This window comes from Meriones unguiculatus, chromosome 5 (assembly GCF_030254825.1).
Source record: "Meriones unguiculatus strain TT.TT164.6M chromosome 5, Bangor_MerUng_6.1, whole genome shotgun sequence".
NCBI classification, from domain to species: domain Eukaryota; kingdom Metazoa; phylum Chordata; class Mammalia; order Rodentia; family Muridae; genus Meriones; species Meriones unguiculatus.
Genome location: NC_083353.1, coordinates 117,981,578 through 118,053,666, shown reverse-complemented (window position 1 = coordinate 118,053,666; position 72,089 = coordinate 117,981,578). Strand labels below are relative to the sequence as shown.

General features: G+C 41.0%; 2 protein-coding genes and 2 pseudogenes across 2 annotated transcripts in view; 1 reads left to right on the top strand and 3 right to left on the bottom strand.

Annotated features, from left to right (window-relative positions):
- LOC110539594 (C-type lectin domain family 2 member D11-like) overlaps positions 1-21,366 on the bottom strand; it is a 25,545-nt gene extending 4,179 nt beyond the window's left edge. Inside the window, exons 1-2 of the mRNA XM_021626446.2 lie at positions 21,227-21,366; positions 20,449-20,477 (exon numbers count right to left, since the gene is read on the bottom strand). Of these exons, the coding sequence (XP_021482121.2) occupies positions 20,449-20,477; positions 21,227-21,293 (96 nt within the window). The 5' untranslated portion in view covers positions 21,294-21,366. The remainder of the gene's footprint in view (positions 1-20,448; positions 20,478-21,226) is intronic.
- LOC110539593 (serine/threonine-protein kinase pim-3-like) lies at positions 246-6,531 on the top strand (annotated as a pseudogene).
- Positions 21,367-23,630: 2,264 nt separating the features above from the next.
- On the bottom strand, positions 23,631-45,805 carry LOC132654163 (eukaryotic translation initiation factor 3 subunit J-like; annotated as a pseudogene).
- An 11,987-nt stretch (positions 45,806-57,792) lies between these two features.
- LOC132654309 (C-type lectin domain family 2 member D11-like) lies at positions 57,793-66,170 on the bottom strand. The gene is made up of 5 exons (XM_060384274.1): positions 65,995-66,170; positions 62,099-62,224; positions 60,985-61,163; positions 60,302-60,408; positions 57,793-59,341 (listed from the first exon to the last, which is right to left on the bottom strand). Exons 1-5 carry the CDS (start codon positions 66,080-66,082, stop codon positions 59,182-59,184), a joined length of 660 nt encoding a protein of 219 aa, XP_060240257.1. The 5' UTR covers positions 66,083-66,170; the 3' UTR covers positions 57,793-59,181.
- Between the last annotated feature and the right edge of the window lie 5,919 nt (positions 66,171-72,089).

Below are 72,089 nucleotides of genomic sequence, written 5' to 3'. Positions count from 1 at the left end.
TAAATAACAACATACAAGTAATAGAACACACTGACATAACTAATGGGTGAAATATGCAATCATTTAAACAAGTTTACCAAAATCATGTAAAAAAGTAATATTGGTCTAAAATATCAAAAACTCTTAATAAGTTATAAATTCAAGAAACTCTTACCAACATGTTTATGGATACTGGGCATTTCAAAAAAATCAGCAAGGTAATTTCACACTTTTAAAATTATTTTTATTCAATACACAGGGGTGATTTTTCTGATGTATGTCTGTGTACTGTGTATTTCCCTGATGCCTGAGGACAGCAGAAGAGGGCCTTGAATACCCTGGAACTGGAGTTACTGACAGTTGTGAGGGGCCATGAGGGTACTAGGAACTGAGCCCAGGTTCTCAGCAAGAGCAGACAGTGCTTTACACATGTGCCATCTCTCCAGCATAAAATAATTTTCAAATTGCATGAAAAAACAAAAGAACAGCTGAGCAGTTTAGAAAAAAATAAATAAATAAAATGTGAGCCGCTTTGCCAGCTGCCTTCTATGTGCTTCAGCGAGGCCACTGGGCAACTGAGCCGCGAGGCCGCCCCGTTGGGCCGCGGGATCCGCTGTTCTGTCTGCGGTCAGGAAGACCGCCCTCCCGTGTCCGTGCCGAACGTGTCAGAGGCGGCACTGCACGCGAGGCCACCCGTGATGCTGCTGTCCAAGTTCAGCTCCCTGGCGCACCTCTGCGGGCCTGGCGGCGTGGACCACCTCCCGGTGAAGATCCTGCAGCCAGCCAAGGCGGACAAGGAGAGCTTTGAGAAGGTGTGCCAGGTGGGCGCCGTGCTGGGCAGCGGCGGCTTCGGCACTGTCTATGCGGGCAGCATAGACCCCCGACGGACTCCCGGTGGCCGTGAGGCACGTGGCGAAGGAGCGGGTGACTGAGTGGGGCAGTCTCAGAGTGGCTGTGTCCCTGAGGTGGTGCCGCTGCTTAAGGGGGCGCGGCGCGCGGCGCGCGCAGCATCATCCTCCTGCTGGACTGGTTCCAGCTGCCCGACCGCTTCCCGCTGGTGTTGGGGCGGCCCGAGCCGGCACAGGACCTCTTCGACTGCATCACGGAACGGGGCGCCCTGGACGAGCCGCTGGCGCGCCGCTTCTTCGCGCAGGTACTTGCCACAATTGTAGGGTCGTGCACCGCGACATCAAGGAGCCTAGAATCTGCTGAATGGCCTGCGCTCCGGTGAGCCGAAGCTCATCGACTTCGGCTCGGGCGCATTGCTCAGGGACACTGTCTACACTGGCTTTGATGGTACCTGAGTGTACAGCCCCCCAGAGTGGATCCGCTATCGTCGCTATCACGGGCGCTCTGCCACTGTGTGGTCTCTGAGTGTACTGCTGTACGACATGGTGTCGGGGGACATTCCCTTCGACCAGGATGATCTTGCGCAGCAGGCTGTTCTTCCAGTGGAGGGTCTCCCAAGTGCCAGCAGCTTTTTGAGTGGTGTCTTTCCCTGCGGCCCTCAGAGAGGCCTACTGCACCAAACTGCTGCCCATCCATGGATGCTGGGGACCGAGGGGAGCATGCCAGAGAACTGTGACCTTCGGCTCTGTGCCCTGGACACTGATGACAGAGCCAGCACCACTTGCAGCTGTGAGAGCTTATGAGGAGGAGGATCCTGGACTCCACACTGGGGACCTGGGCTCAGCCTAGCCGGCCCTCTCCCAGAAACAACATTTTCTGCTTGGGATGACTCCTGCAAAAGCAATGACCTCTGACACCTGGCGACCTTTGCCCCTGGCACCAGGCCTGTTTCTTTTGCTGTGAGTGCCTTTTTGAACGCTGCTCCACAGGGCCTGCGTTTTCTTGAGCTCTTCTGTCCAAAGATAGATGCGGGCTATGCAAGGTCCTGTCTGCCCTGGATGGATACTTGAACCAGAAACCCCTACCCTGCTGCTCCATCTTGGAGGCAGCCTTCCTGACCAACTGTGTCTGAAATGGAGCGCCCTGAGCCACCTCCCTCCCCCCAGTCTCATGGTGTTCGTCTGGGCATGTCTGCACAAGCAATGCAAAAGCTGGGCCACTGCTGGCCTGTCTGCCTCCCTGGTGCACAACTTAAAACAGTGCCAGGGTCTCTTATTTATGGTGTGACCACCCTGGAGGGCGCCCCTGCCCTGCTGGGGCTATTTGTTGTTTAATTTACTTGCTGAGGTTACTTCCTCCAAGCAGCCACCTCCTCCAGGGTCCTGGGGTGTACAGGAAAGCCAATCGTGACTGTTTAGTCCAGACCCCATCCTAAGTCCTGCACCTGGAGTAGGTCCCCAACCCACGTGTCTGTGGGAGGAAGAACTTGTACAGTGGCTAATTTAGGGGGACTGGGGGACCCTGCCACCCTGGGCACTCTGCGCTGGGGAGTTGGGTTTTAAATTATTGACCTGTACAGTCTGCTTGCTGGCTCTGAAAGCGGGGGGTAGGCAACAGAGTGTCAAGCCCTTAGTTTTTTTAGAAGCTGTGTTTCTGTGACTCTGGTGTGAGTAGGCATCAGGGGTGGGTGCTGTTTAAGTTCAAAAGTGTGAGAGTCTGGAGATAATATTTTGTATACAGGTATTTCAATTAAATGTTTTGGTATATATATATATATAAAAAAAAAGACCAAATTTGCAGAAACAACACCACCACAAATCACAGTGTCAGAAACAAAGAAGTAGTATGGTTTTGGCAAAAGTGTAGAGACATAAACCAAAATATTAAAGTTAATAATGATAACAACCATCATAATAATAACCAAAATAATAGCAAGAAAACAAACAAACAAACAAACAAAAATAATCATAAAACAACTTGAGAAACAAGTCGACATTTGGGCGTGACTTACCATCTTCCCAGGAGGATGCCCTGGCCTCCCTGTGCACAGGGCATGCTGGCCCACTCTTGCTTCTTCCTGCCTGCACCTTCCACCTATCTTTGCAACACAGAATGCTGAAACAGTCTCTATATTCATATTCTAAAAGCTCACATTACCTCTGTGAGAGGTGACCCAAGCATGAACCATGAGACTATAAAACTATCTGAGGAAAAGAGAGAGGAAAAAAAAATCTCTGTGAACTTGTCTTGACTAAACATGTCTGAAGTATAATACCAAAATCCTTATCCACATTAGAAAAAAAAAGAAACATTTAGACTTTGGACTAATTAAAAGACCTCCTTCCTGAGTTCTGCAAAGAGGGTTTAGAAACAATCTCTGCAAGACATAGATCAAAGTGAAGTTGCGTAGAGAACATCTCGAGAGCTCGAGAACTCAGCGACTAAAAGAAGAAAAGAAGAAGAATGGGTCAAACACTTAAGTATCCACCCGTTATCAAAGATCGTGCATTGAGTATGTGCATTATTACCAGGTTTGGGGAAAGACACTTGAAAACACATCATGAGTTTGTTAAAATGAAAATATACTCCCTGTTTGCCCTGGCCCTGCTACCTTCATATTCTCACAAGAGAAATGAAAACCTGTGTTTGCCTCACATGAGCATTGACAGCAACTTTGGAGATTCTTATAAAAAACTAAAAATGTTTTTTAAATTCACATTTTGCCATAGGCCAAATATCCTCCAACACTGAGGATGTCAACAATATTCTTGAGCACCGGAGCAGGGGCATTAAAAAGACAAAGTGGACCATATGCTTGCCCTCGTTTATCTCTGGCTCTGTGTCCACAGCAAGCTCTAGAGTCAGGAACCATAAAACCAGCTGTCCTGCTGCTTATCCTACAAGGCTGATCACACAGTTGTAGGTTTACTTTTTTGTGTGAGTGTGTGTTTGCATGTGTGTTTTTGATAGCTCTAACTGTCACCAACTTGTTTTTGCTTGAGCTAATTTAATCCACATGTTTTCCATTGGCTTCTTTTTTTAAACTTCTGCAGATTAAAAGCAGATGTGGTATTTTGAGCTGCTTTTGTGTTTCTGAATCCACAACTGTTCTTAGACCAATGATGCTTAGAACATGGTCTCTTTCAATCAAAGGGCAATCGTTTGTATTTGACACACAACTGAAGCCTGTGGGTGACTGTCAGACTGCAGGAATCCAGGTGAACAGCTTCTGAAAAGGCAAATGTCAGGCCAAGGGTGACAATTCTTTGGGAACAGAGGAAGGGAATGTCTGGGAAAAGTCTGCAAAGGGCCTGAGGCAAATTTAGGTGGAGTTATAGGTCCATATTTCATTGTGATAGAGCAATAATTATTATGTTTTCAAAACTCAGAAAAACTTACACCAAATGAATTGAACTTAAACAAAACTGAATCTAAACTCTACTCTTGAAAAAACTTCCACTGAATTTAACCACTATATTTACTCACTTTTCCACATCTCCAAGACAAAAGGGAGCCTGTGCTTAAACTAAAAAGATAGACAATGTTCAGGGTTAGAGGATTTTAAGCATCATATAATGTCCTTTGTATTTTGGCTACATACAAAATTCTCAACATTTATTTTTTCATTGTTTGTTGAGGTGATCTTTCTTCACATTGTATCAAAGTGTTTCTCTGTTTTCTTGTTTTGTTTTGTTTTGTCCAACACAGGTAGGCTTCTTTGTATAAGACCTTGGCTATCCTGGAACTCACTTCTTGGACCAGGCTGGCTTTGAACAAAGATCTGCCTACCTCGGCCTCCCAAGTGCTGGGATTACAGGCTGTGCCATCACACCTGGCATGTCTCTGTATTTTCTTTCTTTTTTTTTAAATATAATTTTATTTATATATTTTTTATTAAAATGTATTCACTTTGTATCCCCTCTGCAGCGCCATCCTTTGTCTCCTTCCAGTCTCCCCCACCCTCCCTCTTCTCCCCCTATGCCCTTTCCCTAGTTCCCTGATAAGAGTGGACCTCCTCACCTTCTATCTGACCCTAGTTTATCAGGTCTTATCAAGGCTGGCTGCATCCTCCTCCTCTGTGGCCTGGCAAGGCTGCACCCCCCAGGAGGAGGTGATCAGACAGACTGCCACTGAGTTCATGTCACAGACAGCCCCTGTACCCTTTACCAGGAAACCTACTTGGAAACTGAGCAGGCAATGGTTTTCCTTTGAACTGGGGGTCTAGGTCTTCTCTATACATGGCCCTTAGTATAATATAACATAGGATAAACATACTAAAATCTATAGCCCTAAAGAAGCTAAACAACAAGGAGGACCCTAAGGAGGATGCTTAATCCTCATTCAGAAGGGCAAACAGGATAGACATAAGAAGCAGGAGAGGACAAGGAACAGGACAGGAGCCTTCCACAGAGGGCCTCTGAAAGACTCTACCCACCAGGGTATGGAAGGAAATACTGAGACTCGTGACCAAACTTTGGGCAGAGTGCTGGAATCCTTATGGAAGAAGAGGGAGAAGGAAGCACCTGGAGGGAACAGGAACTCCACAAGGAGAACAACAGAGCCAAAATACTTGGGCCCAGTGGGCCCTGCAGAGACTGATACTACAACCAAGGACCAGGTCTTTTTATGCCCAGTTCATGAGACCCCCAAAGAATCGACTCTGCTGCAAAACACATGAGGGTATATTAGATACAAGCTCAAGCCTGGGTTGCAAAACTTCCTGTGGAAGCAGGAGAGTCAGGGCAGGCACGTCGGGGCTGTCTATGGGAACAGGGTTTTTAAAGGGAAAAACTGCACATAGGGAGTTACATGCCTTGGCATTACATGATTGGGTAATGGAAATCAACCTTCGAAATGATTGGTTTACTTTAAGCACCAAATCCATAAACTGTTCTTGCCTGGCCATCTGGGCCAGTTTCCAAGCAACTGTATTTCTAGAAGGCAGAAAAAGAATGTGGTAAATGCTGTTCTACCCTGCAGGTGGCTGGACATGTCTCCATCTGGCTGGCCTTCGTTCAGGCTTGTGCTTCAAACCCTAAACCAATACCCAAAAAATTAATTTTTATTTCTTTGGTCTCTCAGTCTCTGTATTTTCAATTGTTAATTCTGTGCTGTCAAAGAGCTAAGTGCTGGCAGGATTTCAGTATTGTAATTTCTATGGCCCATTACTGGGTTTTCTACTTGTAAATGCTTGTCCTTCCACATCTGCCTAAAGATGAAGATCTGGCAGCCTCCAATACCTTAAGCAACCAAAAGGATGGACTTGGCATTGTCTTCCTGATGATTGGTTATAATAACAGCCAATAGCTGGGGCAGGAAATATAGGGGCAGAAGTTCTGTGCGGGCAGATTCAGGAGGGACTGAGGCAGTGGCTAGAGAATCAAGAGACATGAAGAGGAACAGGACTGTCAACAGGAGCATGGAGGTAAAGAGCTACCTACGTGGCAGGGAGACAGGCCAGGAAGTTAGGTTCTAAGTTAGAAGCTAGCTAAGAGATTCTCTCAGCAAAAGACCTAAAGCTTTAAACTATATAAAAGTCTTGTGTTTTATTTATACTGCAAGCAAGTCTGTGGAAAGCGTTGCTGTGGTGGTTGTTGTTTTATATTACACAGAAATGTCTTTAGAAGATCAATTATTGTGATTTTTTTAATTTAATTAAGTTGATATGCAAAGTTCCTTTGATCTCCCCAATAAAGCCCTACTTGTTTCACTGCACCACTGAAAGTCTTTTCATCTATAAGTCCCTCCTCATGCTTTCTTCTCTTCTATTTTTTAACATTTAAAAACAATGAATTTACTATAAGAAATTACAAGCCTGTAAAAAAAATAGAGAAAATAATATGCTAAATTCTCATGTACCTAGTTCCAACACTTGTCTGCATGTGAAAAAAATCTATTTTCATCCATTTTCTGTTCCTCTTGTCACCCCATTCCCAAGATTACTTAAAAAAAAATCAGATTTGTAAACACTTTCAAAACTGAAATGACTTAACCTATGATTTCCAGGTTTAGTGTTGTACTTAAAACCTCTTCCAAATTCTACAGAACTAATATATACTCTTGCCTTTTAGGTTACCACTCTGACTCATGAGCAGTGTCAGGCTTTCAATAACTAACTAATTTCACTAAATGTGTCACCCATGCTGTCACAGAAAACATCATCCCATGCTCTCTTGTTGGGCATAGTGTTCCAGTATATGTGGAAGTATATGCCACAATCTCCCCCATTCATCCGCTGATAGATGCTCATGGGTTCCATGGGCTTGCTACTGTCAGCAGTGTTACAATACACACTCAGGTATAAATATCTCTTACCAGGGGCTTGGGAGAGTAGAGAGGAAGTAGGCAATATTTACCATAAAGAGGTGACAGCTCTGGTGTCAAAGGCACAGTAGGAGGGAGTTCACAGTAAAGTATAGTGTTCCTGAGAATAGCTGAGGGGGTTTCTAATGCATTCACCATAATGAAACAAGAAAAGTGTGTGTGAGTGTAAAATGTCAATTAAAAAAGGAAAGAAAGAATAAGCAACTATACTAGAGAGTTTAGGATTGAGCTAAAGAACAGTACCTGATGTGTCTTCTGGAGGAGACTTCAAGCATCAAATGCCCCAGGTTCAAACAGGATTCCACACCACACATTTCTTATACAGTATTACGAGTAAGATTTACCAATAATCTTCTGTTTTTACACATGTAAAATTTCTGATACTGTTTTTTTTTTCATTTTGATACATACATGGCAATTCTGTCATCCATCTTTCTCATGCTGTATACACATATCTCTTTCTAAATTCAAACGCCTCTTATAACACAGTTTGAGCAAAACTTTCATGTCTTTATTAGAAAGCAATGTTGAAAATGATCTCCTAAAAAACAAACAAACAAACAGGGGTATGGCAAGATGGCGGTGATGGGAGAGCACTGTGTCTGAGGAGCAGGACAGCACTCTCCATGCAGCGACCAGGAGACTGAACTCTGGGCCCTAAAACTATAGCGATCCTGTTTCCCAGGTGAGGGGAAGCTCCCACGGCGTGGGTGTGGGAATTGGTCAGGTTCACTTTCGGGCCGCCCAGCCAGAACCCGAAAGAGATCCCGGGTCACATGGGCACTGGGTCTCTTGGCCAGAGGCACACACCTGCTTGTCCCGATCAATTTCCCAGGCTGATCCGTGGGCACAAGGGTGCCTGAGACTGGGAGTCTCAGTCGCAAGAAAACCCGACGGGGAAGGAAAGTTGCAAGTCTGATCACGGGTCACCCAGTCTTTCCCTGGAAGGAGTCTCGCTGACCACAGGTATCCGCCGCCATCACAACTGAGCTCCCGCCGTGCAGAGAGCGGCTGCACGCCCAGCTCACCTGTACAGACAAGCTGCGAACCCCAGTGGGACAGAGTCTGGGAATCCCTGTCCGGAGAGGGCCCCACAGGGAAGGAAGAAACCGGGCTGCTGGGGTCAACTAGGCTTTGAATGGGGAAAGTCTTGCAGACAGCAGACCGCAGACAGGTGAGTATGCCCAGCCATCACGGATCCGGGCCCAAGCCCAAGGGAGCACAGAGTTATTGGGAACCCAGCCCCCTCAGACTCGCAGGTGGGCACGCGTGCCATCAGGCCAGAGACCTGCTTAGTACCAACTAGTCCTTACAGACAGAACTGTGTGCCCCAGAACACCAGTGTCTTGGAGTCACTGTCTGCAGAAACCCTCACAAGGAACAAGGAACGAAGCAAAGGGGACAGATGTAGGCAACCCAGTACATACCCGGAAAAGGTCCCACACACTGGCCCAACCCAGGGACCTGCTGTGCCCCAGATAGCCTGCTGTTACCAGGAGAGCAGTACTCACCCGCCACAGATTAACCCTTGGGTTCTGGGGCACAGAGCCCCAACCTTAGACCTACAAAAGACTGGAAAACTGAACAAACCACGGGACACACAGGTTACAGCAGCTAATCACTAAATTTATAGCAAGAAACCCAGAAGCAGGACAGTTATCCCAGGACTTCTCCCAGTGAGAAGAGAGTCCTCTTGACTAATAAGAACCACAGTTACCACCCAGGTCTCTATGCCTGAGGTGAGCTGTAGCAACTCCTGAAAAACACTGGCCATCCAGTGACTATATCCAAAAAGCTGAGAAGGCTTCCTTCAGGAGAAACCATCTTCCTGCCAAAGGGATTCTCTCCACCACAGGATTCCAGGAACCACCAGAAACTAACTTCAAACACCTAACATAGCCCAATGGGTAGAGGACAGCATAAAAATTCAACCAACAAAAGGCAGAGCAATATGGCATATCCAAAACCCAGTTATCCAGGGGCAAATAGCCCTAGACACCCCAGCATAAATGAAATTCGAGAAGATGACCTAACATCTATGATCATGAAGAAGATAACAGAGGAAACAAATAAAATACGAAAATAAATAGAGGAAGCTACAGCCAAACAGTTTGTGGCCTTTAGAGAGGAAATGCTTAAATCACTGAATGAAATAAAAGAAACAGAGGATTGTTCAAACAAACAGCTGAAGGAATTGATAGAAAAACAAGAAAATACATCCAGACAGATGAAGGAAATCAACAAAACAGCTCAAGATCTGAAGATAGAATTGGAAAAATTAAAAAAACACAAATGGAAGAAATTGTAGAAAGAAAGAACTTAAGTAAGAAAGCAGGAACCACAGAGGTTAGCATAACCAATAGGCTACAAGAAATGGAAGAAAGAATCTCACATGTGGAAGATACAATGGAAGAAATAGATGTATCTGTCAAAGAAAATGTTAAATCTAAAAAATTCCTGACAAAGACTGTCCAAAAAATTCAAGACAACATAAAAAGACAAAACCTAAGAATAATAGGAATAGAGGAAAAAGAAGATTCCCTGCACCAAGGCCCAGAAAATATTTTCAACAAAATCATTGAAGAAAATTTCCCCAACTTAAAGGAGAAACCAGTAAGAATACAAGCGGCCTACAGAACACCCAATAAATTAGACCAGAAAAGAAAATCCACCTGCCACATAATAATCAAAACGGTAAGTATACAGAACAAAGAAAAAATACTAAAAGCTGCAAGGAAAAGACCAAGTAACGTATAATGGCAAACCTATTAGAATCACACCTGACTTTTCAACAGAGACTATGAAAGCCAGAAGGGCCTGGATGGATATCATGCTGACCGTAAGAGAACACAAATGTCAGCCCAGGCTACTATACCCAGCAAAACTCTCAGTCCTCATAGACGGAGAAAACAAGATATTCAATGACAAAAACAACTTTCAACAATACCTACAAACAAATCCAGCATTACAGAAGACACTAGAAGAAAAATACAACCCAAGAAAACTACCTACTTTCAAGAAAACACAGGAAATAAATAACCTCATTACAGTAAAACAAAAAGCAACAAAGCACACAACCATATGACCACAGCCAATATCAAATTCAAAGAATCTAACAGCCACTGGTCATTAATCTCTCTCAACATCAATGAACTTAATTCTCCAATAAAAAGACACAGACTAACAGAATGGATGCGTAAACAAAACCCAACAATCTGTTGCATACAAGAAACACACCTAAGTCACAAAGATAGACATTACCTGAGGGTAAAGGGATGGAAGACTGCTTTCCAAGCAAATGGATGCAAGAAGCAAGCAGGAGTAGCCATTCTAATATCTGATAAAATAGACTTTCAACCAAAATTAATCAAAAGAGATGGGGAAGGACACCTCATACTCATCAAGGGAAAATTCCACCAAGAAGACATTACAATCCTGAACATCTATGCCCCAAATACAAGGGCACCCACATTTGTGAAAGAAACATTGATAAAACTTAAACCACACATAGATCCCCACACACTAATAGTGGGAGACTTCAACACCCCACTCTCAACAAAGGACAGGTCAACTAAACAGAAATTAAACAAAGAAACAATATCTCTAACAGAGGTCATGAAACAAATGGACCTAACAGACATTTACAGAACCTTACACCCAAACACAAAAGAATTTACCTTCTTCTCAGCACTTCATGGAACCTTCTTCAAAATAGACCATATAGTTGATCACAAAACAAACCTCAACAGATACAAGAAGATTGAAATAATCCCTTGTATCATATCTGATCACCATGGAATAAAGCTGGACCTCAACAACAACACAAATACCAAAAAGCCTACACACACATGGAAACTGAACAATTTGCTACTAAATAACAGCCGGGTCAGGGAAGAAATAAAGAAAGAAATTAAAGTCTTCCTAGAACTCAATGAAAACGAAGACACAACATACCTAAACCTGTGGGACACAATGAAAGCAGTGCTAAGAGGAACCTTCATAGCACTAAGTGTTGTCAAGAAGAAATTTGAGACACCTCATTCAAGCAACTTAATGGCTCACCTAAAAACCCTAGAAAAAGAAGAAACAGACACACCAAAAAGGAGTAGACGGCTGGAAATAATCAAACTCAGGGCTGAAATCAATCAATTAGAAACAAATAAAACAATTCAAAGAATCAATGCAACCAAAAGCTGGTTCTTTGAGAAGATCAACAGGATAGACAAACCCTTAGGCAAGCTAACTAAAAGGCAGAGAGACACCATCCAAATAAACAAAATCAGAAATGAAAAGGGGGACATAACTACAGACACTGAGGAAATCCAAACAATCATTAGGACTTACTTCAAAAGTCTATACACAACAAAATTTGAAAATCTAAATGAAATGGACAATTTTCTTGATCAATTCCACTTACCAAAGCTGAATCAGGACTAGGTAAATCATTTAAATAGTCCTATATCCCCCAAGGAAATGGAAGCACTCATTGAAAGTCTCCCATCCAAAAAAAGCCCAGGACCAGATGGTTTCAGCGCAGAATTCTACCAGATCTTCAAAGAAGAGCTATCTCCAGTTCTCTTCAAACTATTCCACAAAATAGAAACAGAAGGAACATTACCAAACTCATTCTATGAAGCCACAGTCACCTTGGTATCTAAACCTCACAAAGACCCAACAAAAAAAGAGAATTTCAGGCCAATCTCCCTTATGAACATTGACGAAAAACTACTCAACAAAATACTCGCAAACCGAATACAAGAACACATCAAAGATATCATCCACCATGACCAAGTACGCTTCATCCCAGGTGTGAAGGGGTGGTTCAATATACGGAAATCCATCAATGTGATCCACCATATTAACAAACTGAAAGAAAAAAACCACATGATAATCTCCCTAGATGCTAAAAAAGCATTTGAAAAATCCAACATCCATTCATGTTTAAAGTATTGGAGAGATAAACGATACAAGGCACATATCTAAACATAATAAAGGCGATATACAGCATGCCTATAGCCAACATCAAACTGAACGGAGAGAAACTTAAATCATTCCCACTGAAATCAGGGACAAGACAAGGCTGCCCACTCTCTCCATATCTCTTCAACATAGTTCTGGAAGTCCTTGCTAGAGCAATAAGACAGTTGAAGGAGATCAAGGGGATACAAATTGAAAAGGAAGAAGTCAAATTATCACTATTTGCAGATGATATGATAGTATACGTGAGTGACCCCAAAAACTCTACCAGGGAACTCCTACAGCTGATAAACACCTTCAGCAAAGTGGCTGGATACAAAATTAACTCAAAAAAATCAGTAGCCCTCCTGTATACAAAAGGCAAAAGGGCTGAGAAAGAAATTAGGGAAACAACACCCTTCACAATAGTCACAAATGACATAAGGTACCTCGGAGTAACCCTAACCAAGGAAGTCAAAGACTTGTATGAAAAAAATTTCCAGTCTCTGAAGAAAGAATAAGAAGAAGATATCAGAAGATGGAAAAATCTCCCATGCTCATGGCTTGGCAGGATTAATATAGTAAAAATGGCCATCTTACCAAAAGCAATCTACAGATTCAATGCAATTCCCATCAAATGACCAACACAATTCTTTACAGACCTGGAAAGAAAAATTCTCAACTTCAAATGGAATAACAAGAAACCCAGAATTGCTAAAACAATTCTCTACAATGAAAGATCTTCTGGAGGTATCTCCATCCCTGATCTTAAATTATACTATAGAGCAACAGTTTTAAAAACTGCACGGTACTAGCATAGAAACAGAATGGTGGATCAATGGACCTGAACAGAGGACCCAGAAATAAACCCACACACTTATGGACACCTGATCTTTGACAAAGACCTCAAAACCATACAATGGAAAAAAGATAGCATCTTCAACAAATGGTGCTGGTCCAACTGGATGTGTACATGTAGAAAAATGAAAATAGATCCATACTTATCACCCTGAACAAAACTAAAGTCCAAGTGGATCAAAGACCTCTACATAAAACCAGACACATTAAATTGGCTAGAAAAAAAAAGTGGGGAATACCCTAGGACTCATTGGTACAGGAGAAAACTTCCTGAACAGAACACCAACAGCACAGGCTCTAAGAGCAACAATCAATACATGGGACCTCATGAAACTGAAAAGCTTCTGCAAAGCAAAGGAGACCATCACCAAAACAAAGCGACTGCCTACAGATTGGGAAAGAATCTTCACCAACCTTTATCTGACAGAGGACTTATATCCAGTATATATAAAGAACTAAAGAAGCTGAAAAGCAGCAAACCAAGTAATCCACTTAAAAAATGAGGAACAACGCTAAACAGAGAACTCTCTGTAGAGGAATATAGAATGGCAGAGAAACACTTAAAGAAATGCTCAATGTCATTACCATTAGGGAAATGCAAATCAAAACAACCCTGAGATTTCACCTTACACCCATGAGAATGGCCAAGATCAAAACCTCAAGTGACAACACATGCTGGAGAGGTTCGCAGCAGCTTTATTTGTAATACCCAGAAGCTGGAAACAGCCCAGATGCCCCTCAACTGAAGAATGGATGCAGAAATTGTGGTACATCTATACAATGGAGTATTACTCAGCAATGAAAAATAAGGAAATCATGAAATTTGCAGGTAAATGGTGAAACCTGGAAAGGATCATCCTGAGTGAGCTATCCCAGAAGCAAAAAGACACACACAGTATATACTCACTCATATAGACATACAACATTGGATAAACCCACTAAAATTTGTACATCTAAAGAAATTAAGCAAGAGAGAGGACCCTAACTAAAACGCTCAATCCCCATCCTGAAAGGCAAAGAGGATGGACATCAGAAGAAAAAGAAAACAGGAAACAACCTAGGAACCTGCCACAGAGGGCCTCTGAAAGCCTCTGCCCTGCAGACTATCAAAGCAGATGCTGAGCCTGATGGCCAACTTTTGGGCAGAGTGAATGGAATTTTATGTAAGAAGTGGGAAATATTAAGAGCTGGAGAAGACAGGAACTCCACAAGAAGAGCAACAGATCCAGAAAATTTGAACACAGGGAACTTCCCAGAGACTCATACTCCAACCAAGGACTATTCATGGAGATAACCTAGAACCCCTGCACAGATGTAGCCCATGGCAGTTCAGTGTCCAAGTGGGTTACATAGTAATGGGGAGAGGGACTGCCTTTGTCATAATCTGAGTGGCCTGCTCTTTGATCACCTCCCCCTGAGGGGGAGCAGCCTTACCAGGCCACAGAAGATGACAATGCAGTCACTTTTGATGTGAACTGATAGACTAAGATCAGAAAGGAGAGGAGAACCTCCCCTATCAGTGGACTTGGGGAGGTGCATGCATGCAGAAAGAGGAGGAAGGGTAGGAGCGGGAGGGGAGGAGGGAGGGGCTTATGGGGGGATACAAAATGAATAAAGTGTAATTAAGAAAAGTTAAATAAAAAATTAAAAACAAACAAAGGAAACATTGTTGGCCTAGATTTTAGCTTTATTTAAAAAAAAAAAATCAGTGCCAAAACCAGTTGTGGTTTCAAAAGAGTAAATTTGCCAAAAAACCCTCCAGTTACACAAGAGGTGCACTTTAGACAACAGGAAATGTTCCCACTGGGTAAGCATTTGAGTATTGGATTTCAAAAGTCAACCCTGCACAGGGAGTACGAGCTCCAGGCCAGCTTGAGAGAAAGTATGAGACTTTGTCAAACAATCAGTCAGTCAATTGATCGATCCATCATCATCATCATCATCATCATCAGCATTAATAATAATAATAACAATAATAGTAATTTCAGTTAGAAGAATTCTTGGTTTAAGTTATGAACATTAAAATTTGCCATGAATTTGGTGTTTTGGTTGATATCAGTTTTGTTTTCTCAAAATTCAATATTCTCTCCCTAAATGAAAAAAATATAAGGTGGAGGAAGAAGGAAAAAAGAAGATAAAAGGATGAAATATAATGAAGCATAGACATTTACAAAACAAAAGAAACAATTTTCTTTCCTTTCCGAAGACTAAAGTTCAGAACCTCATTATATTCTTTTTCTATTTTTTACTGTGAGCTCAAATTGCAAAGGATTTGGTCCTGGGTGGGTTCAGCCCCCACCCTATGCCACCCCCTTCCAGTTCTTTTTTTAATTAAAGCAGATCTCTAAAGTGTGACAGCCTTTTTGGAGTTAATGGCAAATTTGGCGTTAATGGCATCTGAGCAGTGGAATTTGGCCTCTTGGCTTTGGCTATTTTCCAAACTCCAGTCCCTCGTAAACTGACCTTGGTGGTCCTACGGCGGACTGCTCTGACCCTGAGAAACTCTGTGCAACTATAGTAACCAGACAGCAGGCTCTGTGTAACCTTGAGTGAGCTCTCCTATGTTTTGACCAAGTAAAGCTCCTACATGACAAACTGCTTGTACTTTTTTGCCTACGTAAGTGTTAACCTGACGTCCATTAAATCGACACCTGGATTAGCATGTAGACTTGGTGCCCTTCTCTGTGTCGCCCTCTCTCTCTCTCCCCCCCCCTCTCTCCAAGCCCTCTCTCAGGTGGCATTCAGGTGTCACTGCTGGCCGGTGATATCAAAGCACAAGCCCCAGCATCCCAGGCAACAACTGTCATATGTGCACAATGCAAAGCTGTTGTTTGAATTTCCTTCACTCATAGGGGACATATTGTTAGGATTTTGGAACCAAACCTGCTTCTGGGTTGCCTAGCAATTTATGATGTCATTATGCGTCACTGGCCACGTGGCCACACCTGGAAGGGACAACCCAACATGTGGTCCCTCTCTTGGTCCTTTCTCTCTTGGCCCTCTCTCCTTTTTCTATCGGGGTGCCCCTCTCTCTCTCTCTCCTTCTCTCTCTCTCTTTCTCCCCATCATGTCCTGTTCTCCTCCCTCTCCCTTCTCTCTCTCTCCCCATCCCCACCTAATAAAGCTCTTTCATATAGAAGATCTGTTGTATGCCTTATCGACTTTACTCAATTTGTCCCATAACTTTACATTGGTGCCGTGAAACTATGGGTCCCATGGCTTCGCCAGACCCTTTTCAATTCCTCTAGGACAAAATGAATTTGTGCAACAGCTCTCTCTCTGCTCTATCTATGCCTGAAAATGTTCACTCTTCTTCAGCTGTCTTATCGCACATGGCACATCTGCTGGCAGTGGCAGCAGCAACGAAGTTAGCCTGGGAAGTTAGCCTCCCGGCTGAGGCTGCTACCTGTTGCTACAACTCACTCTGCTACTGGCGGCAGCAGCTGCTGGGGCTTGGGAAAATCTGGCAAGCTGCTTTAGGTAAGAAATGGCTACCCCACCCCCACCCCCGCACAGCTGCCCGAGCTCCCTTGAACTAGATTTTGAATCTCCTGTGAGACTTCTGACTCCATGTTGGTCTGGGGCGTAAATGGGCAGAGCCACAGCTTCACTATCCGATTCCACATGGCTACCGTGGCCATTTTAACTCCAGGCAATTGGACTCTGCCTAGCCATGTAATCACCCCTCCCTCCTGCAAAACTCCAAGCCACGCCACCACTCCTGTCTTTCAAAATTCTGACTACTCTAAGGTGTTATTTCCAAGCTTTAAAAAGATCTTTTCTTCCTGATTTCTGTACATTCTGCTCTTAAAAAATTATATATATATATATATATATATATATATATATATATGATTTAAATTCTTACATAATGATTTATATAATTTTTCTCATTGGGTTTACAAGGCTTCCTTAATGATAATTAACTGTTTATTTTATCTTTTAGACGAGGTCACAACAACAAGCTTCATTTTAAATTGGTATGGATTTTTTAAAATATTCAGTTATGTTTTAGTATCTAAAATTCAACCCTGCTTCAAAATAAATTTTATATAAAAATAAAATTTCAAGGTTATAAATATCTATTCAAATTAAGTTTGTTTAAAATATATATCTAACTGCCTATGCCTTTTCAGTTTCTAAATTAATAAATGCTGTTGCTGTTTCTTCTGCCATGTGCTACCTATGATCCAGATTCTCCACTAGGCCTTCTGGCTAATGGGTTTCCTATAATAAATTCAAATGTAATTTTTTAAAATTGCTTTATACTGTTCTACTAAATTGTTGGTTTTAAAACTCCTAACCTGGGGGTTACTACATACAGGTTTCTACCAATATTCTAAATTAAGCTCTATTAATTTTATAGGTATTTATGTTAAAACTTGGTCATTGTACTGTATCTCTATCAAAAGGTTAAAATATGCTTGGTCTTATTTTCTAAAAATGGTATTATTAATCTATAGTATAACCTTAGACTTTTATAATCTATAAACTTTTTATATACTAAATCCTACAGAAAACTGTTGTGCTCTCACTTTAATTTACTATATTTATGACTTTTAAGACTCCAACTTAGCAAGGACAAAACCTAAAGTCCTAATATTTAATGGTTAACAAATGCAAGTTAATAGTCATCTCAGAGATGTTCAAATATATATTTATAGTGCTACAGATGGAAACATGGTCTCACTGCAATTTGTAATAAACAGCTGGGAATGGTCCTTGAGTAACCATACAGGAATTGGTAAAAATAATAGCCTTCCTGACTGGCTCATCCAGAGCAATAACTATGCTCCAGACCTTGGCTGCTGCTCTGAGGCTGCTGGCATTCCCACACAAAAGACAGAGGTCTGCAGTGTCCCATCCCTCGGGGGTATGGCCAAAAGACAGTTCCACCAGGTGACTGTTTCAAATGCAGCCAAAGGGGACACTGGTCCTACGGCTGCCTCAACAAGCCATAGCTGCCTGTCAGCAGACTGGCCTCTGGAAGTCAAAACGTTCCCAAACAGGCTTGTCCTCTGTGCCCAGCCATGGAGGTTCAACCAGCAGAAGAGCCATAGACACTTCCAACCTTTCAGCTCATTGGCCTAGCAGAGGACAAATATATGGCTCCTTGATTCAGGGACCTCCATCACTCTCACCTAACCCAGAGTAACATTACAGGCCTGTTTTGGCCTCACAATGGGGTCCCATGGACATTTTGCCAACTTCTGTGTTGGGACATTTCAGATGCCTTCCCAGTTCTCTTCATATGCAGGAGACGAGGCCTTATGCCTAAATCGTAGAACTGCTATTGTCAGGTCTAGACATAATATGCTTTGTTGCCAGACTAAAAAAACAGGCCTAAATGTAACCTTTACCATCGCTTTATTTAGCTAAAGGACAATGAATCTTCGTAACAGTCTCACCTAGGTCTCATGGTAAATAAGTAGCCACAAAGGACCCCCTCAAAAAAATATATATTATTTGAGAGTCTAAAAAGGCATCTTAAGGTTGGCAAATGCAAGTTATAAATGTTTAAATGTCTAAAAAAATGTTTTAAGGTGGGTAAATACAATTTATAAAGGTTGCAAGGTCTAAGGTAATTTAAGATATCCTGAATAGATAAAACTACTTAATAGTTCCTCCTGTTCCTATGCTACTGTTGTATTGACTGTCCAGAGTTTTGGCCTTATCAATAGAGCTCTGATTTACTAATCTAACTCTAATACAAAAACATTCCACTATATTAAGTACTATTATGGTTCTAAGCTGAAGATTTAAATCTCCATAATGTGTGCTTATACTAAAAGTATTATACTAAAACTCAAGTGAGTTTCCCTTCTACTTCACGAAAGGCTTGTGCCTTTTCAGAGTTTACCTTTAAGAATGCTTGTGCCATTAACACAAATGTGTATCTCTACTGCCTTTTCTACAATGTACATTTCAGTGCAGATTACAATTGTGATGCTAACATGTCTAAAGTTTTATCCCCTTTGTAAAACTTAAATGTAATTCTTGTAAGCTGCAGGAAATCACCCAAATCCACCTCTCAGGTCAATTGGGTTCCAGATAAGTACTACACTTACTGCCTATCTCAGAGGGTGGGACTTCTCCCCTTTCCCTGGTTTTGGGACTTCCCTTTCCTGGCTACCAGATCGCTATGTGCTTGCTGCATGCAACATGGGCTGGATTGGTGCGTTCTCCTCATTGACCAGCCACTGGATTGGTGAGTTCAACTTATTTATCAGCTTAAAATGCTTCTCTTGATAGGGGAAACTTGACTGTTGAACGTCCAGCAACTCCCCACTATCTTTTGAGACAGAAGGACCCCACCCCCCAACCCATAGTCTTCACTGGCTACTGTTGGCCCTCTCTGCTGGACTTCCATTTAGGGCTTCTTTTCCCTTGGGAGAGCATCCCACACTCACACATCCCTTCTCCCCTCTATCACACAGGAAAATCCTAGCACTAGGTGAACTGTGCTTGCTTGGGCAACTGTGCCCCTGATCTCTGGCCAAAAGATGATGAGCTATTGGACCAGGTAGGACCATCTCTACTGAGTCATACCTTACCTTTGAGATGCCTTTGGAAGGTCACTGGCTTCTCTGCCTCCCAATGAGAAATGCCCAGATTCCCATTCCTCCAGATTCTCCTCTGGGATATCTTCTGGAGAATTTCAGGTTTCTACACCTAGTGCCTGCTATTGCTAGGGCCTATAAGTTTTCACACTTCTGTAACCAAACCTCGCCTCAATGACAGATCCAAAACAAAGCCTTTTTCATTACGGCCAATGATTGGGTAAATGAAGGTCCCCCCAGTGAAATGAAGGTTACCATGTTCAAGTCTCTTTGATCCAAACCACCCACATCTGTTCACTCTCCCAAACGTTTTAAATCCATTCCTAAAGGATTTTCTCTATAACCTACTTAATCTTTTGCCTATATATATATATGTTTCAGTATTCTGCCAGACACAGATGTTTCCTATAGCCACAATAGCACCAAAGCAGCCACCACAAGTGTTCCAGTCTGACCTCACAGACTTCCAACAAGCTGGACCAGCACCTTCCCTCCCAGCCATGGATGTTCTTACAGACCCTGGACAGCATCAAAGCAGCCTGTTCTTCCTGGAGTTGGCCAGCATTTCAGCCTTTTGACCTCCCTACAGCGGCCCCAGTGTCAGCAAGAAGTAGCCAGAAGAGAATCTATGCTCGTTATTCACTTACTATTAACAAAAGGCTGGAATGATGTGCTTCAGGACCAGGACAAGCAGTTCCAGATTCTCCCGGCATTCCTCTGTCCCTACCTGCTGCCTTGCATGGCTGGCAACTCTCTACTGACAACCCTCTACCCTAAATTTTCCAGGGCAGAGGCTTCTCCTCCTCCTCTTGACCATGTAATCTGGCTATTTTGTTGCTCTTATTTCTTTCTCTCTTAACCCCTTACATGGCAACCAAGAGCCACTTCCAATCAACCTAAATTTATATATACTTTAACTTACCTTACATGAGAAGCAGCCCAATTTCATCACTATTTAATTATAAAAAAAAAAATGGAAGAATGTTAGGATTTTAGAACCAAACCTGCTTCTGGGTTGCCTAGCGATTTATGATGTCATCACGTGTCACCAGCCAGGTGGCCGCACCTGGTTACCTTGTCCCTTAAAGGGACAACCCGACATGTGGTCCCTTTCTTTGTCCTTTCTCTCTTGGCCTTCTCCCCTTTCTCTATTGGGGCGCCCCCTCTCTCTTTCCCCTTCTCTCTCTCTCTCACTATCTTTCCCCCATCATGTCCTGTTCTTTGCACTCTCCCTTCTCTCTCTCTCCCCATCTAATAAACCACTTTCATATAGAAGATCTGTTGTATGCCTAATCATCTTTATTTATTTTGTTCCATAACATTACACATCTAGAACAAGCATCTTCTACAGCAACCTGATATAATCCACCAGAGTATAATTTACCAGATCCGTGAGAAAAAAGTGAACTAGCAAGCCAAGTGCAAAAACAAAAACAAAAACAAAACAAAAGCTGTGTCTGTGGCTCTGGCTCCTGTAAGGTAAGTCACTGTTCTTTTCTCTTGCTAAGGAACTATTCAAGTATTGTATCTCAATTAGAATAACTAATGTATCAACCCCATAGCTAATCCTATCTGCAGCCTCTCTTTTCCTCAGAGATCCACTGTGACAGGCTCACTGGCATGAGATTCCGCTCCTCTGCTGTCCCTTCCCCAATGAAGCTCCTCTCTGCTCTTGTAGTTTGCTCAAATTCCATACATACCCATTTGTCCTTCCGGCAGGCAGTCTGTGGCAGTGAGCATGCCCACAGATGTGTCTGGGGTTCCCATTTCAGAGCTGAGAAGCTGAGCTTCAGCTATGGGAAGACTGAAACTTGAAAGCTGAGAGGCGAGGAATTATAAAACCTCGAGGAGAGGAAGTACCATTTGCATTTGTTCATTGCCTTGCATAGGGGTGGAGTTGCGAGATTTGAAAAGCCTGCTTTATTGGATGGCTGTGTAAGCAGCCTGCTCATCAGGTTTCTCCTGCCCCTAAGCTCATGAATTTACAAAACACAGTCACAAGATAGGAGAGAAAGTGTCACATGGAATTAAACGAACTGCAGTGAAATAAATAAAACTGCTAAGTGTTGTAGACAAAAAGCTTTAACTGGAGGGTGGAATAAGGGAGACCAGCTTTATTGTGCCACAGGAATCAACTTGGGAAGAAAGACAACAACGTAAAGGAAATATAATTACCAACCCTTTCCTGCCCTGAATACCACAAACCAGTGACCATCTGGGTGGGTCGCTGCACCTCTGAGTTTGAGGGCATTGTTGAAGAAAGGGCACCCAGGGTGAGGTCAGGGGTTTCTGTGTGCTAAGGGGCAGAATCTCTAGGAGACAGGGTCAGGATTGAGAGAGCCAGAGGCCCTCAGTGTCCATAGTCAATGCTAAACTTAGTTCTTACCTGTCAGGGAAGAAGAGACTGTTTATTCTAGAGCCAATTATGAGTGACTCAGGACCCGTGACTCAGGCTGTCTCACACAACATGTTCACATATGGAAATGTTTTTGTCAGTGGTGTGGGGACAGAAAGAGAGTGCCCACTGGCACCTTCCTCAAGTGATACACAGCAAAGACCGGCGGCAGAGTAGTGGTATCACGTTTGCACTGTGAGTGCAAGCAGTGCTGGAGCAGAGGCTCACTGCTTAAGAGCACTTGTTGGTCTTGCAGAGGACTGTGATGCCATGGGTGTGACCTATGGGCATAGGGGCGTGACTGCTCACACTCACAAAACAATTTCAGCTCCAGAGGATCAGACACCTCTTCTGGCCTCTGCTGCACTTCTGTGGAGCATAAACATATATGTAGGCAGAACTTTTATGCACATACAATTTTTAAATTAAATATTAAAAAAAATTTAGAGCGAGGAAGACCCTTACTCAACCACTAAACACCTGCTCTATGGGTTTAAAAATAATTTTAAAAATTGATTGAGATTTCTTTAGTCTTATTTTGTACATATGGGTGCATCATCTGAATACGGTGTGTGCACCACATCCATGCCTGGTGCCTGAGGAGACCAGACGACAGTGTTGGATTTTCCCTAACTGGAGTTACTGGCAGTTGTGAGCTGACACGTGGGTGGTACATGGCACAGAACCCTGGTCTACCACCTGCAAGAGCCACCAGGCTGCAGATAGGATTAACTATAAAGTTGTTACATTAGTTATACTACTGGAGATATTACTTGAATAGTTCCCAAGCAAGAGAAACAAACAGTGTCTTCCCTGTTCTGAATGTGAAGCTCATTTCTAAAGTGCAGCTCCGGTGTAACTGGAGGCATTTTGCAACTTCACTCTTTTGAAACCGAAAATAGTTCTGTCACTGAAAGTATTTTGTTTTGTTTTGTTTAATAAAGCTAAAAAACCAGGCCAGCAATGTTTCATTTCCTTGTTTTTTTTTAAAGAGATCATTGCTCAAACTGTGTTATAAAAGTCATTTGAATTTAGAAGGAGATATGTGTATACAGCATGACAAAGATGGATGACAGAATTACCATTTATATCAAAAGGAAAAATAATATCAGAAATTAAATGTATGTGAAAACAGACGATTATTGGTAAATCTTACTTGTAATACCGTATAAGAAATGTGTGGTGTGGAATCCTGTTTGAACCTGGGGCATTTGATGCTTGAAGTCTCCTCCAGAAGACATATCAGGTACTGTTCTTTAGCTCAATCCTAAACTCTCTAGTATGGTTGTTTTTTCTTTCTTTTTTTTTCAATTGATATTTTACACTCACACACACTTTTCTTGTTACATTATGGTGAATGCAGTAGAACCCCTCAGCTCTTCTCAGGAACACTATACTTTACTGTGAACTCCTTCCTACTGTGCCTTTGACACCAGAGCTGTCACCTCTTTATGGTAAATATTGCCTACTTCCTCTCTACTCTCCCAAGCCCCTGGTAAGAGATATTTATACCTGAGTGTGTATTGTAACACTGCTCACAGTAGCAAGCCCATGGAACCCATGAGCGTCTATCAGCGGATGAATGGGGGAGATTGTGACATATACTTCCACATATACTGGAACACTATGCCCAGCAAGAGAGCATGGGATGATGTTTTCTGTGACAGCATGGGTGACATGGTTAGTGAAATTAGTTAGGTATTGAAAGCCTAACACTGCTCACGAGTCAGAGTGGTAACCTAAAAGGCAAGAGTATGTATTAGTTATTCGGAATTTGGAAGAGGTTTTAAGTACAACACGAAACCTGGAAATCATAGGTTAAGTCATTTCAGTTTTGAAAGTGTTTACAAATCTGATTTTTTTTAAAGTAATCTTGGGGATAGGGGTGACATGAGGAACAGAAAATAGATTGTCTAGCCTCTGCCTTGGTCCCTCCTGCATCCTGCCTGCTCAGAAATTTAGGCCTTGGACTTCAAGCCCCAGCTATTGGCTGTTATTATAACCAATCAGTAGCAAGACAATGCAGAATCCACTCTTTAAGTTACTTAAGGCATTGGAGGATGCCTGACCTTCATCTTTTGAGCATTTACAAATCGAAAACCCAGTAATGGACCATAGAAATTACAATAACGAAATCCTGCCAGCATTTAGCTCTTTGACCATACAGAATTAACAATTGAAAATACAGAGTATCTCTTTTAGCAAACATTCTTGCTGTGTTCTACATCATCATTAATCACCCTGTTGTGTTTTGTAAACTATATTGCTGACACATTTTCCCTTCCTGCCTTCTCCCTATAAAGTTGTGTGAAAAAGAATTTGGCAGTTCCAGAACTTCTTTGTGTATTGATGTGACTTGTTTTTGCTTTGCCTATAAAAATTAAATCGTGGAATAAGCCCACACTGGGCTCTGGCAGGATCATGTCAGGATGGAAAGGATTTTGAGGGGAGTTTTTATGTTGTCTGAAAAGCAAGAGAGAAAGCAAGAGACCAGGATATTAAAGAAAAGAATAGCTTGTCTAAAGTAAGAATGTCTGGTGAAATCAAAAGAACGGAGCTAGAAAAAGCTAACCTGAAGGTATTTAGAATGTTATGGAAGGTCAGTGTATCTACGGAAAGCCAGAAGGCATATGAATTGTATTTGCTTTGGTTCTTTATACCTGCAAATATGATTTGAGAAAGAACTGTAAAATATGTTGTTCTTTATTTAAACGGCTGGTGATTCTTCAATGCAAAATGTTTTCTTATGTTCTTTAAAGGGGAAAGAATTCTGGCTGATAGCTTTGGTGTGGCCAGAATAATTTGTACAGTTTAAAATTATTCTGTACTGTTCTGTTATATAGTTGGTTCTAAAACTTATTTAATTACAATATTAGAACGTTTAGTTACTGGAAATTGTGATTGTTCCACAGAGCTTGCTGTATGGTGGGAGGTTTCAATGCCATCAGCTACACCTAATGGCTATGTTTTATTATCAGTCACAGCCTGTAACAACAGGAAGCTAGCAGCCATGTTGGTCCAGGGATAGATAGAGGGTGGAGCTGTAGTTTTGCTGCCATCTTTGTTTAGGGCTACCAGCTGTGTTCAGTTCTCTGATTAGTGCTAAGTGCAAAGATTTTGGCTGTTCAGTTTTAATGCAAAGTGGTAAGATCAGCAAGATTTGCTAGCCCCTCTACAAACTGTATCTGGTTAAAAGTTTTGCTTTGATTGTAGTTTGGAAAGATATTTAAAATTATGCTAACGACTGCAGTTGGTTACAATGTTGGATTTTACCTAATGTGTTTGTTTAGGTTGTTTAAGGTTAAGCCTAGAATGGGTAACTATGGAGTTTTCCTATGTAGCTCTACTTGAAATATAATTCTTGAGGGCAAGATGGCGGTGCCAGGAAGACTCTCATTCTGACCAGCAGCACAGCAGGATCAGCACAGTGACCAGCAGTCAGAACTCGCGGCCATAAAACACAAGTGATTGTGTTTCCCAGGTGAGAGGATACCCCACGGTGGGGGATTCAATCAGCTTTTAACTCACCTGGCTAAACCGCAGAAGAGATCGCGGTTCAGCCAGGCGCTTGGTTGCCAGCCCAGAGCCACATGCCAACATGCTCTGATCACTGTCCCAGACTGAAATGTGGGCACCACAACATCAGAGACTGAGATTTCCAGTCAAGAGATAACCCCATGGTGCAGGAAACAATTGGGACCGATCTTAGGTCACCGAGACATCCCCTAGAAAAGACTCAGGTTCTACAGGCACCAGGAGCCAGCCCAGAGCCAGAGCAGGGGACCCAGGCTTTGGCACAGAGCCCTGCCTGCGAGCCTGATTGGCTGTCCCAGATAGAATTGTGGGCCCCAGGGCACCAGAGACTGAGTTTCTCTATCGGGTGCAAATCCACAGGGAGGGGAACGGCTGGTCTGATCTCAGAGTGATCAGCTGATACCACCACCCCGAAAAGGTCTCAGGAAAAGTTACCCAGTTTCGGCAGACACCCAGGCACCCAATCCCCAGAAAGGCAGAAAGGCGGACCAACTTAAGTCTGTGCCTGCAGGTTCTACTTGCCATCACAGACAGAAAGGGTATCCCCAAAGCAAAGACTGGGTGTCCCTGTCAGGAGGAAACCCCACAGTGGGGGGATCATCAGGTCCAATGCTCAGGACACCCAGCTCCAAAAGACTTTCTGGATTCATGCAGCCTCTAGGCTCTAGCCTTCTACTGCAGGCAGAAGTGATGTGCTCATCCGCCATTATTGAGTACTGACAGGGCACTGGGGCACACAGCTGTAGCCTCAGCACTACCAAAGCCAGAGCGCCATTACAGCAGCCCTCAGATTCTGCTCCATGGTTCAACCAGTTATCCCCAGCTAAACTGACAAAGCTGTGGGAATCCCTGGTTCTTCAAGAGGACTGCACCCAAAATTTACACCTTAAGAGTAATTTTTAAACAGCTGCTGCTCACTAAATTCAGAGCAAGAAACCCAGTAGCAGGGCAGCCATGACCAGGACCTCTCCTGATGAGAGTAGAGCCTTCCTGAACACCACAGTTACCATACAGGTCCATACACCTGAAGTGAACTGTGACAATTCCTGAGAAGCACCACCATTAGGTTGACCATACCCAAAAAGCATAGGAGAACTTCAGAACCCCACCAAGTGGATTCTCCCCGCCCCAGGACTCAGCAGGCACCAGAAATTAACAGGCAACACCTGAGACAGAGAGATGGGTAGAGGCCAGCAAAAAAGCACAACCAACAAAAGGCAAAGCAATATAGCATCCCCAGAACCCAGTTATCCAGGGGCAACTAGTGCTGGACGCCCTAACATAAGTGAAAATTCAAGAAGATGACCTTACAATTATGCTTATGAAAGGGTTAATGGAGGAATTAAATAAAATGGATAAAGAATTAGGGGAAGATATAATAAAACAGAGTATGGTCATCCGTAAAGAAATACAGGAAGATGCAGCGAAACAGTTTGTGTCGCTGAAAGAAATAAAAGAAACAGAGGAACATTCAAGCAAACAGCTGAAGAAATTGAAGGAAAAACAGGAAAATAAAGTCAGACAGGTGAAAGAAATCAACAAGACAGTTCAAGATCTGAAGATAGAATTGGAAGAATTAAAGAAAACGCAAATGGAAGATATCATGGAGAGGGAGAACCTAGGAAAGAAAACAGGAACTACAGAGGTAAGCATAACCAACAGACTACAAGAAAAAGAAAGAAAGAATCTCAGGTGTGGAAGATACAATGGAAGAAATCGATATATCTGTCAAAGAAAATAATAAATCTAAAAAATTCCTGACATAAACCTTCCAAGAAATCCAAGACAACATAAAAAGACAAAGCCTAAGAATAAAAGGAATAGAGGAAAAAGAAGATTCCCTCCTCCAAGGCCCAGAAAATATTTTTAACAAAATCATTGAAGAAAATTTACCCAACTTAAAGGGGAGGCCAATAAGAGAACAAGAGGCCTACAGAACACCCAATAAATTAGACCAGAAAAGAAAATCTTCCCACATAATAAACGAAACAGTAAGTATACAGAACAAAGAAAAAATACTAAAAGCTGCAAGGGAAAAAGGCCAAGTAACATATAATTGCAAACCCATCAGAATCACACCTGATTTCTCAACAGAAACTATGAAAGCCAGAAGAGCCTGGACAGATATCATGCAGACCCTAAGAGAACACAGATGTCAGCCTAGGCTACTGTACCCAGCAAAACTCTCAGTCCTCCTAGACGGAGAAAACAAGATATTTAATGACAAAAACAAATTTCAACAATACCTACACACAAATCCAGCATTACAGAAGATACTAGATGGAAAAATACAACCCAAGAAAACTAATTAATTTCAAGAAATCACAGGAAATAAATAACCTCACTACAGCAAAACAAAAAGTAGCCAAACACACTACCATGGCCAACATCAATATCAAAGGATCTAACAGCCACTGGTCATTAATCTCCCTCAACATCAATGGACTCAATTCTCCAAAAAAAGACACAGACTAACAGAATGGATGCGTAAAAAAAACCCAACAATCTGTTGCATACAAGAAACACACCTAAATCACAAAGATAGACATTACCTGAGAGTAAAGGGCTGGAAGACAGCTTTCCAAGCAGATGGACCCAAGAAGCAAGCAGGAGTAGCCATTCTAATATCTAATAAAGTAGATTTTCAACCAAAATCAATCAAAAGAGATAGAGAAGGACACCTCATACTCATCAAGGGAAAATTCCACCATGACGATATCAGAATCCTGAACATCTATGCCCCAAATACAAGGGCACCCACATTTGTAAAAGAAACTTTAATAAAACTTAAACCACACATAGATCCCCACACACTAATAGTGGGAGACTTCAACACCCCACTCACAACAAAGGACAGGTCAACAAAACAGAAATTAAACAAAGAAACAATAACTCTGACAGAGGTCATGAATGAAATGGACCTCACAGACATCTATAGAACTTTTCACCCAAACTCAAAAAAATTTACCTTCTTCTAAGCACCTCATGGAGCCTTCTCCAAAATAGAACATATAGTTGGTCAAAAAGCAAGCCTCAACAGATACAAGAAGATTGAAATAATCCCTTGTATCCTATCTGATCACCATGGACTAAAACTGGACCTCAATGGCAAAAATAGCAAAAGGCCTACATACACATGGAAACTGAACAACGTGTTTCTAAATGACAGCTGGGTCAGAGAAAAAATAAAGAAAGAAATTAAAGACTTCCTAGAATTCAATGAAAATGAAGGCACAACATACTCAAACTTATAGGACACAATGAAAGCACTGCTAAGAGGAAAGTTCATAGCACTAAGTGCCTTCAAGAAGAAATCCAAAACATTTCATGCAAGCAACTTAATGGCTCACTTAAAAGCCCTAGGGAAAAAAAAAAAAGCAGGCACACCAAAGAGGAGTAGATGGCTGGAAATAATCAAAATCAAGGCTGAAATCAATAAATTAGAAACAAATAAAACAATTCGAAGAATCAATGAAACCAAGAGCTGTTTCTTTGAGAAAATCAACAGGATAGACAAACCCTTAGCCAACCTAACTAAAAGGCAGAGAGAAACTATCGAAATCAACAAAATCAGAAATGAAAAGGGGGACATAACCACAGACACTGAAGAAATCCAAACAATAATTAGGTCTTACTTCCAAAGCCTATATGCTACAAAATTTGAAAATCTAAATGAAATGGACAGTTTTCTTGACCGATTCTACATGCCAAAGCTGAATCAAGAGTAGGTAAACCAATTCAATAGTCCTATATCCCCTAAGGAAATAGAAGCTGTCATCAAAAGTCTACCATACAAAAAAAAAAGCCCAGGGCCAGATGGTTTCAGCACCAAATTCTACCAGATCTTCAAAGAAGAGCTAACACCAATACTCTTCAAAATATTCCACAAGATAGAAACAGAGGGAACACTACTAAACTCATTCTATGAAGCCACAGTCACCTTGGTACTGAAACCTACAAAGACCCAACAAAGAAAGAGAATTTCAGGCCAATCTCCCTCATGAACATTGATGCAGAAATACTCAACAAAATACTTGCAAACCAAATCCAAGAACACATCAAAGATATCATCCACTACAACCAAGTAGGCTTCATCCCAGGCATTCAGGGGTGGTTCAATATACAGAAATGAATCGATGTGACCCACCACATAAACAAACTGAAGTAGAAAAACCACATGATCATCTCCTTAGATGCTGAAAAGGCATTTGACAAAATCCAACATCCATTCATGCTTAAAGTCTTGGATAGATCAGGGATACAAAGCACATACCTGAACATAGTAAAGGTGATATACAGCAAGCCTATAGCCAACATCAAACTCAATGGAGAGAAACTTACATAAGGCAAGGCTGTCCACTCTCTCCATATCTCTTCAACATTGTTCTTGAAGTCCTAGCTAGAGCAATAAGACAGTTGAAGGAGATCAAGGGGATACAAATTGGAAAGGAAGAAATCAAAGTATCACTGTTTGCAGATGATATGATAGTATACCTGAATGACCCCAAAAATTCTACCAGGTAACTCCTACAGCTGATTAACACCTTCAGCAAAGTAGCCGGATACAAAATTAACTTAAAAAAATCAGTAGCCTTCCTGTATACAAAAGACAAAAGGGCCAAAAAAAAAAAAATTAGGGAAACAACACCCTTCACAATAGCCACAAGGACATAAAGTACCTTGGCATGAACCTAACCAAGCAAGTCAAAGACTTGTATGAAAAAAATTTCCAGTCTCTGAAGAAAGAATTAGAAGATATCAGAAGATGGAAAGATCTCCCATGCTCATGGCTTGGCAGGATTAATATAGTAAAAATGGCCATCTTACCAAAAGCAATCGACAGATTCAATGCAATTCCCATTAAATTACCAACATAATTCTTTACAGACCTTGAAAGAAAAATCCTCACCTTAATATGGAACAAGAAACCCAGAATTGCTAAAACAATTCTCTACAATAAAAGATCTTCAGGAGGTATCTCCATCCCTGATCTCAAGCTGTACTGTAGAGCAACAATACTAAAAACTGCATGGCACTGGCATAGAAACAGAATGGTGGATCAATGGAACTGAACAGAGGACCCAGAAATAAACCCACACACTTATGGACACCTGATCTTTGACAAAGACGTCAAAACCATACAATGGAAAAAAGATAGCATCTTCAACAAATGGTGCTGTTCCAGACTGGTGGATCAATGGAATCAAATAGAAGACCCTGACATAAATCCACACACTTATGGAATCCTGATATTTGACAAAGATGCCAAATCCATTCAATGGAAAAAAGACAGCATCTTCAACAAATGGTGCTGGTCTAACTGGAAGTCTACATGCAGAAAAATGCAAATAAATCCATACTTATCACCCTGCACAAAACTAAAGTCCAAGTGGATCAAAGACCACAACATAAAACCAGACACACTAAACTGCTTAGAAGAAAAAGTGGGGAATACCCTTGAACTCAATGGCACAGGAGATAACTTCCTGAACAGAACACCAACAGCACAGGCTCTAAAAGCAACAATCAATAAATGGGACCTCATGAAACTGAAAAGCTTCTGTAAGCAAAGGACACTGTCCTCAGAATGAAACGACAGCCTACAGATTGGGAAAGGATCTTCATCAACCCTAAAACTGACAGAGGGCTAATATCCAGCATATATAAAGAACTAGAGAAGTTAAACAGCAAAAAATCAAGTAATCCAATTAAAAAATGGGATATAGAGCTAAACAAAGAATTCTCTGCAGAGGAATATCGAATGGCAGAGAAACACTTAAAGGAATGTTCAACCTCATTAGCCATCAGGGAAATTCAAATCAAAACGACCCTAAGGTTTCAACTTACACCCATCAGAATGGCTAAGATAAAAAACTAAAGAGACAATACATGCTGGAGAGGTTGTGGAGAAAGGGGAACCCTCCTCCACTGCTGGTGGGAATGTAAACTTGTACAACCACTCTGGAAAGCAATCTGGTGCTTTCTCAGACAACTAGAAATGGCAGTTCCTCAAGATACAGCTATACCACTCCTAGGCATATATCCGAAAGAGTCTCAAGTATACAATAAGGACATTTGCTCAACCATGTTTGTAGCAGCCTTATTTGTAATAACCAGAAGCTGGAAACAGCCCAGCTACCCCTCAGTGGAGGAATGGATGCACAAATTGTGGTATATCTACACAATGGAATATTACTCAGCAATAAAAAAACAAGGAAATCATGAAATTTGCAGGAAAATGGTGGTATCTGGAAAAGATCATCCTGAGTGAGCTATCCCAGAAGAAGAAAGATGCACACGGTATGTACTCACTCATATAGACATATAATATAGGATAAACCTACTAAAATCTGTATACCTAAAGAAACTAATCAAGAGGGAGGACTCTTGCTAAAATGCTCAATCCCTATCCAGAAAGGCAAAGAGGCTGGACATAAGAAGAAGGAAAAAAAGAGGGAACAAGTCAGGAGCCTGACACAAAGGACCTCTGAAAAGCTCTGCCCTGCAGACCATCAATGTAGATGCTGAGACTTATGGGCAACCTTTGGGCAGAGTGCAGGGAATCTTAGGAAAGAAGTGGGAAACAGTAACATCTGGAGAGGACAGGAGCTCCACAAGGCTCTAGAGCAACAGAACCAAAAAATCTGAGCACAGTGGTCTTTCCTGAGACTGATATCTCAACCAAGGACTATGCATGGAGATAACCTAAGAGCCCTGCACAGATGTAGCCCATGGCAGTTCAGTATCCAAGTGGATTCCATTGTAATAGGAACAGGGACTGTCTCTGACATGAACTGATTGGCTTGTTCTTTAATTATCTCCCCCTGAGGGGGAAACATCATTGCCAGGCCACAAAAGAAGACAACACAGCCACTCCTGATGAGACCTAATTGACTAGGATCAGAAGGAAGGAAAAGAAATCCTCCCATATCAGTGGACTTGGGAGGGGCATGCATGCAAAGGGTGGAGAAAGGGAGGGGTTGGGACGGGAGGAGGAAGAGAACCACAGGGGGGATACAAAGTGAAAAATAAATAAATAATAAAAAGAAAAATAGTTCTAAAACATGCATCTAAGGAATATGCCAGAATTAGAGATTATAGCATTCTGTTTTATAGGATGTAGTTTAGAGCATACGATAAAGATAGACAAGGATTAACTCAGATTTGCTGGCCCTCAACCTTCTCAGAGATCTGACGTATATGGCATTGTAACATGTATAAGCTTATTATATGACAGAGAGTCCCAAAATCCTGGCAGTAGCTCTCCCAAGGTCTCCAAGAAGATTTGGGCACAACAAATGACTGTGACTTTAGATTGTGGTATGCTAACCACTGGATAATACTGCCCCAACTGGCCGACTGCTAGGGTCCAGCCTAAACTCTGGACAAAGCCGTGGACATCTGGAGAGGCATTATTTCACATTGTTGGAGGCAAGGTGAGGTCAATCTCTCATGTTCCTTTTTTTTCCACAGAAGCAGTCTCTCATTTTCTGTATCTGGCTGGACTGCCTCTGCTCATGATGCCATGAGACCACAGGAGCCAGGGACACTGCCTAGGTGATGGACTAACTAATCTTTCATTTTTTTTATCATTTACTTCTCCAAACTCTCAAGATGTTCTACACACAACTCATTTTTTTATCAATGTTTTGAAGAAACTATTTTTTAAATCCTCTTTGCAGAACTCAGGAAAGAGGTGAGTTTTAATTAGGTCAAAGTCCAAATGTTTCATTTTTATTTCTAATGTGGATAAGAATTTTGATATTATACCTCAGACATTTTTATTCAAGACAAATTCACAGAGATTTTTTTTCTCTTTTCCTCAGATAGTTTTATAGTCCTATGGTTCATGCTTTGGTCATCTTTCACAGAGGTAGGAGATGTGAGCTGTTAGCATATGAATACAGAGATTGTCTCAGCATTCTGTGTTGCAAAGATAGGTAGAAGGTGCAGGCAGGAAGAAGTAAGTGTGGGCCAGCATGCCCTGTGCACAGGGAGGCCAGGGCATCCTCCTGGGAAGACAATAAGTCAGGCCCAAACGTTTGACTTGTTTCTCAAGTTGTTTCATTATTTTTTTGTCTTTTATTTTCTTACTATTATTTTGGTTATTATTATTATGGTTGTTATCATTATTCATATTAACTTTAATATTTTGGTTTATGTTTCTACACTTTTGCCAAAACCATACTTATGTCTTTGTTTCTGTCACTCTGATTTGTGGTGTTGTTTCTGCACATTTGGTCCCTTTTTTGCCTAAATTGTTCAGCTGTTCTTTTGCCTTTTCATGAAATTTAAAAATGGTTTTGTGCTGGAGAGATGGGGCATGGTCAAAAGCATTGTCTGCTCTTGCTGAGGACCAAGGCTCAGTTCCTAGTACCCTCATGGCCCCTCACAACTGTCAGTAACTCCAGTTCCATGGTATTCAAGGCCTTCTTCTACTGTCCTCAGGCATCAGGTATATACTGTATCCCATATTTCACCCATTAGTTAGGTCAGTGTGTTCTATTACACGTATGATGTTATTTAATTCATTAACTTACTAGTTTTTTAGGAACAATCCTTATATAGTCCAGGTTGACTTCAAACTTTCTATGTAGCCAAGGCTGGCCTTGAACTCCTGACTCTCCAGCTTCTGTCTCCCTAGCACTGGAAATATGAAGTGTACCAACATGTCTGTCTCATTGGCTGGAGCAGGAGCTACACAAGTTGTCATAAACTGTTCCATGTGGGAGTAGGGAAACACATGTGGGTCCTCTAGAAGAGTACCTACCTCTCAGATAACTTTCCAGCCTCTGGCTGATCCCTGGCCCCGCCCCCAGGTACCCCTGAGCAGTGCTTCCCTCAATCCTGACAATGCTCTCCTTGTGGAACTCAATCTATGGGTCGTTTTGTATTGCTGTTTGTTTTCCCACCTGAACTTCACTCTTTCTGTTTCTTGCTCTTTCACTGGCCCTTAGTTCAATAACTGGAACACTCTGTGTCAACAAATCTGTTCCCTGTCCTTTAGTCTTCTGAGAGCCATGGACATCATTTGGAGACCAGGACCTTCTGTGAAAGGCTATACGGTGACAGAGTACAAGCCAAATCTACAGATGACTCTGAGTACATTTATCTTTTTCTCTGAAAGGTTCCTGAGAGTGATATTCTCATATTTATATTTTTAGGTAAAAATCTCCAAGGAAAATGTCTCAGAATTGTCTCTCCTGAGTCTCCTGCTAAGCTTTACTGCTGCTATGTAGTGCTCACAGTCCTCACTGTAGCTGTGATTGCGCTTTCTGATGCTTTGTCAGGTAAGTGACTTATTCTCCAAATTCTGTAACATTCTGTCCACATTGACATTGTCAGTAAATATTTACTGACCACTGTGAGCCAGGCACTGTGGGAAGGGCTTGAGAAAACACACTGGAAATTCCTGTTCTCTGGGAACTCAGGCTCCAGCAGGAAGCTGCAGTGAAGGAACAGCACAGGCTGTGGTGTGCACAGGAGGCCAGGCTCAGCCTCCCTGGGAAGATGACATCAGCAAGCTCTAGATAGAAATACAAGAGACATATGTCCACATGGGGTAACTGTCCAAGGCAGAGAGCAAGGAGAGCAATACCCAAAGGAGGAAGCTCAAGGAAGTGTGAGGACAGAGAAGAGTAATATGGCCAGGAAGACACAGTGGCTCTCCCCATTACCCATGGTTTTAGTGACCACGTTCAATTGTATTTTCAACTTATTAAATGGACAGTTCCTGAAGTAATCAATTTTTAGGATTTTAGTGCCACATTGTTCAGAATAGTGTGATAAAGTCTCACACTGTCCTCTTAGGCATGTGAACCATCCTTTAGAGTAACATGTCCACACTGTATATGCTACCTTCCCAACAGTTCTCACTGCTATCTCAGTTATCAGGCTGACTGTCAAAGTAGGTGTCCATACAGAGTGCTTGTTGCTAAAGCAACTCCCACTCGAGTAAACAATCATCCAAAGCACAGAAGTGATGACGTTATAGAAATAAATGCACTTCCATGAATCCCTACTGTCAGTGAGCACCTGAAAGGGAATGGGACTCAAACCCAAGGTGGGAGACCTTTAGATAAAGGCCTCTTATGCTCAGGAGAGGACTCCTATAGATCAATTAGGAAAGCTGCAATCAAATTCACACCTCACATCTGAGCTCAGGAGGGGAGGCCAAAAAGAGACAAGACATGCTTGTAATTATTCACTGTGTTGTCTAAATTTTAGTAAGAAAGAATGAACAGACATCAGTCAATAACACCTATGCTGCTTGCCCAAGACACTAGATTGCACTTGGGAGTAAATGTTTTTATTTTTCTGAATCTGCAAGTAACTGGACCTTCAGCCAGACCTCCTGCGTGGCACAAGAGGCACAAATAGATATACAATTAGTGGCATAGAGAGAGGAGATGAACAAAAAAATAGAGACCATCATAGAGAGACAGGAATCCACATTCAAACAGATGAAGGAAATGGTGCAAGGAATGAAAACAGAATTAAAATCAATAAAGAAAACACAAACTGAGAAAACCCTGGAGCTGGAGAACTTGGAGAAAAGATCAGGAACCACAAAGGTAAGCATCACCAACAGAATGCAAGAGATGGAAGAATCTCTGGAGCTAAAGATACACTCGCGGAAATTGATACTTCTCTCAAAGAAAAAGTAAAATCAGAAAATTTCCAAACACAAAATATCCAAGAAATCAAGGATGCCATGAAAAGACAAAATTTAAGAATGATAGGAACTGATGAAAAAGAAGACTCCAGGCTCAAGGCCCAGAAAATATTTTCAAGAAAATCATAGAAGAAAATTTTCTCAACTTACAGAAAGAGATGGCTATAAATATACAAGAGGCCTACAGAACACCAAATAGACTGGACCAGAAAAGAAACACATCACGTCACATCATAGTCAAAACACTAAATCTACAGAACAAAGAAAAGATATTAAAAGCAGCAAGAGAAAAAGGCCAAGTAACATATGAAGGTAGACCTATCAGAATCACACGGAACTTCTCATTAGAAACTATGAAAGCGAGAAGGGCCTGGGCAGGTGTCATGCAGACTTTAAGAGACCACAGATGCCAACCCAGACTACTATACCCTGCAAAGCTTTCAATCAACATAGATGGAGAAAACAAAACATTCCATGACAAAACTAAATTTATGCAATATCTACACAGCAAACCAGCCCTACAGAAGATACTAGAAGGAAAACTCCAATCCAATGAAAACAACTTCACCCAAGAAAACATAGCATACAATAATATCACAACAAAAATTAAAAGAAAACAAGCAATGAAACACAGCAAGACCACCAACTCCAATATAAAAGGAACTAACGTTTGTTGGTCACTATTATCTATCAATATCAATGGACTCAACTCTCCAATAAAAAGACACAGACTGACGGTGCAGAAACAGGATCCAACATTCTGCTGCATCCAAGAAATGTACCTCTGCAACACAGATAAACACTACCTCAGAGTAAAGGGCTGGAAAAAATGTCTTTCAAGCAAACAGACCCAGAAAACAGCTGGGGTAGCTATCCTAATATCTAATAAAATAGACTTTCAACCAAAATTAATCAAAAAAGATGAGGAGGGACACTACATTCTCATTAAAGGAAAAATCCACCAAGAGGACATCACAATTCTGAACATCGATGCCCCAAATACAAGAGCACCTATATTCAAAAATTAAACATTATTAAAACTTAAATCACACATCGATCCCAACACTTTAATAGTGGGAGACATCAACACCCCACCTTCACCAAGGGACAGATCATCTAGACAAAGCCTAATAAGGAAATAAAGGCACTTACAGAGGTCCTAAATCAAATGGACCTAGTAGATGTCTACAGAACTTTCCACCCAAACCCAAAAGAATATAACTTCTTTTCAGCACCTCATGGAACCTTCTCCAAAATAGACCATATAGTTGGTCACAAAGCAAGCTTCAACAGATACAAGAAGATTGAAATAATCCCCTGTATTCTATCTGACCACCATGGACTAAAGCTGAGCCTCAACAAAAATGAAATTAGAAAAAAAGCCTACAAGCACATGGAAACTGAACAAATTGCTGCTCAATGACAGCTCAGTTAAGGAAAAAATAAAGAAAGAAAGTAAAGATGTCCTAGCATTAAATGAAAATGAAGGTACAACAAACCCAAATTTATGGGACACAATGAAAGCAGTGCTCAGAGGAAAATTGATAGCACTAACTGCCTTCAAGAAGAAATTTGTGGCATCTCATACAAGCAACTTAATGGCCCAACTGAAAGCCTTAGAAAAAAAAGAAGTAAATACACCCAAGAGGAGCAGACCGCTGGAAATAATCAAACTCAGGGCAGAAATCAATCAATTAGAAACAAATAAAAATATTCAAAGAATCAATGAAAAAACAAAAAGCTGGTTGTTTGAGAAAATCAACAAGATAGACAAACTAAAAAAAAAAAAAAAAAAAGCAGAGAGAAACTATTCAAATCAGCAAAATCAGAAATGAAAAGGGGGACATAACTAAAGACACTGAGGAAATCCAAACAATCACTAGATTGTACTATAAAAGCCTATATGCCACAAAATTCAAAAATCTAAAAGAAACGGACAATTTTTTTTATAAAGTCCATCTACCAAAATTAAGTCAATATCAGGTAGAAAAATTGAATAGTCCTATATCCCCCAAGGAAATAGAAGCAGTCATCAACAGTCTGCCTTCCAAAACAAAAAACAAACAAACAAACAAACAAACAAACAAAAAACAACCCTGGACCAGATGGATTCAGTGCAGAATTCTACCAGACCTTCAAAGAAGTGCTAACTCCAGTTCTCTCCAAACTATTCCACAAAATAGAAACAGGAAGAACATTACCAAATTCATCCTGTAAAGCCACAGTCACCTTGATACCTAAACTACACAAAGACCCAACAAAAAAAGACAACTTCAGAACTATCTTTCTTATGAAGATTGATGCAAAAATACTCAATAAGATACTTGCAAACCGAATCCAAGAACACATCAAAGATATCATCCACCATGACCAAGTAGGCTTCATCCCAGGCATGCAAGGGTGGTTCAACATATGGAAATACACCAATGTAATGCACCACATAAACAAACTGAAGGAGAAAACCCACACAATCATCTCCTTAGATGCTGAAAAAGCATTTAACAAAGTCCAACACCCATTCATGTTTAAAGTCTTGGATAGATCAGGGATATAAGGCACATACCTAAACATAGTAAAGGCAATATACAGCAAGCCTATAGCCAACATCAAACTCAATGGAGAGAAACTTAAATCAATCCCACTGAAATCAGGGACAAGACAAGGATGTCTACTCTCTCCATATCTCTTCAACATAGTACTTGAAATCCTCGCCAGAGCAATAAGACAACTAAAAAAGATCAAGGGGATACAAATCGGAAAGGAAAAGGTCAAAGTACTACTATTTGCAGATGATATAATAATATGCATGAGCCACCCCAAAAATTCAACCAGAGAACTCCTTCAGCTGATAAACACCTTCAGCAAAGTGGCAGGATACAAAATCAACTCAAAAAAGTTAGAAGCCCTCTTGTATACCAAACACAAAAGGGCCGAGAAAGAAATTAGGGAGACAACACCCTTCACAATAGCCACTAATAACATAAGGTACCTTGGGGTGACTCTAACCAAGCAAGTGAAAGACCTGTTTGAAAACAACTTTAAGTCCCTGAAGAAATAAATTGAAGAAGATTTCAGAAGATGGAAAGATTTCCCATGCTCATGGATTGGTAGGATTAACATTGTGAAAATGGCCATCCTGCCAAAAGCAATCTACAGATTCAATGCAATTCCCATTAAATTACCAACTCAGTTCTTTACAGTCCTTGAATGAAAGATTCTCAACTTCATGTGGAGAAACAAAAAACCCAGAATCTCCAAAACATTCCTGTATAACAACAGATGGAAGCATCTCCATCCCCGATCTCAAGCTGTACTACAGAGCAATAGTAAAAAAAAAAAAAAAAAAAAAAAAAAAAAACTGCTGCATGGTATTGGCATAGAAACAGAAAGGAGGATCAATGGAATCAAATAGAAGACCCAGAAATAAACCCACACACCTATGAATACTTGAGTTTTGACAAAGAAGCCAAAACCATTCAATGGAAAAAAGATAGCATCTTCAACAAATGGTGCTGGACCAACTGGATGTCTACATGTAGAAAAATGAAAATAGATCCATACTTATCACCCTGCATAAAACTAAAGTCCAAGTGGATCAAAGACCACAACATAAAACCAGACACACTAAACTGCTTAGAAGAAAAAGTGGGGAATACCCTTGAACTCAATGGCACAGGAGACAACTTCCTGAACAGAACACCAACAGCACAGGCTCTAAGAGCAACAATCAATAAATGGGACCTCATGAAACTGAAAAGCTTCTGTAAAGCAAAAGACACTGTCATCAGAACAAAACGACAGCCTACAGACTGGGAAAGGATCTTCACCAACCCTAAAACTGACAGAGGGCTGATATTCCGCATATATAAAGATCTAAAGAAGTTAAAAAGCAATAAATCAAGTAATCCAATTAAAAAAATGGGGTATGGAGCTAAACAAAGAATTCTCTGTAGAAGAATATAGAATGGCAGAGAAACACTTAAAGAGATGATCAACATCCTTAGCCATCAGGGAGATGCAAATCAAAATGACCCTGAGATTTTACCTTACACCCATCAAAATGGCTAAAATCAAAAACTCAAATGACAACACATGCTGGAGAGGTTGTGGAGAAAGGGGAACCATCCTACATTGCTGGTGGGAATATAAACTGGTACAACCACTTTGCAAGTCAATCTGTCATTTCTCAGACAATTAGAAATAGTGCTTCCTCAAGATCTGGCTATACCACTCCTAGGCATATACCCAAAATTCGCTCAAGTACACAACAAGGACATTTGCTCAACCATGTTTGTAGCAGCTTTATTTGTAATAGCCAGAACCTGGAAACAACCCAGATGTTCATCAACAGAGGAATGGATACAGAAATTGTGGTAAATTTACACAATGAAATACTATACAGCAATTAAAAACAAGGAAATCATGAAATTTGCAGGCAAATGGTGGGATCTAGAAAGATCATTCTGAGTAAAGTATCCCAGAAGGAGAAAGACACACATGGTATATACTCACTTATATAGACCTATAAGATATGATAAACATAATGAAATCTATACACCTAAAGAAGATAAACAAGAAAGAGTACCAAGGGTAAGATGATCAATCCTCACTTAGAAAGACAAATGGGATATGCAATGGATGTAGGAGAAAACAAGTAACAGGACAGGAGCCTACCACAAAGGGCCTCTGAAAGACTCTGCCTAGCAGTGTATCAAAGCAGATACTAAGACTCATAACCAAACCTTCGGCAGAGTGCAGGGAATCATGAAAGAAAGGGAAGTTAGTATGATGTGGAAAGGATAGGAGCTCCACAAAGACCAAATATATCTGGGCACAGAGGTCTTTTCTGCGACTGACACCCCACCAACGAACAGGTATGGATATAACCTAAAACCTCTGCTCAGATGTAGCCCGTGGTAGCTCAGTAATCAATTGATTTCCCATAGTAAGGGGAACAGGGACTATTTCTGACAGAAACTCAATGGCAGGCTCTTTGACATCCCTACCCCCACCCCCCAAGGAGGAGCAGTCCTGCTAGGCCACAGAGGAGGACTTTGCATCCAGTCCTGAAGATACCTAATAAAACAGGATCAGATGAAAGGGGAGGAGGTCCTCCCCAATCAGTGGACTTGGAAAGGGGCAAGGAGGAGATGAGGGTGGGAGGATGGGATTGGGAGGGAATGAGGGAGTGGGATACAGCTGGGATACAGAGTTAATAAAAATTAAAATTAAACTAATAATAAAAATTAAAAAAATAAATTAAAAAATTGAATAAATAAATACATAACTAAATAAATAAAACAAAAGGGGCACAGTCAAAATGTTTCTCCAGTTTTTAATGTTCCTTTTTCTAGTGTTACAGTTATAAGTGTAATAATATAATTATACTGTTCTAAATATAATCTATTTTATAAACAAATGCCATTTTAATTGTACTACTTTTTATTTATTTATTTATAAATTGCAGTTTATTCACTGTTTTTTGTATTTATTTTTTATTAAAATTTTGTTTTTTATATTAATTACAGTTTATTCACTTTGTATCCCAGATGTAGCCCCCTCCTTCATCCCCTCCCAATCCTACCCTCCTTCCTTCATCTCCTCCCATGCACCTCCCCAAGTCCACTGATAGGGGAGGGTCCTCCTCCCCTTTCCTCTGACCCTAGCCTATCACATCTCATCAGGACTGGCTGCACTGTTTTCCTCTGTGGCCTGATAAGGCTGTTGCCCTCTCAAGGGGAGGTGATCAAAGATCAGGCCACTGAGTTCATGTCAGAGACAGTCCATGTTCCCATTACAGGAACTGTGTTACATCTGTGCAGAGATTCTAGGTTATCTCCATGCATGGTCCTTGTTTGGAGTATCAGTCCCAGAAAAGACACCTATGCCCAGATTTTTTATTCTGTTGCTCTCCTTGTGGAGATCCTGTCCCCTCCAGGTCTTTCTTCTCTCCATTCTTTCATAAGATTCCCTGCACTCTGCCCAAAGTTTGGCTATGAGTCTCAGCATCTGCTTTGATACCTTGCTGGGTAGAGTCTTTCAGAGACCCTCTGTGGTAGGCTCCTGTCCTGTTTCCTGTTTTCTCCCTCTTCTGATGTCCATCACATTTGCCTTTCTCAGTGAGGACTGTTCATCTTACCCTTCTTGATTAGCTTTTTCAGGTGTACAGATTTTAGTATGTTTATCCTATATAATATGTCTAATATCCACTTATAAGTGAGTAAATACTATGTGTGTCTTTCTGTTTCTGGGATACTTCACTCAGGATCATCTTTTCTAGTTCCCACCATTTGCCTGCAAATTTCATGATTTCCTTGTTTATAATTGCTGTATAGTATTCCATTGTGTAAATTTACCACAATTTCTGTTTGCATTCCTCAGCTGAGGGACATCTGGGTTGTTTCCAGGTTCTGGCTATTACAAATAAAACTGCTACAAACATTGTTGAGCAAATGTCTTTGTTGTGTACTTGAGCATATTTTGGAAATATGCCTAGGAATGGTATAGCTGGATCTTGAGGAAGCACTATTTCTAATTTTCTGAGAAAGCAGCAGATTGTTTTCCAAAGAGCTTGTACAAGTTTATATTTTCTCCTGCAATAGAGGAGGGCTCCTCTTTCTCCATATCGTCTCCAGCATGTGTTGTCACTTGAGTTTTTTTTTTGTCCTCACAATAGTGATTTTATTAAATTAGTTGCTTTATAAAACATTGCAGATGTCATAATTGTTAACATAACAATTTACCAAACTGTAGTTAACTGGTGCAGTTTGCTGAGCATGTTTTTATAAAGAAAAGGAAATGCCGAACATCTCGAACTAAGGCTTCCAAAAAACTGGCATAATATAATGATTTTTCATATTGTGTAATTTTATCTTTTAGTAATGTTGGGATCAGTAAGCAGGCACTTTTACAGGCAGCCCCAAGGGACCTGATAGACCTTCCTCTTACTCTTCCTCTCTTCCTCTCTCTGCAACCCCCTTCCCTTAAGGGACCTCCCACGTGGAACCGATCTTGTGGTGGGATTTGTGAACCCGTGTGTAACCTCTACAGTGGTGCTTTGGTCCTAACATTGGTGCATTGACCGGGAATCGAACCCTGGTCTCCCGTGTGGGAGGCGAGAATTCTACCACTGAACCACCACGGTTCCTCTACTTCTCTGCCCCCAATGGGAGACCACCAGACACCCGTCCCTCCAGACAGGCTGGAGAATTTCAGGTTTCTAACCTAGTGCCAACTGGCACCAGGGCCTCTAAGTTTACATGCTTCTATAGCCAAACCTCACCTTGGTGACAAATGGAAAACAAAGCCTTCTTTAAATATTGCCAGTGACTGGGTAAATAAAGGTCCCTCCAGGTAGACAGAGGTTCCCATGTACAAGCCTCATCAATCCAAACCTTTCAATGTATACCTACAGGATTTTCTCCATACTCAACTTTATCTTTTGCCTATATATGTGTTTCAGTGTCCTGCCAGACATATGTTTCCTATAGCCACAACAGCGCCAATGCAGCTACAGGTGTTCAGCTCTGACCTTACAGACTTCCAACAAGCTGGACCTACACCTTCCCTCCCAGCCATGGTGCTCTCACAGACCTGGGAAAGCATCAAAACAGCCTATTCTTCCTGGACTTGGCCAACATTTCAGCCTTTTGACCTCCCTACATTGCCCCCAGTGTCAGCAGGAAGTAGACAGAAGAGAATCTACGCCCATTATTCATTTGTTGTTAACAAAAGGCTGAAGTGGTGTGCTTCAGGACCAGGACAAGTGGCTCTAGGTTCTCCCAGCATTCCCCAGTCCCTACCTGCTGCCTTGCAAGGCTGGCAACTCTCTCTGTTGACAACCCTCTATCCTAAATTTTCCAGGGCAGAGACTTCCCTTATTCTTGACCTTGCAACCTGACCATTTGTTGCTATAATTCTTCTCTCTCTCAACCTCTTGCATGACAACCAAGAGCTGCTTCCAATGAAGCTAAATTCATATACAAGGGACCTGACAGACCAGTTATCAGGCATTTGTGAAGACACCCAGACCACCTGCTGACCACCTGGAACTACCTGCACATGCCCTGGGTCACCCTATAAGAGAACTGGAGCCCTCCCCCCTCTCTTCCTCTTCCTCTTCCTCTCTCTCTTACTCTTCCTCTCTTCCTTTCTCCCTCTCTCTCTGCAACCCCCTTCCCTTAATAAACCTCCCACATGGAACCGATCTCGTGGTGGGATTTGTGAACCCGTGTGTAATCTCCACAGTGGTGCTTTGGTCCTAACAAGTAACTTTCCAAACTCTGTAAAATCATCTCTTGAAGATGGGTTCATAGCATCTATTCCATAAACTGTATTATTAACACCAAAAGTTTCTTTTGCTAACTCAAGGTCTGACTCTTCCTGTAATTTCTTTAGCCGAAATTTATCTGCTAATTGCTCTTTAGGTGTTAGCACTTTAGGTTCTTCAGGCTCTTCTAACCTCTTTTTAATCTCTTCTTGCCTTTTCTTCTGCTGCGGTTCTTTCTCTTTTACCTTTTCTGCTGTTTTTTCTTTTCTGAAATTTTTACTTCTGGTTTTACTTCTGCTTCCTCTTTATTTTCATCATCATCATCATCCCAGTTATCCTTCACGTCCCCGTCCTCGTCCTCGCCTTCCCAGCGGTCGCCGCCGGCCATGCCACCGCCCACGACCTTCCACACCGGGTCCTCCATAGAGAACGTGTCCATGTCCCAGGAGTCTGAGTCCCACACCACTGCCTCCGCCGCCGCGCTGCCATCTCCAACTGCGGGGTGGGGTGGGGTGGGGAGCGTGTGTGAAGAGAAGAGGTACAAAGAGTTAGCACGGCAGACGTGAGTCACCGGGCTGGCTCTCCTTGGCCCACGCCATCACTTGAGTTTTTTATCCTAGCCCTTAAGCTAATATCCAGAATATATAAAGAACTCAAGAAGTTAAACAGAAAAAAAAAAAAATCAAGCAATGCAACAAAAAAAAATGGGGTACAGACCTAAACAGATATGTCTTAATAGATGAATATTGAATAGCAGAGAAACATTTAAATAAATACTCAACATCCTCAGTCACTAGGGAAATGCAAATCAAAACAACCCCGAGATTTTAACTTACGCTTATCAGAATGGTTAATTTCACCACTTTATTGGATTTATTTCACATCAAATGGGAGCTAAATTCCTTAAGCATTCATCACCTAATTTTGTACAAGGGTGCATATTATTGTGTCATAAAAACAAACCATTTAAAATCTTTATAGAGTTAACCACAGAAAGTTTGGCACTAGCCAAAGCTACAGCAAACACAATCTCAGAAACAGAACAAAGCAAAACAAAAAGCGATAGGAAAGCTTTTCTCAGAAAGCTATCATAATTAAATCTAGAAAGCCATTCATAAAATGGTAATGCATGGACCTGTTAGAAACTAAATCAGAGCAAAAGGGGAATTATGAAAAAATTAGAGATGTAAGAGCCAGCTAATGTTTTTCATTATTATCTTTATAAACAAAACACTCATTGCTTTCCATATGAAACCCACATTTTTAAATTGCCTAGCAGGAAGTTAAATTCCCAAAGTTGGGATACATGATGACCACATGTGAAAAACTAATGTGTTTCCCTGTGTAATAAGCCCAAGAGATCCATTGTTGATACAGTTACCAGGGAAAGCAGAGATATCAAACATGGCGTTTAGGCAGTGCAGTGTGGTAGATGTGGTGCAGGCCTTGGTATGTAGGGGGTATGGAGGTCTTTGTGCTCACAGATAAGCAGTAGGGGAACCTTGGCATTTTTAAACTCACAGGGTTGTTCCTTCAAGGAAGAGGTGCATATCCTGTTATCCATCCAGAAAGCTGAGTCTGTAGTCTTATACGCTGGTGTACACTCTGTGTGGCTAAGGCCACACCGAATCCTCTCCCAGACCCTTATGAGTTTGTTGATGTGTAGAACCCATATTTATGCAAGATGTCACATGTTCCTTACAAAGAGTTCTGATGTCCTCTTTAGCTTTATTGGGCACACAGAATTGAGTTACTTACCAAAGAAATTTCCAATAAATTGTGCTGTGCTTTAATATGCCTAAAATCAACTCCTTGGGGATCAGACTACCAAAGATTGAACCAACACAAGCTACTTAGTCAGGTTGAACCAGGCTGCCCTCTTGCCCCTGCAGATCATTAAACTGCTGGTCATGGTGGTCACAGAGCCACCCTGCCACCACTGGTCTTATGCCACAGTACCCTGTTATCTGCTCTAGACGTGGCATATGTCATGTTATCCTGCAGGAGCCCTTATTTGTCATTTCAGTGTCTGTAGCTTCTTTTACTTGCATTCAACAGTGGTCTTAAACTACAAACTAGAAAATGCTAGGAAACAGTAAGTCAAGATTTTAAACTGGACATTGCTTTGAGCAACAATGATGAGGTCTCACAGTACATAGGGTAAGAGAGCTGGCCCAACCCATTGGGTTAGCATGGGTGAGAGAGAGACGCCCTGCCCAACCACCACTTGCAGGTGGGAGAGCTGGTTATGAGGTCAGGAGAGCAGGAGAGTCATTCCTGTTCCTCACCTGCTTTAACACTAGCAAAACAAGCCGTGCACCTCTTCTAGGCAGCAAAATAGAACTGACCTTGGTGCCTGGGGTGTGTGTCAGCCATCCCAAGGGTGTGACAGCACACCTGTCCCTGCTCCTTGCTGGCTGCTGCATTGGGTGAGCTAGAAGGGCCCATCCTGAAGAGCTCATCCTTATGGTTTGGACACAGGAGAGCTGCTGGGCTTACCAACTTCCCAGGCCTACAGCCAGAGCTTTGAGTGGACCACCCAATATCTGCCCAATCTATGATCTGCTGGAGCACATAAAGAGGCCAATGCTTCAGATCCACGGCAACACAGGACGTCTGAGAGGAGTCCCTGTGAGGATTCAGGGTTGATGATGTAGCTGAGGCCAGAGGTCTCTAAAGAGACCAACGACTCATTACAGTAAACATTTACAAGTAAATGTATGTGGACAAAAGGGTGCACTGTGAGACACACTGTGACACACTACAGCTTCCACAACAAGATTTGGGGTTTTTTACTTGTTTGTTTGGTTTTTTTTTGTTTTTGTTTTTTTCATTTTAAGTCTATCTTATGTTCTTTCAGGGGAGAAATTGCAAGGGTGGAAGGTGGATACAAAGAGATGGGGAGATGAGTGGAATTGAAGTTTGTGATGTAAAATTCACGAAGCATTTTTTTTACCTTTTCCTAGTTTGAAAATATATACTCAGAAAATAAAACTGTGTATACTATATAATTAATAACTAGAAAGGAAAACCCAGTGTCCACACTAGAGTGCAGATCCTTGCAATATGCAAAGCTCCTATTTCTTCCTAATAAACTTTTCCTTCCCAGAATGCCATCATCCTGAGTTAGCACTGTATTGCCAATGTTTCCTACACTACTTATAAACACTGTAAGTTACCTTTACATTATTATTAAAACCCATGTCTTTTGGTATAATGTTCTTTTAAAATGTATACACCTTATGCTTGTTCATTCAAATGCTGATTTCTACCCCCCACTCTCTGGTTGCAATCCAGATATTGCATTGTGATACTCATTCTAAGCATCCTGTCTCAACTTAGTGTAAACTTCCAAATAAAGCAACTAGACACAATGTTGAGCTAGGAGGAGCCAAAGGACAAGAAAGAGGGGAGGAGCTAGAGGGCAGGAAATGAGTGGGAGGAGCTAGAGGGCAGGAAATGAGTGGGAGGGTAGGGGCCAGAGGAGAGCTTAGAGATGGAGCTGGAGGAGAGATCTCTGAACTACGTGGAGAGATGGACTAAGATATCACAAAAAGCAAGTATAATGTGGGAAATCTACATGTTAGGAAACTATGAGGGCTTGGAAGTTAAGGATGGAGTAACTGTTGCCCAGCATTGTGTTCTAAGTGAGCTACATAAACCCAGTCTCTGTGTGGTGATTTGAGGATATAGCTGCTTAGGACTGACAGCAGCATTACTAAAGGACAAACCAATAGTAAATATTAATCACTGCTTACAACAAATACCACCCAACTAATCTAAGTATCCACACCCTTTAAATCATACTTTCTCATATTTTGGTGGGGGAAATAAGCTCCCAGTGATACAACCCAAAGTTAAAACCTAAAAACTCCCAGATCAGTTACTGTTTCTGTAAGAGAGACTCTTAAACCTGCCCAGGAGCAAAAGACAGCCTCCTGTGGGCAGACCTGAGACTTCCATAACAAAACTGGCTGCTGCTGCAGTTTAACTGGGGTGTAAACAAGCATGGCTCTTTTATACTGTGGCTGGTTCAACTGGCTCAGCTCCACAGCCATGGCAGGAAAGAAAGGAACTGGAGTTAGACAAACCTCTAGACAGAGTTTGCCTAAACTGCATCTAAAATAAAAAAAATTGCCATGGCAGAGGGTGTTTTAATCCCTTTTGGCTTCATTTTGGCTGTCATATTCATGGATCTGATTGCAATATGTTTAATGGTGTTGGTTCTTCTCCATACCTTCTTTAAGAAAGTTCAAGGAGAAGATGGGGGAAAAAAAACAAGGATTGGAATACTAAGTTACAGACAAGAAAAAGGGGGCACTCTTCCTAATAATTAGATTAATAATGGCTAAAATCCAAAGCTCTCTGGTTGCAAGATACTTGTCAGCTCTTTCTGGTAAGGGTCCGCCAATTCACTGAAACATCAATAAAAATTACCAATTGGGCTTTGTTTGTTACAGCGTAAATTGGCACAACTGACCCCAAACTTAAAATTTTCTTTTCTCTTTGCTTGATTTTTCTTTAAAGGCTGAGTTACAATGATACTGATTTGAAATATAAATATATATATCTGAACAAGTTGGTGAAGGCACATGCCTTTCTTCCCAATAACAAAGTAAAAAGAAATAGGCAGAACTCTGAGTTCTGGATCAAGCTTATTTACCTAATAAAAGCCAGGATGGCAACTCTTGCTGTTTAGCCATTTGCAGAGATAGTCTTTGTGTGGTGATTTGAGTATACAGCTGCTTAGGACTAACAGCAGCGTTACTAAAATATAATTATTATTAAATGTGAATCACTGCTTACAACACGTGTCCTTGTGTTTAAGATCCCAAAGCTACAGAAAAGTAGCCAGATGGAACTTTTCCAAAGCTTTAGCTGGACTCCCAATTTTAATGTTTTACTATGTTATCTTTGGGTCTTAATCTCCACATTTGTATATATGACATGTATGTACATGTACACATGTATACATATTGGCTGAACTATTGAAATATATGTCACACCCTGTTTATGTTGGGGGGGAGTGTGAATTCCTAGTTACCAGTAATTACTAGTAACAAGTTCATCACTCTGTAATGAACCAAAATCGCAAGAGTAGGATACCTGTAGCCCACTCATGCTAAAGAGAAGCGATAATATGGTGATAGCACAAAGTACTCCACTTATTGGGGAAAAAAATGTGTTTACTGTCACACATCAAATTATGAAAGTTAAAGACACCAGGTGTAGTATGGGCTTAATTAAGATGGACCACTCCCCCCCTCTCTGTCTCTGGGTGTGTGTGTGTGTGTGTGTGTGTGTGTGTGTGTGTGTGTGTAAAACAATGCACATAGAGTATAGCATTGACTCCATTTTCAGTCAGTCCACTAGTCCACTGTCAGTCCACAGTTTCAGATCTTTTTAGAAGACAGAAATTAGTGACTACAAATTGAATACAAAAAAGGGAGGAAAGCCTCTATGGATTAGCCATTCCAACCCCACAGAAGTATCTCCAGTGACTAATATCAAAGACTGTTAAAAAACCTTGATTGACTTCAACAACCAAACAGGAGACTTTTTTTCCTGGGTTAAGCAGATAGCATAACCTAATTCTGGAGCTCCACATTAGAGAAGACAGGGGCATCACTGACACAGAGAAAGCTGAAGGTGCCGCACTGAACTCTCTGAATGTGGAGCAAGAGACCCCTGCCATAGTAAACAGACAGCGTCTAGAGACTGTCGAAGCCAGGGAGCAGGGTCTGATCTCAACCCTCCAAAAGAAAAATGAGCCTAGTTTGATTTCGGCCGAACACAATCCATTCTGAACCTCCGAATGTAATTATTTAACCTCAGAGCTATGTAATTATGATACGTTTACACCAGTTGTTTTAGTATATTTATGTTGCCATAAAATTTATAATAGATAACAGAATGTCCCTAGCTTATCAGGTCTCACCAGGACTGGCTGCAGTGTCCTCCTCTGTAGGCTAGCTAGGCTGCTCCTTCCATTGGGGGGAGAGATCAAAGAGCTAGTCACTGAGTTCATGTCAGAGACAGTCCCTGTTCCCATAATTAGGGAATCCACTTGGATACTGAACTGCCATGGGTTACCTTGTTACAGGCATTCTAGGTTATACACATGCATGGTCCTTGGTTGGAGAATCAGTCTCAGATAAGACCCCTGTGCCCAGATATATTTGGTCCTTGTGGAGCTCCTGTCCTCTCCAGTTCTTACTAACTCCCCCTTCTTTCCTATGATTCTCTGCACTCTGCCCAAAGTTTGGTTATGGGTCTCAACATCTGCTTTGATAAACTGCCAGGTAGAGTCTTTCAGAGGCCCTCTATGGTAGGCTCCTGTCCTGTTTCTTGTTTTCTCCTACTTCCAATGTCTATCCCATTTGTAGGCTCTGATGGAAGGGAAGAAGGATCTCCCCAATCAGCAGACTTAGAGAGGGTCAGGGAGGAGATGAGGGAGGGAGGCTGGGACCGGGAGGGAATGAGGGAGGAAGCTACAGCTGGGATACAAATTAAGTAAACTGTAATTAATATAAAAAATAAAAATGTAATAAAAAAACAACAAAAAAATAAACAGACTTTCCAAGATAATTGAGGGGGCAAACGTGATTTCATTTCACTTATGATGTCTCTACTTGTGTTTTCACTTGGTAGAATGACAAAAGGAATTCTTTTTCTTTTTTTTTAAGATTTATTTACTTTATGTATATGAATGCTCAAATTGCTTGTACACCTGCATGCCACAAAAGGGCATTAGATACCAGTATTGATGGTTGTGAGTCACCATGTAGTTGCTGCAAATTGAACTCAGGACCTCTGGAAGAGGAGACAGTACTCTTAACAGCTGAGCCATCTTTCAGGTCCCGCCCCCCACTGCCCTCCTCTCCACACACAAGATAAATTCTTTTGTGCACTTTCCTAGGGGCACTAATTCCACTTATAGTGGCTCTTCCTTCTGACCTGCTCATACTCTTGATGCCAGGACCTTGAATGTCTGAATACATGAAGAGAGGGCACAACCCTTTTGACCATAGCACTACTAGTTTGTTGTCACTATTATAAAATACTAGTTAAGATTGCTCAGTCTCAAAGTCTATTTGGATAACATATTAGGTACTTTCCTAAACAGGCTTGTCCTGAGAAACAAAAATCCACAGCTCAGGTAAAAATTCCAAATTAACTTTATACTAAGAAAATTCCCGTCTACAGAAACAAATACAGTGAGACTTACCAGCCAATGGTGGGTTGTTCTGTTTTTGTTTATTTGTTTTATTTTGTTTGCTTTTTTCTGTGAATGGGTGTTTTGTTTCCATGCATGTCTGTGTACGACCTGTATTCCTGGCACGCACAGAGGTCAAAGAGGGTATCATACTTCCTGAAATTGGGCTAACAACCAGTTGTAAGCCACCATTTAAATGCTGGGAACTGAACCCAAGTAGTCTTCAGGAGCCAGAGGAACTCTCATGTCATGAACAAACTCTCCAGCCTCCAGTGGTGGATTATTAATGGGTCATATATACATACATATTTTTTTCTTCATGCAAAGTCAACTATTTTGGACAACAGTATGCACTCCCCATGCTAAAAGGTCCCTGAAGGAGGCTTCATACCCTACCATCAATACTTTGAAATTATTAATGCTGAAAAGGCACTCCACTGATTTATTTGTACATGATCCTTTAAATTTTATACCAGGTCTTAACAGTGCATAAGACAAAAAAGTATTTTTGCTTTAACTAACATAACTTTTATCTTAACTAGGTTTACTTTGGATTGTCTGAGGTTTCACAGTCACAAGAAATGTTTAAAAAGGGCCCTACATCCTCTTTGCCTCATTTTCCATTGGTAGATATTCTTATTCTTTTTTTAATTTCTGAATTACTGTTTTGTAGAGCTACATACAAAGGAATGGGCTCCATCATGGCATGTTCACTCATGTGGGTCATAATACTTCACTCTCATTCCCCTTCTACACTACCTTCATCTCAAGGGTAGATACTCTTCATCTCAATGCTTCTGGGTATTTTGAAAGAATATCACTGTTGAATTACCCCACCCCCAACAAAAAGCAAGAAACTTTGTCCTTTTTGTAGTAACAGAATCTCTGTGAAGTCCCAGCCAACATGAAACTCGCTATGCAGACCAGTCTGGCCTCAAACTCACAGAGTCCAGTTGATTCTGCCTCTGGAATAATGGGAGCCAGAAACTATAAAGTCTTCAGTCAAAATCAATAACATAGAAGAACAACATACGGTTTTAAGCCAACTAGCCATAAACTGCCAAGAATACATATAAGTTTAAAAATGCATATCGGAAAAATATATTCCAACTGTTGAGTCATGTCTTGATTGTTAATTGACACTCCCCCCACACACACACCACTAGTTGCTAGGGAGAAGACCAAGCACTAACAACATAGAGAAGGAAAAGTTGTTGCAATCTCCCCTTTGCATAGAGCTTAACAGGAATTAAGATAAGAAAGTGGAATATTGAAAGATTCATATACCTGCTCAGCAAGTAGAGACAAGATGCCCATACCAGTAAATTGTACTCATCACCTGACTGCAATAGCTCAGGTCCCATTACAAATCCACAAACATGAATAACCAAATACTAAGTCCCCACAAAACAATTTGTATGTCCATAGTAAAGCCCCCTAAGAAAAACAACCAGATGATAGAAGACAATGAATTCAAAATAGCAATGTTGAAAATAACCAAAGAATTCTGAAGATGTAAATAAGTGCCAGAATGAAAAAAGTGAAAAGTGGAATACAATCCAACATAAAGAGATGAAAGGAACAGAGATAAGATAAACAAAGACCAGAGATAAAAAGACCAAACTTTCAGTCTATTGAGCAACTCTTCCAATAGCTGATCCTATCACTTCTCTTCAACATCTACACTGAAGCTTAGCCTTCAGAACTGCAGCTGCTAATGTTGCTTAACTCTCCATTGCATTTTGACTCTGAACCCTGATTACTCTTAGGAGATCTGAAAACATATCTGGCACCTGCCTTCTTGTGCCCCTTTCAGCACTCCCTACTCAGGTAAAGATGCCCAACTCTCAACACTACCCTTATCAGCCCTGGCTCAGTGCACTTGAATATCTCCAGATGGGGAACATAAACCCCCACCAACCCCATCCACCCACACTGCACATATATCTTTTCTGGACAAACACTGAACTCACCCTGCCAACCTTCTCTATGTTGTTAGTGCTTGGTCTTCTTCCTAGCAACTAGTGGTGTGTGTTTGTGGGGAGTGTCAATTAACAATCAAGACATGACTCAACAGTTGGAATATATTTTTCCGATATGCATTTTTAAACTTATATGTATTCTTGGCAGTTTATGGCTAGTTGGCTTAAAACCGTATGTTGTTCTTCTATGTTATTGATTTTGACTGAAGACTTTATAGTTTCTGGCTCCCATTATTCCATCTCCATGACCTGAGGACCTCCCTTTACCAGGTAAGGATACTAGACTCACACCAACTACTCCACCTACCCCTGCAACTTGCCTGAGGACCACATATCTCATACCTGTCTTTTGCCATTAGCACCCTAACTCTCCTCTTGAGTTAAAGATCCCAGAGTTAAAGATCCCAGGTTTCATCAGCAGCTTTGCCCAAGGCAAAGTTCTGAGAATCTCCCTCAAACCCCTGATGACTGACTGTGAAAATCTTCTCACACTACAGAAGGTCAGCTCCTGAGCTGAGAATCCTCACTTAACTTGAGCCAAACCAGAATTACTTCTGATACTCACTTCAAACATCAATACTGAATTGCCCAAAGACGGAGCTCTAAGCTCCACATAGCTTGCCTACCACATGATAATTTTGAAATAGCTAACAGGGAGTTTCAAATACCTGCTCAGCAAGTAGAGACAAGATGCCCATACCAGTAAATTGTACTCATCACCTGACTGCAATGGCTCAGGTCCCATTACAAATCTACAAACATGAATAACCAAATACTAAGTCCCCACAAAACAATTTGTATGTCCATAGTAAAGCCCCCTAAGAAAAACAACCAGATGATAGAAGACAATGAATTCAAAATAGCAATGTTGAAAATAACCAAAAAATTCTGAAGATGTAAATAAGTGCCAGAATGAACACTACAAGGACACAGTTAAATGAAATTAGAAAAACAAGTCAAGAAACCAAAATAAAATTTCATAAAACCTCTGAAGACAGGCAAGAATGAAATAAGATTTAAAGTAAAAAACAAAAAACAAATTCAGAAATTCAATAAGAAATCAGGAAACAATGTTGTAGAAGTAACTTTTATTCACCTGTTGTAATTGTCCTCTCTGTCTTACTGCTAACATAAGCCTAGTCCTGGACGTTTGTAGCCTCCAAACAATCTCATCTAGGCTTAGGGTGTTTTCACCCTGTGAGACTTACTGCTCTTTCTAGCCCTTTCTGAATTCTGAATGGCTTGTTGAATTCAGCTGTTATGGCTCAAACTTCTCTCCAAGCTGATTGGTTCAAACTGGCTTCTCTGTCTGATTCTTACTGAATTGCTCTGCTTGACCTCAGACTAATTTTGGCAATATATTCTAATCTTCTGACTCCTTCTCATTCTTTGGCTTCTTCTGGCTCCTTCTCATTCTCTGGCTTGTTCGTCTTCACCTGTGTATAGCTTGTTCTCTATTCAACCTCTCTCTCTCTGTGTAAAACCCTCCCACTAAAACTCTCCCCTCTCTCTCTCTCTCTCTCTCTTCTTCTCTGATGCTCCCTTAAGTACGTTCCCTTTCCTCTCTGTTCTTGTGAGCAATCAGCATATTTTATTCTGTCAAATCTTTCTATGATTCGTCACTTTGTCTGCCACTCAATTAGACATCACTTTCAAATATGAGTGCTTCCTCCTACAAACCAACTTTACCATCATTGTTGGGATTAAAGGTGAGTACTTAGTCAGTATTCCAGCCAGAGAGATTAAAGTTGTGTGCTAAGGGCACATCTGTATTTCAGACAGAGTAGCCCTGTTGATGGACTAAAATCCCTCTACACAATATCACCAATAGATTAGATCATGTGAAGGAGAAAATATGATGTCTTAGAGACAAGGTAGAGGACTTAGATCACTCAGTGAAAGAAAATATCTAATCCAAATAATACCAAGAACCAAACATGCAGGAACTAGGACGCTTTACAAAGACTAAACCTACAAAAAGTAGACACAGAAGAAGAGGCCCAGGACAATGGTGAAAAACATATTTTGCAACAAAATCACAGAAGAAACTTTCTTAATCTGAGGTAAGAGTTGCCTACCAAGATCTGACAGAATACAGAACACCAAACAGAGCAGACTAGAGAAGAAACTCCTCTCATCATATCAAAACACTAAGTGTTCAGAACAACAGCAACAAACAAGGATATTGAAAACAGTCAGAGAGAAAGATCTAGTCACATACAAAGGCAGGCTCATCATAATAACAGCGGATTTGTTTTTAGTGGAGACTATGAAGGCCAGAAGGAATTGGACTAGTGTTCATAATCACAGAACCCAAAGCAAGTCTCAGCAAATATAGGAAACTGAAATTACATCCTGCATTTGATCTGACTGCTATGAATTAAAGCTATATATCAACAACAAAAGAACACAAACGCATAAAATCTAAATAACACACCACTGATTAAAAATTGAGTGAAGAAAGACATTAAGACGGAAGTTTAAGAATTCTCAGAATTAAATGAAATGAAAAAGAAATGAGGCAGTTATAAAAAGAAAGCTCACAACACTATGTGCGTAAATAAAACTTAGAGAAATCTCAAACTAATAACTTAATGATGCGCCTGAGGGCTTTAGAAAAACAAGAATAATCAAAAACCCCGCCAAAAGGAGATAGGAAGAGATTATCAAAATCATGGCCAAAATCAGTAAAATAGAAATGAAAAATATAAAATGAATCAATGAAACAAAGAATTGGTACTTTGAAAGTAGCATTTAAGTGACAACACATGCTGGAGAGAATGTGGAGAAAGGAGAGAAAGAAAAGAAAACTGTGGGTGAATATCTTCAATAAATATGGACATAAAAGTTCTCAATAAAATAATAAAATACTTGGAAACTAAGTTCAAGAACACATCAAAAAGTCATCCACCATGATCAAGTTTTCTTCTTTCCAAATTTACAAGGATGGTGCATATATAAATCAATAAATGTAATTAGATAAAAAGATGGAAACTATATAATCATTTCATTAAATGTGGAAAAGACCTTGAACAAAATTCAACATCCATTCATAATGAAGGTCCTAGAGAAAGTATGGGCACAAGGGACATTATCCCAGCATAATAAAGTCAATGACTGGGAAGCCCACAGCCAGTATTATCCTAAACGGAGAAAAACTCAAAGGCATTTCCACTAACCTCAGGAACAAGACAAGGATGTCCACTCTTCATACCTATTCCAATGTGGTTCTTTATAGAAACTGAAAAAATAATATTAAATTCCATATGTAAATACAAAATATCAAGGATAGCAAAAGAATCCCGATCAACAAATAAATTGCTAGAGATTTCACCATTCTAGTTTGTGTTATATTACAAAGTTGTAGTAATAAAGCAACATGGTATATAAAGAACTCAAGAAATTAAATACCAACAAGCCAAATAATTCAATTTAAAAATGGGGTACAGAGCTAAGCACAGAATTCTCAACAAAGGAAAATTGAATGGCAGAGAAACACTTGAAGAAATGCTAACATCCTTAGTCATCAGAGAAATGCAAATCAAGGCAACATCAGAATGGCTAAGATCAAAAACTCAAGTGACAACACATGCTGGAGAGGATGTGGAGAAAGGGGAACCCTCCTCTATTGCTGGTGCAAGTGCAAACTTGTACAACCACACTTTGAAAATCAATCTGGCACTTTCTCAAAAAATTGGGAATAGCACTACCGCAAGATCCAGCTATACTACTCTTGGGCATATACCCAAAAGATGCTACACCATTCAACAAGGACATTTGCTCAGCTATGTTCATAACACCTTTATTTGTAATAGCCAGAATCTGGAAACAGCCTAGATGTCTCTCAATGGAGGAACGGATACAGAAATTGAGGCACATTTACACAATGGAATGCTACTCCACTATAAAAAACAAGGAAATCATGAAATTTTCAGGGAAATGGATACATGCTGTTTTTCCAAGGCTTGCTCAGCTCTACCAATAAAAGAAAACAGAGGAAGAAAAGGCTAGAGAGATGCCTCAGTAGTTAGGAGTACTTCTTGCAAAAGACCAAGGTTCCATTTCCAGAAGCCACATGGCCACACACATGTCTGTAACTCTGGTTGCATACACACACACACAAACACACACACACACACACACACACACACTTATACAAACAATAAACACACATCAAGTAGATAAAAACATAGTCTTTTAGTCTTTTTTGTTTTGTTTATTTACTTTATATGCCAATCACAGCTTCCCCTCCCTCCTCTCCTCCCAGTCCCATTCTCGCTCATCCATCTTCCCTCTCCCCTTCCCTCCCCTTGCCCCTCTCATGCCTTTTTTCTCAAGGACCAGGAGGCCAAGTATAGATATCATACCCCCCCCAATTCCCCAGCAAATCAAGCTGTTATAGAACAAAAGAGAGAGAAAGAGATGAAAAGATCAGGAGATGCTTTGTAGCCTGTTATTTCATCCTTTTTGGGACTCATCAGTACAGTGTAGTTAACTCTATAAAGATTTCAAATACTTTCTTTTTAGGACCCAATAATATGCACATTAGTGCAAAACTAAGTATTGAATGCTTAAGGAGTTTAACTCCTATGTGATGTGAAATGAATCCAATAAAGTGGTAAAATTAAAATGGCATTTGTTTATAAAATGGATTATACTTGAACAGTATAATTATATAATTATATTTAGAAATATAAAACTGGAAATAAGGATATTAAAACCTAGAGAGATACTCTTGCCTGATACGTCTAAAACAAAAAGGGGGAACTGTAGAGAGCTGCGTAATGCTGTGCCTTAAAGATGGAGCTGGTTTCCACCTTCCACCTTCCTGATGGTGAGTGCTCTCTGTCATGAACAACTCCACATTTGGCTAAGGCCGAGGATCTGGCTTGCTTCCATGTATGTGGACCTATCTACATTGCCCACGTGGCATGCTGGAGTTGGCTACCCAGAGGCTATTTAAGCTGTGGGCTGGCTTTCCCCAGGGTCAGATGATTGTTCAAGGTTCCTGAATAAACTGCATTGAAAAAAAAAAAAAACCTAGAGAGAGATTTTGACAGTGTCACTTATGTTTTAAAGAGTGTAAAATAAATTTTAGTTTTAAATACTTTTTAAATTCTGGGTATTGGCATAAATTTTGAAAAGAACGTATAATGTGTTTCGCCAAATTATCAGATGCTACAGATTCTTCTCTTCCCTGTCATTATTAAAGCATTCCCATACTTCACTTCCTACTGTGAACCTGTGGTTCTCCTGTTTCAACCCTTAAGTAGCTGGCATCACAGGTATGTCACTATATAACCACACACACTTTTGGGAACTCATTTTTGTGGTCTCATAGACTCAAAAGAAGGACTTCTCTGCACAAAATGAAAGTGGGGTTCACTAACATTAATTGTACTTTACGCTTAAGGTCTGAGTGCCGACATCTAAGTTAGACTCATATGTTCTTCTATGTTCTTCTTATCCCCTGTATGTACACTTCTTCAAGATGGTTTTCATTTGGGATGTCAAGAAATATTCTTAGTTCCTTTAATAGCGATGTGGAAAGATGTGGGAAAGAGTAGCAACTGTAGATAACAGGCTAAAAGCATCTCTTTGCAAAGGCTGAAAAAGGAGAAAAAGAATTTTGCATATAGCTGTTGGGTTTGGTACAGATCCATCTTCGATCTGCATAGACCCTGGCACTGCTGATCCCGTTGTTGTTCAGGTAGGCATGGTTTTCCTTTCCCCGGATGGGAAACCTGAAAAGAAACCTAAAGCAGTCAGTCTGCAGAGCCCAGAACTGCATTCACTACTGCAACAAAATCTCACCCATGTTCACTGCTTATTTGTAACATGAATATAGTCAAATAAAGACAGTCCTGTACCGGTTTTGCACCTAGCAGCTTTAACACTTTCAGAGTTATTTATGAATACCACATCTCTGTCATTTTTTTGTGATGTGTAACATGTGTACAAAGCAGTCGACTGGGGCTTGCTGACATGTTCAAATGAAGTGCAGGCATGGGTGGGCTCACAGAGGGGGATTTTCAGTTCTATTTTGAAGCATTTTATGTAGCTGAAAACCCATTTATTAAATTGCTGAAAAGGCTTTAATGATAGACTTGACCGGGCTGTGATTTACCATTCTAGTAAAATAGCTGTGTTCAAATCCAAGAAATATCTTGGATGTCGACAGATAACAAGACTTTAGGGGTGGTTTTCCAGTGCCCTTGAAGTCTCTGCTTTTGTGAACAGGTATGGCTGTACAATGACTGATGAGTCTTGGCTAGCAGTTCTGTAGTGTCTTTCTAGGGTTTCAGAGCCCTCACTGCCCATCTGAGGTTCTCCCTACATCCCACACAGGGCATTTATCAACACAAAGTTTTAAGTTGGTAAAGGAGCAGACAATACCTCCCCCAGATGCCATCATCATTTGAGTAAAATCACACTAAGTAAGGGTTTTGGAAATGATGGCCAATAATACATGGGAGAACCTCCAAAAGATTTAAGTTTGTGGGGATGTGGAGTTGGCTGGGGATTGACTCCTGTGTGTAGCACACACCCTCCCTCCCAGGCACACCTCCAACCCAAGAGTTTATTATTCTTCCTCTCCAGTACAGCTGGCCTCACGTTAAGCAGCCATTTAACTCTCAGAGCCACAACTCACACGCAATCACAGCATATGAACACAGTACAAGGAAAAGCATCTGCAAACATACGTGCTGTTATACTCAGTGTTGTCTGTCCATCTCCAAGGGAGTTGTGGTGACTCTCTGTGCAGGCCGATCCAGTAGTCAAAAGTCCCCTTGTATCTTCTTAGGAAACCCTGTCATGAAACACAGAAAGCAAATACATGTGTCTCTCTGTTTCAGATGATGCTTGAGACTCTCCACTCCACAGCTTCCTCTAGAGATGTCAGAGGGTGTAACTGAGGGTCACAGAGTTCGTAGGTGTAACAGCCTCCAGCTCTCAGTGCACTCAGTTGACATCTGTAATTCTAAAGTACCTCATTTGGATTAAAATACCAAATTTAATGACACACCCACTGTGGCTGGCATAGTTCCTGGCTAAGCCACCCCTTGCTGTTCTTAAGAGTTGTCACCTTCAGTATACAACATGTGCCAGCTTGGAGAAAAACGCTCATGACCACCAGGTACCTGGGTAAAATGGCACCTCTGACCTTTCAGACTGACTGTGAGCACGACATGCAGTAATGTTTCTTCAGTGTCTCAAAGCTTTATCTAGATGTGCATGACCCTCACAAACAGCACACACTCATATGTTCCCCATGTCTCCACCTGATTGAGGTGAGAAACTTCCTCATACTTCACCTTTACCCTCCCTATCTCTAGGCAATATATAGTCAACAGAACAAAGAAACAACCCAATCCCTGATCATTACCAGCTCCTCCAGGTTGTCAAATCGAGCAAGTTGGGCCTCTTGTGCCATGCAGGAGGCCTGGCTGAAGGTCCAGTTACTTGTGGATTCAGAAAAATGAAAACATTTATTTCCAAATCCAATCCAGTGTCCTGGGCAAGCACCATAGAAGTTTTTCACTGGTGTCTGTTCATTCTTTCTTACTAAAATTCAGACAACACAATGAATTATAACAAGCTTGTCTTGTCTCTTTTTGGCATTCCCTGCTGAGCTCAGCTGTGAAGTGTGAATTTGATTGTAACTTCCCCAGTTCATCCATAGGAGTCCTGTCCTGAGCACAATAGGCCTTTATCTAAAGGTCTCCCACCCTGGGTCTGAGTCCCATTTCCTCTCAGGTGCTCACTGACAGCAGGGCTCCCTGGAAGTGCATTGATTTCTATAACATCATCACTTTTGTGCTTTGGATGATTGTTTCCTACAGTGGGGGTTGCTACAGCAACAAGCATTCTGTATGGACACCTACTTTGACAGTCGGCCTGATGATTGAGTAGCAGCGAGAACTGTTGGGAAGGTAGCATACACAGTGTGGACATGTTGCTCTAAAGGATGGTTCACGTGCCTAAGAGGACAGTGTGAGATTTTATCACACTATTCTGAACAATGTGGCACTAAAATCCTAAAAACTGATTACTTCAGGAACTATCCATTTAATATGCTAAAAACACTACTGAACGTGGTCACTAAAACCATGGGTAATGGGGAGAGCCACAGTGTGTTCTTGGCCATATTACTCCTCTCTGACCTCACACTTCCTTGAGGTTCCTCCTTTGGGTATTGCTCTCCTTGTTCTCTGCCTTGGACAGTTACCCTGGGTGGACATATGTCTCCTGCATCTCTGTCTAGAGCTTGATGATATCATGTTCCCAGGGATGCTGAGCCTGGTCTCCTGTGCACACCACAGCCTGTGCTGTTCCTTCACTTCAGCTTCCTGCTGGAGCCTGAGTTCCCAGAGAACAGGAAGTTCCAGTGTGTTTTCTCAAGCCCTTCCCACAGTGCCTGCTCACAGTGGTCAGTAAGTATTTACTGACAATGTCAATGTGGACAGCATGTTACAGAATTTGGAGAATAAGTCACTTACCTGCCAAAGCAACAGAAAGCACAATTACTGCTACAGTGAGGACTGTGATCACTGCATAGCAGCAGTAAAGCTTAGCAGGAGACTCGGGGGAGACGATTCTGAGACATTTTCTTTGGAGCTTTTTACCTGAAAATATAAACATGAGAACATGAATCTCCGGAACCTTTAATAAAAAAGATAAATTTACCCACAATCACTGTAGATTTGGGTTTCACTCCCCTAGTGCAAACTCCCTCACCAAAGTTCTCGGTCCATAAATGGTGTCTTTGACTCCCAGAAGACTAGAGGAAAGGGAAACAGAATTTTTGCCACAGAGTCTTCCAGTTATTGAACTAAGGGCCCGTCAAAGAGCAAGAAACAGAACGAGTGAAGCTCAGGATGAAAAGAGATGACAATAAGGTTACTTACAGATTTAGTTCTGTAAGAACAGACCTGGTTAGGACCTAGGGGAGCATAATAACAATAAAAGTATAAAAGCAACATGCCAGGTGTGGTGGCACAGGATTGTGGTTCCAGTGCATGGGGAGTAGAGGTAGGAGAGTCAGGAGTTCAAAACCAATTTTGGCGAAAATTGAGTAAGAGGCTGAGATGAACTAAGTTAGACTCCATTCTTTCAATCTGTCTATGTATCTACCTAACTAACAACAAACTGACTGAATAACTAACTGAACAACCAACTAACTCTTAGGTGACCAACCAATCAACTAACTCTAATGAACAAAGTACATGGAATTCATCATATTAACAGAATAAGAAAATTAAAAACAGCATTTCAATAAAATCAGCAAAAGCATGTGCAAAATGCAATGTAAATTCAAAGTTCCTTTGATAGGAATTAAAGGAACTTCCTTAACCTAAAAAAAGGTTTTGTGCTGAGCAGTTATATGTCAACTTGACAAAAACTAAAGTCATCTGAGCCAAGGGACCTCAATTAAGAAAACATCTACTGTTTGTGTGGTGACAGAAGCCTTTATTCTCAGCACTGCAGAGGCAGAGGCAAAGGAATCTCTGTGAGTTCAAGGACAGCCTGGTCTACAAAGTGAGTCCAGGATGCATGGGCTCTGTTACACAGAGAACCCGTGTGGTTTCTGACTTTGTGTTTTTAATGTGTGTGTTTCTTGAGATTTCTTTCTTTCTGTCTTTCCTTCCTTCTTTCCTTCCTTCCTTCCTTCATTCCTTCCTTCCTTCCTTCCTTCTTTTACATTCTGGTCTTAGCCTCATCCCTCCTTACCTACCAATTACAAAAGCCCTTTGTCTTCCCCATCTCCCTCCCCTATTCCTCAGCAAAGGGGAGCCGCCCTTTCCATCCACCCCAGGTCATGAAGTCATACCATAACTGAGTGTGTCCCTCCCCCATGTGGGAAGTAATTAAAAAGAGAGTCCATGTCAGAGAGAGCCCCTTCTCCCCTAATAAGGGGAACTACATAAGACCTGAACTGCTCATATTTACATCTTTGCAGGGGGCCTAGATCCAGTCCATGCAAGGTCCTTGGTTGGTGCTTCAGTCTCAACAGGCCCCTCTTGGCCCTGGTTAGTTGGCTCTGTTGGTCTTCTTGTGAAGCTCCTATCAACCTTTTCTTTTTTAATTCAGTAATTAGGAAAGAACCTTTTCTGCTTTCCTAATTATTGAATTAGGAAATTTTCCTAATTAGTGACTGATGTGGAAGGGCCCAGCCCATCGTGGGTGGTGTTATCCCTGAGCTGGTGGTCTTGGGTTCTATAGGAATGCAGGCTGACCAAGCCACAAGTAAGCAGCACCCCTCCATAGCCTATATCAGGTCCTGCCTCCAGCTTTTCCTGTTTGAGTTCCTGCCCTGACTTCCTTCAGCCATAAACAGGGATATGGAAGTAAAAGTCAAATAAATCATTTCGTCCCCAATTTACTTGTGTCATAGTGTTTTCTCCCAGTGATAGAAATCCTAATTAAGACATGTGTCTATGATACACCAACAGAAAAATCCCACTACAGCCAGCATGAATGTTTTCCCCAGTAACACAGAACAAGGTCAAGTTGTCTGCTCACAGTTCTAGTGTGACTCTAAAGGTCCTATCCAGCACCATAGGGCAAGAATAACAAATAACAGTCAAGCCTCATAGAGATAAAGGAGTGAATGGATATATCTACATATAAATTTCTATTAAAAAGAGTATTAAAACAGCTCTAAAATGATGAATGATATTACAGTGCTGCAGGAAAACATGTCAACTCACAAAATAACTTACTTTTATACACTAGCAATTGTCAAAAGCAAACTAATGTATAAGAACTGCAGCACTCACAGCACTGCCAAACACACATTAAACATGTAATGAAATATGTTCACAATCAGAGTCTGGAAGAGCAGCAAGTGCTCTTAACCTCTGAGCCATTTCTTTAGTTCCTATCATGGGGTTTTAAAACTTCCTATCATGGGGTTTTAAAACTATCAGTATATTTTAGTACAATTTCTTGAGAAACAGAGAGAAAGAAAAGAAAAAAAAAAAAACAAGAGAGTGTTCATTATACTAAATCCAATTTATATTTTGGGTGTGTTGGTAATAAATATGACATATCTTTTGGACTTTGGTTCCACAGAAAATTCTGAACACTCTCTTTATAGTTGTACTTTAAACAAAAATGTCCTCTGGATTCAGTAATCAAGGTCCATGGCTTTCTTTTTTAGTTAAGTAACATGCAAATTTTCCTTTAAATATTCCCCCAAAAAATAGCCCATGTGGGTGTTTCACTTCAGAAAGTTATTTTATCTATCTATCTATCTATCTATCTATCTATCTATCTATCTATCTATCCTTCTGTGTGTCTGTCTATGTATTGAATTGCATATGTGACCTCTATTGCTTCCTTTCCCTTCTTCAGCTTTTTTTTTTTCTTCTCTAATTTATACCTCAAATGTGTATTATGGAAAATCTCACACATATACAAAATCAGAATGATAAGTTCTCACCTCAGGCTAACTTCTCTCACAGAAATGTAGGGTTTGTATGCGTATCTGTGCAGCAAATAAAAGTGGTTTCAGTTATGAGAACAATTGCCTGAGCTGAAAAACATCTACATTCCTCTCTACCTTGTTTTTTGTTTTGTTTTTTTTTCTTGTTGTTGTTAAGTATGAACACTGTATTTAAGGAAAGCCAATATTCTTTCAATAAACCAAACAAGGAAGTAAAGAAAAATTAAAGTAATGGAAGAAAGTAAAGAAAATAAAAATAAAAGAACAAAGCAGACAGTTTTCAAATACAGAAGACAGTTTCTTTCTGACGACTAAAACATAAATTCAACAGGATTCTTTGTTTCAATACTTTACCACAACATAGATATGCCAAAGGGTTCCCTGATTGGGGGAGGGGGTTCAGCCAGCCCCCAAGGCACCTCACCTCCCTCCTTTCTTTTGAATCACAGTGGATCTGAGAACTATGAGTCCCAGCACCACAGATGGCATCCTCAGCTGTGCACATAGCAAGCTGTGCTGTTAAGAGTTTCCTTCACTCTGGGACATAAGAAGCATATTCTGTAGCAACTTAATTCAGTAGAGTGAAGTAGCAAGCTAAACACACACACACACACACACACACACACAAAAAAAAAAAAAAAAAAAAAAAAAAAAACAATAAAAAAAATGAAAAACAAAACAAAACAAAGCCAAAACCAATCAACCACACCAAAAACAAAGCTGTGCTGTGGCTCAGGCTCTTATAAAAAATTTATTGGTTTTCTCCAGCCCAGAAACACTTGAACATTTACTACTATAGAGAAACTAGAACAGAGGCCTTCATTCATGTCCACTTCTAAGGAGACCCACCATGACAGCCTAACAGGCGAGAGGGTCAGCTCCTATGTTTTCCTGGTGAATCTCCCATCTATTATTTTAGTTTGGTTCATATTGCTTTGAAATACTTACCCATTTCTACCTCCTGCAGGCAGTCTGGAGTAGCGGGCTCTGTCTTCAGCATGCCCTTGGATGCCTCTTCAGTCTTTGCAGCACCCATCTGTGAGCTGAGAGGAAGCCACTCACTGAATTCAGGAGGATGTTTGAAACTTGAAAGCCTGGAGAGGGAGAAAGAGCCTTGTGTTCTGTATGTACTTCCTACTAGGCACTTTACCAACCCAGCCCAGTCAGGTAATTCCTCATTCACTCCTTATCAGTCCTTAGCAAATCACCTCTCAGCACATAGCTTTCTGTTTCGATGAGAAACAGAATTACAAAGTAGGAGGTTATGTCAAGAAATGAAGTGAACTTTAAACACAATATATGAAACTGATGAATGCTTTAGAATTTGAAAATGTTCCATACTTATCACTGATTCTTTAAGAAAAATACTGCTTTGATGAAAGTTGATGTTATTAATTGGAGGAAGTATTTATTTTACAACAGGGTCTCACTCTATAGCTCTGGCTAGCTTCAGTTATCACTGTGTAGACCAGGATGGACTCAGACTCACAGATATACGCTTGACTCTGTCTCATAAGTCCTTGTATTACAAATTCAAGCCACCACACTCAACACATGTGTGCTAATTTTAGAACAATTTTACTTATAGATTATCTAGATTTGGCTATTTGAATAATATTCAATACTTATATTTCAGGGATCTGCTGAAATGCAGATAAAGGCAACACACAGCTACAGAGCTATGACCTATCCAGGGACCAGCTACTCCATTCCTCAGTGTGTGCTCCACAGAGGGCAGAAACAGATTCGTATGAGAGGTCTGATTGCATTATGATTTGCGATAAATAAATTGGAAGGATTCCAATTCATGTCAGCATTTCGCTAAGGACCTAAGTACAACAGGTAAGACAGGAAAAAGCACACAGTGCATGTTTTGAGGTGTAAGGTGTGGAATGTCTTATGGTCCCCTAATGGAATGGACAGTGATAATAGAAGGCAAAGTCCTGGCAGATCCAACAACATGATGATGGTGTGTACTTCGTTCTGCTTTTTTTTTTTAAGACAGAAGCAATAACAAACCCCTAGAGAGGCCACTAAACATCTGTTTTATTGACTAAAAAGACAAGTATATGAATTTTCAGGAGTGATTCCTTACAGCTAATAAAAGAAGTGTTTGTACTAAGTGGTACGATGCTGTGTAATACATGGTAAAGAGCTCCATTTTTACCAAGGGCAAACGCATGTACTTACACACACCATAAGCATGCAGGGCATGAAAAGGAAGAGCCAAGAGAAGAGGAGTTATAAAAACAGTGGTTTGCTTAGTTTAAGAGTGTCACTCCAAGAACATGGAACACCTGTTCAGAAATAAGGAGACTCGAGCCAGATTGAAGTGGATTCTGATCTTCCATCCCAAATAACCAGTGTTTATTGTGGCTGCAGCTTTACAGAGCTTCCAGCTTATCCAATATTGCAAAGCCAAAACCTGCACCAACTTCAGCTCTGTGGGCTCTCAGTTGATATCAAAATCACTAATTTTTCAGTTAACACAGCCTGGGTGATGTCTGCTTTCTCTGAAAATCTTGAGCCAGCCATCACCCAGCTATATACATAAACTGTATCATTTAGGTAAAGTTTTATCCTAGACAATGACCCAACGTGTTTTTGATTATCTTTTCCTATCTCAGTTAAAGGATGGTAAAAGTTGTAAGGACTGAAATGCCAGATCATAAGGAGATAAGATCACTACAGGAAGGCAGAGAGAAAAGAAGACTAAGGATTGAAGAGCAAGATGGTCTTTAAATATTAAAATCTCTTTTCAAGACAGAGTAGTAATGACTTGGTTACCTGAAGTTGGCTGGAAGCTTCAGCAGATGTTCCCTGCCATTGCTGACTTCCTTTCCCCATCCTGACCTTTGACCAGCATTTCAGTCTTCCTGAGCCCTGACAATCATGTCCTAATTTCAGCTGAGAAACAGTTACAGAAGAGATGTCATCCCTTATCATCAACACTATCAGTCCAAAGGAAACTGCGGGTCCTACAGGACCACCCGGGGCTGGCAAAGTGCAGGCTCTGTTGGGGCAGTCTGGAATACTGGTCCAAAGCAGGGGCTCAAGCTGTTAAGGCAAGTGAGGACACCTGAGGCTATTCTGTCAGAAACATCTGTTTTATTTACTATTGTGTAATTTTATCAATTCTTTCCTGAAAGGAAAGGACCTGAAGAGGAAGTGGTTTCTATTTTGAGGAATATGAAAATCAGTCTGCCAATGAGAAGTAAAATCCAGGGGCCCAAGAGAGACCACAAATGAGAGTTCTGCAAAAAAGTTGGCCTCTGGAGCTTATAAGCTTTTGCCAGCTCATGTATATATGTCAACATTCCTTCCACCTGGATGGGCATCAACTTTTCAACAAGTCCAGGGCTTCCTCGTTCTGCAAGATCACCTTTTAGTTTTAGAGCAGTTTGCAGGCCCCAGCTGATTTCTGGATGGTGTCTATCAACTGAGTAGAAATCTGCTTTGGTGGATACAGTATAGGGACAGAAGGTAAAGTTAAGGAATTTAGGGGAAAATCTTTCTCTCAGGTGTATACTTGAATCTTCCAAGCCTGTGGTCCTGGTAGTTGGTTGGGAGCATGTTGAAAAAGTCCCAATACCATGGGAAGGATCAGGGATGATAGTAGGAGGGAAAGTTTAAGCTTTTGAGTGATGGAAGTACTTGTTTAAAGTCCCGTTTGACCTGTGACAGATGGAGCTAAGTCAGGACTCCCGGTAGCTTAAGTGATTTTTTTTTTACGTTTACAAAAAAAAAAAAAAAACAATAATAATAACAGATAAATCAGTATGACCACTGCATCCTGCAGTGAAATCTGCAACTACAGGCCTTTCTATGCCAGCTCCTGTTCTGAACAATGACACGCAGACTTATATTTCTTTATGAATTCCTTTGCTTTACGCTAAGGTTGTTCCTAACTAGTTTGTAACTTAATTATCCTGTTCATGCTAACCTAAGTTCCACCATGTGGCTGGTTACCTCTCTTCAGTCTCAGATCCCAATTCCTCAGTGGCAAATCCCTCAGCCTGAGTCTTTCCCAGAGTTCCTCTCTTTGCCCAGAAGTCCCACCTTACTATTCTGCCTTTTGCTATAGGCCACAGGCTTTTTATCTTAACCAATCAGAACGCGTCATAGGCAGGCAAGGAAAGACAGAGACACATCTACACAGAGTCTACAAAAACATTATTATCCAACAGAAATCCTTATTGTAGATAAAGCAGTTAACATCTGTCTGAAAATAGTTGGAAGAATCGCAAACCTTAAAGTCATAGAAAAAGCTCAGGGACCCAAAAGGATGAGATCTATCTTTTAAGCCTATATTAGGAAAACAATGAAAGGAAGTTTTAAAAGCTTGATAAAAGCAGCCAGTATGTTTTCAAGGCTACATTAATAAGTAGCTCGTTAGAACTCCATAGATTAATATGTTAAAATGTGAACGTTTGTAATCTTAACATCATGTATCATATTTAAATCTCATATTCCCCATACTTTCACAAGTTGCATTTACATACCTCAAACCATTTCTTTACATCCTAACAATCTACATCACTTTCACGTACTTTAAACCACTTTCTTAGATCCTCACAACTTAATTTCAAATCTAGTCATTTATCATGAGACACCGGCGGTCGGTACCTGAGAGCAGGCATTGAAATCAAGTTATTTTATTTTTTTTATTCATTTATTTTTATTTTATTTTAACCACATGTCACTTCATTCACTTGTAACCCAGCCGTAGCCCCCCTCCCTCTTTTCCTCCCAATCCCACCTTCCCTCCCTCATCTCCTCCCTGCCCCCTTCCAAGTCCACTGACACGGGAGGTCCTCCTCCCATTCCATCTGATCCTAGCTTATCAGGTATCTTCAGGACTGGCTGCAATGTCCTTATATGTGACATAGCAAGGCTGCTCCTCCCTCAGCAGGGGTCGGGGGAGGGAGGTGAAGTTCAATGAGCCAGTCATTGAGTTTATGTCAGAAATAATCCTTGTCTCCCTTACTAGGGAACCCACTTGGATACTGAGCTGCCATCTGAGCAGGGGTTCTAGGTTATATCCATGCATGGTCCTTGGTTGAAGAAACAGTCTCATAGAAGACCCCTGTGCCCTGGTATATTTGGTCCTTGTGGGGCTCCTGTCCCCTCTAGGTCATACTAACTCCCCCTTTTTTCGTATGATTTCCTGCACTCTGCTGAAGGTTTGGTTATGAGTCTCAGCATCTGCTTTGCTACACTGCTAGGTAGAGTCTTTCCGATGACCTCTGCAGTAGGCTCCTGTCCTGTTGCTTGTTTTCTCCTACTTACAATGTTGATCCCCTTTGTCTTTCTAGGTGAGGATTGATCATCTTACCCCTGGTCCTCTTTCTTCTTTATCTTCTTTAGGTGTACAGATTTTAGTATGTTTATCCTATCTTACAGGTCTAGTACCCACTTATAAGTTAAAAGTCAATAATTCAAGCAACCCAATTAAAAAAATGGGGTATGGAGCTAAACACAGAATTCTCTGTTGAAGAATATAGAATGTCAGAGAAATACTTAAAGAGATGCTCAACATCCTTAGCCATCAGAGAGATGGAAATCAAAACAACCCTGAGATTTTACATTGTTATGCCAGGTTCACGGGACCCTCAGGACCACCAGGAGACGACTCAATGCAAGAGAGCTTGATTATGAGAGCAATTGAACTCAGGACCCAAGTCTCACTGACAAAGCAGTAGAGAAGTGGGACCCTGAGCTCTGAGTGAACAGGATTTTTAAAGGGAAAGTCTGTGAGCAGGGGGTTTCCATAGCAGCAAGCAGGGGGCACAAAACTTGGCATTACAGAATTGGGTGAAGTTTAGCAGGGCGGGGTGACCTCTTCTGAGGCACACAGTCACAATGGCTAAGGCATATAATCACAATGGCTATTTTTCTAAACCATATCTGAAACATTGGGGAGAATTTTCCCACCTGATTCTCAACCGATTCCCATTGATTATTGCCAGGGAGTTTGTCTCTATTTTCTAGGAAGCATTTATTCTGTTATATTTCCTGGAGGATGTTGCTAGGAGAGTAAACTTTGATTTCTGCCAGGTGTACCTTCTGTGATATTTCCTGGTACCCAAATTCAGTTCCCAATCAAAATCTTTATTTCAAAATGGAGTTATATTATGGCTAACTTAAACTCTTCAACCTTACACCCATCAGAATGGCTAAGATCAAAAACTCAAGTGACAACACATGCTGGAGAGGTTGTAGAGAAAGGGGAACCCTCCTCCATTGCTGGTGGGAATGTAAACTGGTACAACCACTTTGGAAATCAATCTGGTGCTTTCTCAGACAATCAGGAATACTGTTCCCTCAAGATCCAGCTATACTACTCCTAAGCATATATCCAAAAGATGCTCAAGTACACAGCAAGGACTTTTGCTCAACCATGTTTGTAGCAGCTTTATTTGTAATAGCCAGAACCTGGAAACAACCCACATGTCCATCAATGGAGGAATGCATACAGAAATTGTGGTACCTTTACATAATGGAATACTACTCAGCAATTAAAAACAAGGAAATCATGAATTTTGCAGGCAAATGGTGGGATCTAGAAAAGATCATCCTGAGTGAGTTATCCCAGGAGAAGAAAGACACACTTGGTATATACTCACTGGAAAACAAGTTATTTTAAATGAAAAAATAGTAAATAGAAAAATTATACTGTTAGCAGCATGATAGCTTGAGTTTGTCTTTACACCGAAACCTGTTTTATGATTTATTCCTTTTAGTGTGAAGCCCTTCTGAGTCTGCCTTTTTTCAGCAGGAAACCTTGTACCTTTAGAGAAAACAAGGCCATATTTCTACATATAAAATGAACTGATGGGGGGAGGGGAGTTGGCTCAAGTCAGCTTATTGCTGCTAAACTGATAGACCTACAGCTAGCCATCAACAACATCAAGTATCCTTGAAGTACACCTTTGAACAGGAACTATAACCCAAGTGGCCTCTATATCAATTAAAATGTCATAACTATCTGGACAAACAGCCCAGGATCCTCCATGGTGACTTTAATGATTTTGTTGGGGGCA

Bases quoted from the DNA above. Each gene is read 5' to 3' on its own strand.
- LOC132654309 (XM_060384274.1), bottom strand. From the start codon at position 66,082: ATGGGTGCTGCAAAGACTGAAGAGGCATCCAAGGGCATGCTGAAGACA. The intron at 62,225-65,994 runs GTAAGTATTTCA...TTATATTTTCAG, and splicing joins CCTGCAGGAGGTAGAAATGG to GTAAAAAGCTCCAAAGAAAA. The intron at 60,409-60,984 runs GTAATGATCAGG...GTTTCATGACAG, and splicing joins TTGACAACCTGGAGGAGCTG to GGTTTCCTAAGAAGATACAA.